Source organism: Balearica regulorum, chromosome 8 (assembly GCF_011004875.1).
Source record: "Balearica regulorum gibbericeps isolate bBalReg1 chromosome 8, bBalReg1.pri, whole genome shotgun sequence".
NCBI classification, from domain to species: domain Eukaryota; kingdom Metazoa; phylum Chordata; class Aves; order Gruiformes; family Gruidae; genus Balearica; species Balearica regulorum.
The window spans coordinates 20,135,450-20,207,538 of NC_046191.1; the positions used below are offsets into that span (position 1 = coordinate 20,135,450).

Here is a 72,089-nt window from a genome sequence, read left to right on the forward strand (position 1 = left end):
CGGCCTGTCGGTTTGCACCACTGAAAAGCCTACAGGCTCCTAGGAAAGGAGGACTATGAAAAGCAAGATAGGAATACGTGAGGTTTTGTCTGCTAGGGCAGAACAATGTGTAGGAAGGGATTAGCAAGAGGTCTGTGGGCGTACCAAAATGCCATGTGCTCAGGGAAGGGGCAGGGTAAGAACCTCTTCTCAGACTTGTAGCTGGCTGAAGATGATGGTACAGTTTTGCATGAGACCTCGTGTTGCGCAATCCCAGCATGGTTGGGAAGGGACTGCAGGAGTGCTTAGGTCCAACCTCCTGCTGAAGGAGGCCAGACCAGGTTGTTGAGTTTCGTTCAGTCCGCTCTTGTGAACCTCCACGGATGGAGATGATACAGCTTCCCTGGAACTCTGCTCCACTGCTGTTCCCCTGCCCTGAATTCAGACTTAAAGTATAAATGTGTCTTTTCACAAGTTTCTTCAGTTCCAACATGATTTTGTTTGGAGCCAGTGCTTCTCAGAACTACGCCTAGTTTTCTGTGGCTAAACCTATTGATAAAAGACTCAAATCTGCTGATGATGCAGCACTGAGACTGCATTCACCTGTCAGTGGGACTCCATAAGCAATGAATCTTTTTTTGCTGCAGGAAGTCAGAAAATAACGTCTTAGTTCCTAGAAGAGCACCGCTAGCTGCAGTATATAACAAGACCATATCATTTAAAAAAGAGATGGTTGGTCAGAGCACATGTGAAAGCATCACATTTGGAGAAACAACCCTGTGCACTTGGAAGGTAGCTAAAGAAACTAGACAAGGAGATGTTTTGCCACTCGTACCACTTAGTCTCTGCTGTTTCGAGGTTTTACCACACAAATGATTTTGTCAAAGGACAGCAGTGTAGAGTGTTTCCAGCTATGTGGGTGGAAGATCTTAGCCATAGCTGCATGTATTTAGGCCTTCCCAGTGCACCCTCTATAGAAAAGGTTTTTGTCAGGAAGGAGCAGAGTGTTCTCCCTTCTTAAGTGCGTATTTCACATTCTAAATCAATTTCTTTGGTAAGATTGAATAAATTCTAGTTCACTAGCTTTGATTTTTAAGGAAATGGAGTACAGCTAGTGACAGAGAAGTTGCCTTGGCATTCTATGTTTATTTGCCATCAGTTACTTCCATATTAAATTGTTCCATTTACAAGCTAGTATAATTTTTTTTCTAAGTGTCTGCTGCTCTGTCTAGTTGCGTAAAATGAAGCTCAGTTGTTTATGACCTGCACTGTACTTCATCACTAGCCTTCAGCAAGTGTACAAGCTCTGGAATGAGAATAAAGCTTCACTGGTGGTGACACAGCATGAGGCCAAGTATAATGCATATTACTGTGGCACACCTGTGCTGGCTTTCCCTTGCTTATTGTGATCAAAAGTTTGCTTTGTTAGCAGGCAAAATAGGTATAGCTTAAGGTATAGCCAATCTTTTCTGATTGGCATACTTGGTTCCCATTAACGAGTAAATGGACATATATGGACAAGAGAGCAGACGCTTGAGGAAGCAGGTAAGTGCAGGAACCAGGTGACATTTTTATAGTCACTTTTCTGACTATAACCACTCTTGAACAGCCATAAAATGGAACTTTTAGACTCGCTAAATATAAAGATTTCACAATGTTTTTGTATTACTTAATAGCTGGAAAAAGTCTAGCAATAACGGTGAGGTCTGCTCTTGACTTTTGAAAGAACAAGGTGCCAACTTCACCCTACCCTGTGCTTCTTAGGCCCATCCTCAGTAAAACACCACTTGACACCCTTCCCACAGTCTTAGCAGTTATCTTTCAGTTTTTGTCTTCCCTGTGGAAATGATTGGTTAAAAATTCATTAAGAAGGAAGCTTTGTCACTATCTAGAGACTGCAGATATTTTGCACCTTTTCAGTCTGGTTTTGAAGGCTGCAGACACATGAAAGAAGGTGGTGAGGAGAAGGATGATGTTCGTTGGTTTTCTTCTGGCAGTGGACAGAGGTGTTGTGACTCTCTGGGATTCCAGCAGCCCTTCGTGTCGCAGCCCATGGCGTCTGAACCTGCTGTCGGGGGGGCGGTCAGTGACAGCCGGAGGGAAGGGATGAGCTCCGGCTGAAATGACAGAAGCGGCAAGTGTTTCCCTAGTGTTTAGTTTAGGTAAAGACAATTAATTCTCTCTTAATTTCTCTCTCTTCCTTCAGACGTACAATACATCTGTCTTTCCAATTTCTCACTAAATATTAGATCCTGAATATCTAACTTGACTGGATAAGGCAACTAGCCAGAAGAAATAAGAGATCAGCTGAGGAGGTTTCTAAACTAGGTTTACTGGGGAGCCTCAGGCTCCTTCTGGCTTTTCAGGCTGCAGCAGTAGCCAAGAACATTAATTCCCATTTCCACTTGGCAAAGAAGATTTTTTTTTCCTCTTTTTTTTTCGCTCTTTCTTTCAGATATGGGCTTCATTGCAGTTATTTCTTTTCTCTTTCCTGAATTCAATTACTGAAAAGCTACTTTTTGGATGCCTTTAGCTAATACTCTGAGCATCCATTTAAGAGCTAGACACAGATATGATGTGTAACAGGTTTTTGGTTTAGTGGCAAAACTGAACCCAACCCAGTTGAACCTGAATCAGTTCAATAAGTTTTTTACAAAGTTAACAAAAAGGTATTTTTATTCTACATCCAAAGCAAAATGCTCAAATATTTGATGATTTTTCCCTCTTTTTTAGTAAGTATTTTTTTTCAATCATAACACATTTTCATGTCGTAGTGGTAAAGTTTTTAGGGGGAAAAAACCCCAACAAAACAAACCACTTTGGAATCTCACTTTTAAAATGCTGAAATTGTTTCAACATTTAAAAAACAAAATTCCTCCTGCTTTTTCAGCCAAACCTCTGTCCTGTACTGAGCCCAACAGCAGGAATTGTCTCCGTTCCACTGTAAGTCAGACAGCCAGTGAAGGCAGCCCTGCGGGGTGGGGGGCTGCGTAGCCCTGCCTGGAGATGGTAGTCAGTGCCAGACACTGCCCTAAGCGCCATCGGCGGTCTGCTCTGTCCTACACGTGTTGCTGCTGTGCTCCACAGACTCGCTAAATTGATTTCAATCATTTTCTAGGCTCACCTCAATGTGCTGCATTTGTATCTATGAAGCGTCTGTGATTACGGTCTAGGCAGGGTATGATTAAAGAAGAGGTACTTATGCCCACAGCTCCTCCAGTGATTTTATCAGACTGTAACCTCTTTATTTAAAAATGTGTCTGTAAAGAAAACCTTAGTTAAGCATCCCTAATGCTGGTGGTGTCTGCATAAATATGTAGCCGGCCTGAATCAGAATACCAGCGAGGGCTGATAGCCCCATGAGTGTTGAACCTAAGGCGTGTGCTCACGGGAGGACTGCAGCCTGAGCAGGCAGGGAGGACCACCACCACCACCGCTGCCCTTCGGGGAGGACTGCCGCCGCTCTGCGGCGCCTAGCATAGGGCCTCTCCTGAGCCGTGGGAGGTGATCCTGCCGGCTGTCCTCCGCAGCCCCTGTGCGACCGTGGCTCTCGCCTAGAGACGTTGCAGCCTACCTTCCTGCTGCCCAGCTGAGTCTCGCGAACTTCTGGGTAAATTCAAAGCCTGGTTACTTTTTCAGCGCTTCTGCTGGGCATATGGCTTCCTGACGCATTTGAGATCCTTTGTCATTTGGAAACATTGAGCTAATTTAGTTAACGTTTTAATTTTTGTTGGATTTATAATTGTTGTCATGTGTCAAGAGGTCAGTTTAGACAGCTTGGTAAGCTGGAAAAGCTAGCAACAAATCCAATCATGTGAATATCCTTTCGTTTCAATGGCTTTTCCTCTCCTTGTTTCAAGCCCAGGAGGAGGCCTTAAAGTTGATGAGAAGATAAATTCAATTATACTTAAAGCTGACTTTGGCTCTTAGCTCTCATACTACCTTTCCCCATCTTTGCCATCCATCCTATTGCAATCGTTTAAATTTGCCCCAATAGTAGTTTGCCTATTAGCTTTGCTAATGAATTTACTAGTGCAAAAGACCACTTGCAGGGCTGTCCTAAACATAATGAATGTAATTATTTAGCACAAAACCAGGGCAGCATCTTTTTCTCTCTTGACAAGAATAATTCTTTATTCTCTCATTAGCTATGTGCCTTGGTCTCAGTAAACTAGTTATTGACCTGCTCATTTAAGGAGCTTCACTCTAAATGCTTCTTCCCTTATTTAACTCAGACAAGTTCCTATAATTTCCCCTCACCATGCAGTGCTAGCCGGTAAAATGTAACCATTGTTCATTTGTTGTGAAGAGAGCTGGAAGACAGGAAGCTATTCTTAGATGGATGCTCAGCCTCCTGAGCCCTGCTTGCTTGTCCCTGGTTATAATGGATACAAAACTGTATGGGGCTTAGTAGACATCATGTAAACTCTACAGGAAATCTGAGCCAATGAATCATGGAGACAGACCCCTACTGAGCATTGTGTGTCTGAACAGACTGCAAATAGATAGAAAAGCAGCTTAAGCAAGTGGCTTTCGTATGACAAGAATGCATAAATTAGAAATGAATTGAGAGTATCTGTTGTTTTAAGGCCGTTGGATTTTTACTTTCTGTACCGTTTCCCTGTTGTAAGAAACCACTAATTACTTGGACTACGCTGAAGACTGATGCAGGGTTTTTGCATGTGCATAGTTTTTGTCACTCTTTAAGCATTCTCCACTGGATTGTGCTGGCTCAGCCTGGCAGTGCTGTCCCACGCTGCCTCCCTGCAGCTGTACAGCTACCCTGTCCTGCCCGGCAGTGTCTGCTGGGGCATCCTCGGAGCTTCCCACCTGGACCTTGACACAGAAACCTGGGGAAAGCAAGACTCCAATGGTGTCAGTGCTTTACAGGCTCATCTCCCAGCTAGGGCACACAGGTCTCCAGCCCCGGCCAGGACCACCGCACCAGATGAACTGGGATTATCCCGCAGCAGAAGTGGCAGCCTCACATCTCACCCTTGCAGTAGTCAGTGCTGGGCATCAGTCGGTTGCCTCCTGCTCTCCTTGGGCCATTCAGTACACAGGACTCTGCCCGTTCCTACCCTGAGCATTAGGGAGTGGAAGGGAGCATGACGTTTCCAGGTAGCCTTCTCCTGCAGTCAGCCATTGGATGGACCAAAGGGGACATCCTGGGGTGCCGAGGAGCAGAGCCTGCTTGGTCTGGATCTGAGCTGCCCTGAGTCAACGGGTGGGCTGTGGGTAGAGAGGCTCAGCTCCAAGATGATGGCCATGTAACAGAGGCAAGGATAAGGAAAGGGTAAAATCCCAAGACCTAGCCTTTCCCCAGCCTCTCGGTAACAGCTTTGTCCCAAAAGGGATTTTTTGGTTAGGGGTTCAGCAGGCTCATCTGAGAGGGGTGGTCCCTCGCTGGATCTGTGGTCTGCAGGTGTGGAACAGGCAGCATTGACAAACCACATCTGCTGAACACACATTACCACCCTCCACTGAGCGACAGCAAGCCAGCCACCCCAGAAGCAGCTACCATCTCCCCAGCTTTGCAGCAGCATCACAGATCAAAGGCCAGGAACGGTAAGTTTTTGTCCTTTCCCCCTGCCTTTCTAGCCAAGGCCCAGTGCATCATCTGTGCCGTGCCTCTGGAGCGCGCTCTGTCCCGCTGCAGCCCTGTGTGATGCCCGCGGGGTGCAGCTGGTCGGGGTGCAGAGGGCCCTCTGCCAGCAGCAGCTCCAGCATGGCACAGGGGGTGAAGGATCGTGATGGAGCAGGCAGAGACGGGGCAGCCTGAGGAAGGGCTGGCAGTTCTGGTGCAAGCTCCGCTGCCGGCTGTGAAAGAGCTTTGGGATATTTCCCTCTGAGGCAGTACCGTGTCAACTGTAACTGCCCTCACGCCTCCTGCACGCGGCGAGCTGGCTGCAGAGGCAGGGTAATGGTGCTCTCGGGTCATGGCAAGTGTGGTCAGGTGCGTGCGTTTGCAGAAGAAGGGCTGAAGCTGGCACCTGCTGTGGCCTCAGCAGCGGCAGCAATCATCTCTGCTCTGGGGCGGCTGATGTGGTGGGTTTGGGAACGAAGCGCTGCTGGGTTCGAGGGCTGGCAAATAGATCTCTGTGCAATGGCTGACTGCGGTTTTGTTGCTCGCTTTTTGATTATTTGCTGGCTTTTTTCAGCGCTTTTTTTGTTAACTTTGCTATTTCTAAGATGAAATATCTTGTCTATAATTGTTCACAGATTGCAATAATAGACTGCGGGCAGATGGCCCGTAGTCTGTGGTCCAGCAATCGTATGAGAGAGACGGATAGCAGCCCTCAGTTGTGTTTATAAATACTGGTGCCGCAGAGTCGCTGCTTCTTGTGGCCCAGTATGGGCCACATCACCTCCTGCTGTTATGATCTAGGTTTTTCACCGAGTCATTTGTGCCAGAAGCCCGCATGAGGTCCCTGGCTATATATAATCTGTACAGCTTCCAGATGGGCCTTGGGAGCAATACCACCTCACCTTTGGGGAGACAAAGGGGTCTGTGTCTTTTCAGGTGGGAAGAAGGTGACACCTGAGCAGCTCCCCTAAGAAGGGAAGGGAGGGGAACAGCCGAGGGAGCCCCTTTGGGGGGCTGAAGCCCTGCACTGAGGGCAGGCAGGGAAATGAAGGGGCTGTGCCTGTGGGCAGCCTTTCAGGCTCGGTGTCCCATGGACACCTCGCCTCGTCCCAGCACCTCTGCTGACGGTATCGCCGGAGCCTGTGCCATGCCTACCACTGCCCCATCTCAAACGCAGTGCAGCTTCGCCTGCAGCGCTCGCCGGGTCCTGTGGTTCCCAGCCCCTTTGGCCTGGGGAGCTGCTCCGGGGAGCAGTCAGGAGCGTGACCCGCCCCGTGGACACCCGGCCGCAGTGTGTCTGCATTGTGCTAACTGCAATACATCTATGGGAACGGGGCTTGCGCAGCATAATGTAAAAAAAAGCATCAAGTTTTGCTTTCGAAGTGAATATAAAATCCAAACTTACCCACTGCATAAAGTCAGTGCCAAGGTATTCATATTTAAGAAGGGAAAATAAGGCACTGCATTTTAGCTGCCTGGCTTTCTCAAGATTATTCTTAAAAATCTGATGTTTTTAATAGAAAAGCTTTTAGGGTAAGTATTTGATAGGAGGCAGCTTACTTTCAAGGTGTTTTTCCATTTCTCCTAGGTAGATTCAGGAAAATAAATGCTTTATTTTAAGCTAGCATTTGTCTGTTTGAATGTAATTGTGCTGCAAAAACTTAGCAATAAACACCTTCACCTTAGGGAAAGCTGTTTAGCATTTTCATTGCATTTTTGTGTTTGAATAAGGATGGTTTAATATATCTTTTTCTTGACTCTAATTCCAACTCATAAGGGTAACTTGGCTTGACAGTGCATGAATTCTAAGCTAAAAATGAGACAAATTAGGAAGAAGTCTATTGGCACTGGAGAATGGGCAGCAGGACAAGGTGGTATGACTAAAAGTATTGTTCAGAACAGTCTTCAGCCTGAGATTTAGAAGGTCGTGTACCTTAATTCTGTTCAAGACTGTTTAATTACAGGTTCTGTGGGTCTTATTGGGGTGTGTGTGTAACTGCAGGACCAAGTCTCAGTTCCTTAGTCATAACTGATGGAGCTGCCCACCGTTGTGTGGCTCTGCAGAAGGTGGGAGTTGTGCAAATGTGAAAATGGTGAGCCAGGCACTGAACTGCTCCCTGATGCTCCGCAGTATCTGAAAAATTTTTCTTCAGGTCTTGCTGAGAACATTGCAGGGAGTATTCACTACTTCTTGGCTTTCTGTACTCTGAAAGAAATAATTAGTTTTGGATGACAGCGTTTTTCTAATGGCAACAAGTTTCATTTGTAATGGCAGCAGCTAGTACAAAGGTAGTATCTACGTAATAGCAACACTTCCCAGTCCTCAGCAGAGCGAGTGTGGTCCTGCGGCATCATGTTTTCCCAGTCGGTCGGTACATTTCTAGCTGTGATAGAAATGTAAATCCTTGTTAGTTATTTCATGTGAAACATGGGTAAGGAAAGAAAACAGGGTGATTGCAGTCACTTAATTCTACTTACAGATCTATTTCTTAACAGTCACTGTTTTTCTATGAAAAATGGTTTGGCACTGAAATATTATAGTGTAAATTGCAAGAGGAAGATTAATATGTCTCTCATCTTGGCAAGTTTTCCCATTATGTCATTAGTTCCGAGACCTTAAGTTTAGCTTGTTTTTAGAGGTTTGAAATAAAGAAATTTGAGGTTAGTTTGATTTGATGTACACAATCATGTTGGCTCTTTTCTTCTACTACCAGACTGGTCTTTAATGGAGGTTTAGCTAGATTTATTTATGTGCATTTTAACAGAATCAACCTTGTATCAAGCGATTATTTCTAATATACTTGCAGCACTCCCACAGTTAAGTAATTGCTAAAACGAAGAGCAGGGCAAAACACGATGCGTGCATGTTAGGAAACTGTGCTGAATTACGAGTTCTGCCTTTGCGATACAGAAATGTGATAAAGGTAAGGGGGAAAATGTATTCCCCAAGATTTGTCTTTGAAAATGTGAACACAAAAGATGAAGGGTCTAGGATCATTTTTACTTTTAGAGGGAATGTCCTTTTGAGGGTTAAGATGCAAGCTGTTTCTTCATCTCTAGCAGTGGGCTTTGCCTCCCACCCACTAAGAGAAGAAAGTGCCCTGCGACACTGTGCGGACCTTTGGTGAAGTTCCCTTTTTGAGTTGCTCTTCAGGAAGCCTTTTCTTGTTCCAGCTTGTGAGCCTCTCAGGTAGTCTCGTCAGAGCTGTTATTTCCAGCCTCATTGTCCACTTGTGGTACGGTACCTGAGCCAGGACCCTCCTGTACCAGCGGAGAGCACAGGGACACGCGTCCCCTTGTCACGGACGTCGTGCTATTTAGCAGAGAGCGGAAAGGGAGACAAAAAGCCCTGTAATCAAAAAAGGCTTGTGCTGTGTGATAACCTTCAATCTGTGATTTATTTTTCTTCTCTGCAGATACATATTTGTATCTAAACCCATCCTTTCAATCTCCTCTCACGAGACTGATCATTTCTTGGCATCCCAAGAGAAGGGGGTCACTGGTGTTTGGAGGAGGAGCTGAAGTAGCAGCATTATGCAAAGCATAAACACTTTAAGAGTCAGTAAATGAAAGCGATGTACTTTGCTCCAATACTCATCAAACAGAAAGAAGAATCTGTCTCAGCATGCTGTAGGATGATCATTAATTTTTAATAGTGTTAATGTTTATTAGTGACAGATGATTGACTTTAAGTGCCTTATGAATAATAAATAAATGATGTGGATTTTGGGCATCTGCCTTAGATTTGTATGCAAAGCCAGTGGGACTAACCTTCAGGGTTTCAGAGGAGTGTAGCTTCGATTCCTCAACATGTGCTGTAATGCAGGCTTTAAGACTTCTCGGGTTTTAGCTCCGATAAACCTGCAAGGCCTTTCTGGCTGCTTTCTTAGGGCACATCGATTGCTCGGGGGCCTCAGGGTGAGAGGGGAGCTCATTGCAGCTCTTTTGGCTAAGGCAGGGCTGCTGGAAGGTGCATTATTCACTCTGAGCCTCTGCTGGATTTCATAACACTTAAACACCTGTGTCCATCAAACAGAACACACAGGATCGCAGCTAGAGCTGCTCTTGACTTTGTAATTTCATTGACTGACAGTTTAATATCTATTTATTTTCACATCTGACTCCAGTAGAGACAGGCTGGCATCCTGAATGTCAGGATATTATGCTGACAACTGTGTTTTTTCATTACTATAGGAAAAAAAAAGAAAAAAGAAAAAAGGGATTCTTCATAAGTAAAGAGGTTCTTTTCAAGCACAGCAACTGTAATAAAGACCAAATTATACTTCATATAAATTTGGTAGTAACCAGTGATAGGTTATGTGTACATATTTATATAGGAACTAGGGCACAGTTTCAGACTTTCTAGTAATCTGTCTCTTCTATACTGTGAAATGCTATGTAATTATATTGTTTAAATAGCTGGAACAACTGCCTTTACCACGGACTCTCATAAGCAGCACTATCTTTGCTTAAATTAAATATTTAAAATTGGCCTCTTATTTTGATCCAATCTTGTTTGCTTTCTAAACAGAAACAAGTGGCTTATCCCATCAAAATTCCACAATATTGAAAGTACTTAAGAGAACGTTTCAAGAAGAGAAAAGAGAAATACGCGTGTTTCGGCGAGGCTGTGCTGATGTTTAGAGAAAAGAGGGTAAAACTGCTGCCATATTGGGCACCGGCCAAATGGCTGATGACTCTGTAATAATGTTCTCCAGATGTTAGGCAGTTAAACCAGACCAAAATGGCTGTTGCTAACTTACTGTCATTCAGTGCTTACTACATAAACAGAAAATTTGTATTTAATTCCACTTTAGTTCAATGGATTGTGATTAATATTGTAATTACTCTGATTCAGAGAACTTTTTAGACCAGACTCTTCTGGGTTTTCTCAGAGTGTAGCACTATACGTCAGCCCTGATTACGTGGTGTATCCAATTGGGAACTGCCCTGTAATCACATGCCCTTGCGTTCCCTGAACTACTGGGTGTTATGGGAGTGAGAAGGAGACACAACTGCACTCTGTAAAATGTTTCAAGACACTGAAATTAAATTTCACCTTATTCAGGGAAAAAAAAAAGAAAAAGAATTGCTCTCAAAATTCACAGCTTTCAATTGGTTATCGGGTGACATGAAGTCACTCAAACTTGTTTGATTTCTCAGCAGCCACAACGTTAATTACTGTCATTAATGCAAAGCCTTGCTTATAATTTTTGAAACTTTTTTTTATGCCTAACAAATAAGCATCCTATCTCAGTTTCAGGGTGTAGTCAGAGCATGACAGTGTTGCATGCATGTGGTCAGAGGACATAGGGCATCGTGGTCCTTTTTCAGGCATGCAGACACTACCGCAGCAGTGCCCCTTACTGCACCATGTCTGGCCTCCTTTGCCCAGTTCTGGCTTGATCTATGCACCCATCCTCAACCTGGCTGGCTGCTGCTGAGCTCTTGGTTAGAGGGCTGTGGGCTGGGATGTCTTTACAGGTGGAAATCTAGGCTCCTCCTGTTCCTGGCAAGGAACTTTGGTGCCCACAGTGGGTTTCTGCATTGCACTTTTAGAAATAATTGCAAAACCTGCACCCTAGGAGAGCCTCAGGCGTCATGCAGCACTTCATGAACCTGTCTGAGTGTGACAGCATAGGATCATAGAATTGTTTAGGTTGGAAAAGACCTTTAAGATCATCAAGTCCAACCGTTAACCTAGCACTGCCAAGTCCACCACTAAACCATGTCCATAAATGCCACATCTACACATCTTTTAAATACCTCCAGGGATGGTGACTCAACCACTTCTCTGGGCAGTCTGTTCCAGTGCTTGATAACCATTTTGGTGAAGAAATTTTTCCTAATACCCTATAATAACCTCCACTGGCACAACTTAAGTCCATTTCCTCTTGTCCTATTGCTTGTTACTTGGGAGAAGAGACCAACCCCCACCTCACTACAACCTCCTTTCAGGTAGTTGTAGAGAGTGAGAAGGTCTGCCCTCAGCCTCCTTTTCTCCAGGCTAAACAACCCCAGTTCCCTCAGCCGCTCCTCATAAGACTTGATCTCTAGACCCTTCACCAGCTTTGTTGCCCTTCTTTGGACATGCTCCAGCATCTCAATGTCTGTCTTGTAGTGAGGGGCCCAAAACTGAACACAGTACTCGAGGTGTGACCTCACCAGAGCCGAGCACAGGGGAATGATCACTCCCCCAGTCCTGCTGGCCACACTGTTTCTGATACAAGCCAGGATGCTGTTGGCCTTCTTGGCCACCCGGGCACACTGCTGGCTCATATTCAGCCAGCTGTTGACCAACAGCCGCAGGTCCTTTTCCACTGGGCAGCTTTCCAGCCACTCTTCCCCAAGCCTGCAGCGTCGCATGGCGTTGTTGGGACCCAAGTGCAGGACCCGGCACTTGGCCTTGTTGAACCTCGTACAATTGGCCTCAGCCCATCGATCCAGCCTGTCCAGATCCCTCTGTAGAGCCTTCCTACCCTCAAGAAAATCAACGCTTCTGCACAACTTGGTGTCATCTGCAAACTTATTGAGGGTGTACTTGATCCTCTCATCCAGACCATTGATAAAGATACTAAAGAGAACTGGCCCCAGTACTAAGCCCTGAGGAACACCACTTGTGACTGGCCGCCAGCTGGATGTAACTCCCTTCACCACAACTCCTTGGGCCCGGCCATCCAGCCAGTTTTTTTTACCCAGCGAAGCATATGCCCATCCAAGCTGTTAGCAGCCAGTTTCTCCAGGAGAATGCTGTGGGAAACAGTGTCAAAGGCTTTACTGAAGTCCAGGTAGACAACATCCACAGTCTTTCCTTCATCCACTAAGCGGGTCACCTTGTGATAGAAGGACATCAGGTTGGTTCAAGCAGGACCTGCTTTTCATGAACCCATGCTGACTGGGCCTGATCACCTGGTTGTCCTGTACATGCTGTGTGATGACACTCAAGATGATCTGCTCCATAACCTTCCCCAGCACTGAGGTCAGACTGACAGGCCTGTAGTTCCCCAGATCCTCCTTCCAGCACTTCTCATATGTGGGCTGACACATTTGCTAACGTCCAGTCACCTGGGACCTCCAGGACTGCTGATCAATGATGGAAAGTGGCTTGGTGAGCACTTCCACCAGCTCCCTCAGTATTCTTGGGCACCTGGCACCTAAATATCTTCAAAAACCAGTCCTCTGGCGGATGTTGGACAATTTGCTATTGCCGTACTATACAAACACAGATGTGCATAGACCCATTTCAGTGGTCAAAGGTAAAAATAAACACAGTGTTTGCACTTTTTTCGAGTACATAACCAGCAGGGCAAGATTTTGCATGCTAAAAGCAAGAAAGATGTCTGTGTAGCTAATCAAATGGGCGTTATTTTAAGCCCTGGTAAGAGCTTGGTGCTCTGCTTGAGTTTACAGAAGTGTCAAGAGTATAGCAAGGACAAATGAGAATCTCGCATGATCTTAATGTTCCTATTTATATACACATAAAATAGAACAGGGTTTTAAAAGCTAATGCAATTTTCTATTATAACGATACCCTTAATAACAATATGGTTTCACAGCAGAGATATAAACAAATACAATAGAAAATGAGATAATGCCATAAAATAGATGCATTATTTTTGGAATTTGAAGGACACTTGTCAGAAAACATTTACCAACTTACACAGTCCACAGCAAATGAAATACAAACTTACCTTCTGCTGTTGCCTGGATATAACGTATTTACTGCGTGGTTTTCTTATTGCTGTGGATTTCTAACATAATTAGTAATTTCTGTTGTCGTATCATATCTGACCTAGAATTTACCAGAACTCACTAAACAAACGTTGAAATCAGAAGAGAGATAATACTTTTTTCTTAATTCATTGGAAGATGCAAAACTGATAAATAGTGTATGTTTCCACAGTACAGCTATACACCAGCTGGATATGCTATGATTATCTCAAGCATTTTATTGAAGTCTTCTGTTTAGATTTTGCATATACTTTGCTGCTAGCTCAATTGAAATGAACTGTAATATCCAATTAAAAATTAGATTTGTCTGCTTTAGATTGCTAACATTAAAAATATTGTGGATGAAATAAGAGCTGACCTGAACCAAAACACATCCTGTGAGCGCATTGTAACTAGCATTTGTTTTTAGAAAATATTACAGATTGTATTTATGAAATTAGCTGCCTTCCTCTTATTACTTAATTCGTCTCTTCTATCTTTTCTTCTATAGGTTTTGCTGAAATCACAGAATAGTGAAACTCTCACAAGAGGTTGGTTTTCTTTGTGGCTTCCATTTCAGTTGTTTGCTGACTGTGTGTGTGTTTCTTTTAATCACTTAACAGTGTTTTGTCACGTAAATGACCATTCCTTTCTCCTTCATTATGAAAGACTATAACCAGGAGTGCCGAAGCGGATTACGTGGTGGCTTTTATTGTTGTGCGTTACTTTACCGTGTCGTCACTTATCCACGTTCTTGGCATGTCGGCAATCTGTGCTGATTTTCCCTCCTCTTGAAGCTGAAGGATGCCAAGAGGAAAGGACCCTTCTCCCACCAGATGCCGAGGTAGCTGGGCTATAATGTGCATTAGCCAGGGGCAGGCAGCCCCCGTGGGGTGGAAAGTGATGTTGCAGAGTAAGAAAATGTAGAATTTAAAAAATGAAGGATGGCTTGTGCCTTCACTGTTGCTGGATGACCCCTCTTGCTTTCTGCCCAGTTTAAGGGCATCAGAGCCTGAATCTCTCTCCTGCCTTGTATGGAGGACAGGGGTGAGAAGGGAGTGTTTGTTTCTTGTTTCACCAAGCATGGTTTGTGATGCTCAACACATCTGGAGGTGGGCTTGGACTGTTTGGCAAGGGAGAGACGACCTGGAGGAGCTGTCTCAGCAGTGCAGGAAAATCGGAAGCGTGGCTCTGCAAAGGGCTGGACGGGAGGACGGGCGATGTGGCTGCGGCGGGGAGGGAAGCAGCGTGTCAGGGTGCGATGCCATGCACCCAGCCCTCGGGGCAGCCGCTGGGGCTCTGGCACGCTAACACACATCACTGCCCTAAGCAGTGGCCTGCTCGTGCGTGGCCATGTCTAAAACGGGCCCTGGGTGATGACTGCAATAGAGGCAGAATCAATACCTCTACCTTTACTCGAGTCCCACTGCCTTTTCCCCTTCACACAATGGATTTTTTAAAATTTTTTTTCCTGGTGCTCCCAGTTGTCTTCATTTCACAGATTATCAAGGCTGTATACCACAGATGCTCTTCTTATTATAAAAAATGCAGTTAGGTATGTAAAATGTCAGTTTGAATGCTTCCTTTGCCTGTGCGACATAGGTTTAAATCTTGCGCAGGGCATGTGATTTCAACTTGCCTCGAGCGTAATAAGGAAGTAATTACTCAGCTGTTGAGAAAGGCCCTAATATCATTACAGATAACCTGAATGTCCAGGCAATATCTGCCTATTATTTGAAATGGTTTCAAAATATATTTTTAAAAAAATAAAATCTCACATTCAAATCACATGGAAATAATACGAGTTATCATAAAAAAGTGTTATGAGATAATTCTAAATGTCAGTTTAGCATATTTTAGCCTATTGGATCTTTAAACAGAGTTGAATAAATCTTTCATGAAGTAAATGTCTTTTTGGTAAACTGAAAGGGACAATAATCTTTAAAGGTCAGTTAACATGGAGAGTTGGTTCTAGTCATTATTATTAAAGATCCAGCTGTATTACCTTTACACAACATTACTCCACAAATCCTTATTAAAACTGCAAGAGCAAACCACGTCTTTCCCTCTCTTCCTCCCTCCCTCCTTCCTGCCACAATCCTGAGATCTTTGATTCTGCCTTCTCTTTTTTTATGTGTAACAATTTCTGTAGTGAATAGCACTGAATGATCCTCACCCTGCTTCTGCCACGCTGCATCCAAAAGAGTCATACATTATAGCTGCTGTCAATGCTGCCAACTAGAAAAAAACCTCTCATTTCTACATTACATTTCAGTCTCCCACGTATGACATGAGCTACTCTGCAAACAGTTGTTTAATAGTTTTGAGCTGCTTAGGAAATGGTAGTTGATTTCAATTTTTTATTTAAAGAAGAAGTTGCAGTAGCGTGTTGTACAACTGCTACTGTGTTTAATTGAAAACAGGCAGGCTGTCTGCCCATCTAACTGCCCACCCATCCGTGACCAATTGGTATTAATAGTCTGCGCAATGCAATGATTTATTTATGCACAAGCACCCTCCAGCCCCTGAAAACTGGCCTGGGAAGGACTCTCTAGCAGGGTGCGTGCATCCCTGGGGGCCTGGAGGGCTTTGCGGAGGCGTGCTGCAGGCTGGCAGTGCGTGGTGGGTGAGGCGGGGGTCTGTGCCCCTCTGCACCGTGTGGTGATGGCCGTGGGGGCATGGCTGTGGGGCCGGAGGAGGATTTCTCCCGGCAGCCCTCTCTGCAGCTAGCTCTTGCCTGGCCCAGTGCTTGAATTGTGCTCTGCTTGGGTAGGTTTGCCCGTTGTCTTTTAGCCACCTACTCACAGATGCTAATTCATGGAAAGGAACAGCAATTACAGAGCAGCTACCCGCGATCTACTTTTGAAGCCTGCAGGAGCCAGTACGAGCTGTAAGGGAGGTCTGGTGTACGGGACGGAAGAGTTTGCGCTGTTTGTGTCTGCGTCCGGACGCTGCTCTCTGCTGTGCTCACAGTCCTTTCGTTACCAAGCCAGCCTTGAACAAAGAGGTGATTAGTTGTTTTTGCTGAGGATCCCTGATTGGAATTTGCTGCCAGGGTTTGGCGCTGTGGAGGAGGGTGTTGGCACAAGTGGGGTGGGAGGATGAGGAGTGAGCGGGGCTGCAGGCTGGGGGCTGCGGTGGGAAGGGAACGGGGGCCACGTACCCCGTGCAGGGGCTGGATCCGGGTGCTGTTCGCTCTTACCTTAGGAGCAGAGGTGGAAAAATAATGGCCAAGATAAGGAGCTGGGGTGATGTTTTGCTTTCTTCACTGTGCTGGGTGTGGAGAAACCAAGCGATTTGGGAGCCCTTTGGGTCAGGGTGGATATACAGCAGGGCTGGGGCAGGCTGTTGCCCTGCTCCCAGGCACCTGCAGGATGAGCAGGGACAGGGTGTGCCGGGCGCTGTTCCTGATGGCCAAGTCAGCTGTAACCGCCCTATTTTAACATACAGACAGGGTTTAGGTAAACAGGTGTGAGCTGTGCTGTGTCTGATGGTGCCAGGGCAGCTGGGTGCCCTTTTCCGTAGAGAAGATATAACCCGTCTTCCCAGAAACGATGAAGGAAAATTTCCTGCTGTTCAGTGCAGCGAGTGCTTCTCTGTGCTGAACGAGTCTACCAAATGCAATGTGCAGTTGGTAAAATGGCTTCCACAGAGAGACTGCAAAAGCTGACTGGCAGATTTTTTTATCCTAAGAAATCTCAAAAAAAGTCATAGTTTCTATTTTCACAAAAGCAGAAATGCGATATTATGCAAACGGAATGGTGTTCTCCAAGCTGTGGCTTTGACGGGACACACCAGTGCCAGTACCTAATCTCTTGTTACTGCTAACATGGACATGAGGATTTGGTGGGTCGTGCTCCCATGAGCATGGACCCCAGGGAGAGGTGTTGGTCAAAGCAGAACAACACTTTGACTGTAAACTCTGTTTGTCCAGAATCAGGCTGGATCCTCGGATGCAAATTAATTACCCAAAATACCTGATGGTGCCAGGCAGGAAAATCACCCACTTGGAGAAGGACCCTGCAGACCTAGTGTGGATCTTCCACACAGAGTCATCGGGCAGCTGGTCATGGCTTTGGGAGAAGGAGGAGGGCTGGGAGCTTCCAGGCATCGCCTCTGCTTCAGCAGGTGCTTTGGTTCCCCGAGAGCTGCCTTCGGATCTTAGAGCACTCTGAAGGATTTGGTCTCTCGTACGTATTAGCTTTTGAGTGTTAGATGAGCACAAACAGAGCTCAGAGGCACAGATCTGGGTCACACAAGGAGTTGAGTGCACGGATAGCTAACAAATGTGTCATGTCACCTCTCCAGCCCGCCTGCTTTCTCTGCGCTTCTCAAGTCGGTCCTCCTGGCCCAAGCCTGTGCTGCAGTTAGGGCAGTTGGGTTAACAACAGGTCTGTGGGTAACGGCAGTGTGGGCAGCTGGAGGGCGTGGAGGGCAGCTGTGTTGGAAATTTGCTTGCCCTCGGTTATTTTTGCAACCCATTAAGGCTGAGGTTGGAGAGATCCAGAAGTAGGGCTAATGGGGCGCTGCAGAAACCTCCCCTTTCCATCGAGATGGGAAGCTCCGGAGTGCTGAGCCCAGTGATGCTACTCTAGTAAACAGTGACAACACCGTGGAAGTGTTCAGCATTCTGTTTCTCAGCACTGGCTTGCTGATGACCTCGCTAGTCTAAATATAGGCTCACCTCCTCTAGGCACGGGAGAGCAGGACTGCCCTGCAGCTCTGGAGGTGATGGGAGTGTTGCCTTTCCTTTTAGCAGCTCTGTCGGCTTCCGTGATTGAAGCTGCATCTTCTGCAACACTGCTGCAGCCCGGCGCTTGGGCAGCGTGGGGTTGCTGCTCACCGACAGCCGTGGGGCCGCACAGGGGCCGCTTACCTTCGGTCTTCAGCAGTGCCCCTGCCCAGCCTCGTTGCCCTCACTCAGGGTCTGCAGGAGGTGTCGTTTTGGAGCTGGCCAGAATGGCTGGGTAGGGCGTGTAGGCAGGGCTGAGGGCTGGGACACCTCCGTGTGCTGGGGAGGGAGCCTGGCCGCTGCACAGCTCCTTCGGGAGGAGGTTTGCAGTGGAGAAGGAGTTGGGGGCAGCGTCTCTGGGGCCATGGTGGGCTCCACTCGCTGGGGAAGCACAGAAAGCTGAAAGATGCTCCATCTGTCCTTTACCCCTCCGATAAATATTCTGCCCTGTGCCCTCTAGATGTGGGGAAGAAAACACAATTAAAGAGTTGAAATGTTTTTATTTGTGAAATATTAACTTTGTGTAATATATATTCAAAAGCAGACACTCATTTAAAGGTTATATTTAATATACCTGTGCTCCAGTTTTTCTTTTTTATTATTATTTTCTTATACAGCTTTCCACTTTCTAAGGCAATGCTCCAGTGACTACTGCAATATAATAGCTGCTTTCTCTCTCAGTACACAATTTGACAGCATTTATTCTTTCCTTCAGTGAACATAATTACTTCACATATGGAACCTGTGATAGCCTACAGGCATCTGAGAGAAACCAGAATCATACAATCTGTCCCCTTTGTGAGCTTAATTTACATTCACAAGTGTCATTTTAATAGTGCTGGCAACATGTAGGATAAAAATTACAGGTCAGCTGCAGCATGTCACAGGGAACTGTGCTTAAGTCAATAACACGGTATTATTACATTCTGGATAATTTTACAAGGTAGATCTCACAGGAGGAATTTGACCCCTATTTCTTTAGTTTTCTGCCTTTTGGTTTCCTCCATAAGGTAATTCATTTAGAAATGGATGTTGCAAAGCTGCAAACGCATTGACAAAGAGGTTAGACTGTAGTAGGCATTTCCAAATCTGAAAGCAACACCTTTCCCTTGCTGTAACTTGTAACGGCACTTACAATTACCATGCATCTGGCATATTTAAAATTTTCCACTGTTAATTCTTGAATTTTTTTTCCCTGATATATGTAATCAAAATACTGAGGGGCATAGCCTTCTGCCTTCTAATTTCATAGAGTTGACAGAAGTGTCAGCTTTCTGCAACTGATTAGTTTTTAGCCAGCTAAAGTAGTCTCAGGTTAGGCATTTTAGACGTTTTAGTACAAGAAAAATAGTGAGCGTCACAGAGACATGTTGCGTACAGAGCTATATATAATACCCAATTTAATTTATATATTTATAACACCTAAAAAAATAGCTAATTTTTCATCCTGGCATCTGTAATATAAATAGAGGTGCAATAAAGAATCTAATAAAACATCAGGTGATTGGTTTTAGTAAAATTTTAGCTTTGAGTTGAGTGCTGAATCCAAATATAAAATCAATCTCAGTTACCATTACTAATTATTTTCTATTTTTACAAAACCCATAATTTACTGTGGTTTAAGTGTTCAGATTTTGTTTAGGGCAATATTCAACGGCTTGTATATTTTGTCCATAGTACTCTGCTATTCAAAAAGTCCATATATGCCCAGGCAAGGCAAATATGCCCCCAGGTGCCTCCCCCTGCACACACGTACCCACACACATCCATTCTCTGAACTGTGCATTCATTCGCTCCCCCTGAAATTTGCATCCCTCTCTTGCTGTAAGCACTCTTAGTTGTTTGAGCAGCACAAGGGGAAAAAATATCTTTTATCTAATGATTCATTTTCATATCACCAACAGTGTTGGAGTTTGAGTGGTTTTTTAATTAAAAAAAACACAAAACAAAAAGCATTTTGTTCCCCTGAGAAGGCTAGACAGAACATACTTGAATCTTTAGTAAAAAGTGTGACAAACTAACAGCAAGGAATTGGAGTGACCTCACTTGTATTTTCTTGGTGAGCCTTCTGCTAGAGTACTCCGTCCAGTGAAAGGATGGTGAAAAATTCAAGTAGGTTCAAAAGAATTGAAAGAATGGTCTGAGGTCTGGGAAATGTGGTTTTTTACAATGAAAGCCGGGTCAGTTCATTAACTCATCAAATACTTGGATACATAAGTACCTAGGTATAGTGAAGGTGCCTGCTCCCTGAAGACGTGTAACATAGCCAAGGATGTGACAAAAATACGTATCAAAAGACCAAATAATGGAGATTAAAGCCAGGAAAATTAAAATGGAGCAAGCCGCACATTTTTGAGAGTGGAGGTAATTAGGCACTGGAGAGGATTGCTGTGGAGGCTGGTGTATTACCTATCAAAACTGCATGGCTTTCCAAAGGATGTGTCCCCCTCAGCCAGGGGTCTGACACTGGAGGTCAGTCAGTCCTGTTTCATTGTCCACGTTTAAGTCCACCCAGGCCTTGGAATCCTCTGAAAGAGCACAGCCAACCTTGGAAGCCTTTGGCCAGCCTTTACTTGGAAAATGCCCATTTGGAGCACTGGGAGATTTTTCTGTGTAAGGAAAAAGTCACGCTCTTCAGAGGCTGGCACAGGAAAGGGTTTGCATTTCAGATCCTCTCTACGTTGGCAGAAGGCTCTAGTTTTGTTTTCAGCTCTCAGTTGCTACAGGGGTGTAGGCTGGGAAACCAGCGCTACAAAGGGCAGGCTGGAGATACTCATGCCACCTCTGGAGCTCCCTCACACACCCATCTTAGCATAAAAACTTCTGTCACTGATGTACACAACAGCATATATGCAAATATTAATATTTTATGTGCCTGATGACCTATTGGCTAAACTGTTTTAAACACAAACAATTAAATTGTTTTAAACATAACAATTCTCATTCTTTGTGATGATCTTGTATGATCTACAGTTCAGTTGCGGAAGTAGTATCGTTTGTTCCTCGTGAGATGTCCGCCGCTCTGTAGCTTCTGTCTTCCCCGTTGGCTGGCATTAAGTTTATTACTTGCTTGATTAATGGTTGCCATATCTGGTTTTCCTATTGTGGAGAGGAAAAAATGAAAAGAAAGGAACGGTTTACAGGAGAGACTTTGCAGACAAGAGCAAGCCAAGTACAAGGCTGCCTATGAATGGGTATTACTTCTGCTTTTTAAAAGATAAGGGATGTGGTCACGTTTTTGGCAGGAGATTCTCTTTTCACACGTAGCATACAATTATGCTGATAACTTTTGTGAGAGGAGGCTGAACGCGCAGTAGATGAATTATGTACTTGGGCCTAGGGCTTGAGTCTTGTCAGCTTTTGATGTCAGGCTTTCTAGAGGTCCTTTCACTGTCACTGCCTGTTGAGCAGATGTTTATTGGTGGAAAAACTTATCTTAAGATTAAGCTGGTTTTGAAAAAAGGTTTTGTGTTTCATCAGTACTAATTTTGAAAAAAAAGTATAGTCTTTGCTGGCTGGTTTCAGAGAAGTCACCAGACAGCCAGGAGGTTGTGGTGCCTTGTGGTTACACCTGATGGCCTGTGGACATAATCCGTTGGTTTTGCTTTGGCAAAGTGAAATAAGGAACTGCCACGGTGACGTCGCCCAAAACGGAATTTTTCCCTTGTTAGGGAGAAGTTGTGTGCTTGGCTTGGATCGCAATGCTTGGCCGTGCTTGCCTGGTGGCACCTGGAGCTACCTCCGTGCGCTGCAGGCAGCACACCGTGCCCCAGCGCGGACCCTCTCCCCCGGTGTATAGTGTTATGACAGATGCAAGAGCCTGGATTAGTACAGGCAGTCTTTCATATTGTATTTTCTGAGTGATGGATAAAGAAAAAAAAAATCTACGGATTGTGTGTGTGCTGTTTTAATTTATCACTTAGAGGATGAAGCTGAACAGAGTCTGTGGTTAATATAAATTTTAAAAAGATGATGAAATGCTTTTTCTCCGAAGCTGACATACAATCTTATTTCCCTTACTCCTCCTCCTCCTCCAAAAAGCCCCCACCAAGCTCTTGTCTCTGATTTGTTCATAAATACAATATCAAACACCTCCTCTGTGCCTCTGATGTACGTTTGAGTCCGCGTGCCACTGTGCTGATTCATCTGGAGGATGCCCTGCGTGTGAGTGGCTTGGCACAGTATGGGACAGGGGAGGAATCTGATAGTGAGAAAGGCAGAGGCAACGGCATAATTATGAAGGATTTTTTCCCCTCATACCGCTGCTTCTTATTTGTTCTGCACTCCATGTTTCCCTTGGTTATTTCTCTTCCTGAAATGAAAATAACCTGGCAAGAAAACAATGTTTCCACTCCCATCATTTTTTAGGAAAGGAACACCAGGCGTGGGGTTTTTTAACATGCTAACTGATGGATGATTATTCACCAATATTTTTTGTTGAAGCAAGCAGGCTTGTTAACTGTAGTGACATTTTTAGTGATGCCATGATATCCCCGTGTCATTGTTGCTTGATTTATCAGTGTCTAAAGGAATAATTTGTTGAAAAACTTACTATGGATCTTGTGTTCAAGGCTGACTTTATATGTGTATGAGCATGTGTGTGTGAATTTGTATGAAAATAAGGGACAGAACTGTTAAGATGCTTCTTCTGTTTTGGGCTTTTGACTCTGCATTATGAAATACAAACTGTAGCCTTGAATTTCCATGCTTTAAAGTGGAATACTTAAAAAGAGAAATTTTGTAGTTGAGAGCAGCTCAGCCACAGCCATCCTACAGTTTGCATCTATTTACTCCCTCTCTTTTCCAAACTCCTGACTCACATTCTCTCATCCCTGTACTTGCACAAGACTGTTACTCCGCCTCCTCACCCACCCTCCCGCTGCAGACACTTGCCACGCTTGCCCTCCCTGGCTCGCTCCCCACCACCTGCAGTGCCCCCCAGCCAGCAGCCTGCTGACCAGGCACCCCGCACCCCGGCACGCGCGTTTTGGTCCTGTGCTGGGCCTCTGCCTTTGGCGTGTGGCTGTCATGGCTCTTTGAAGGGTTAAAGCCAGCGCGCCGGTGTGGTTGGAGGAGCGGGACGGTAGTGATGTTGGGGAGTCTGTGGGGTCACCCTGGCTCTGGGGGAAACGAGGACAAGTGGGGATCCCATTCCCCTGGAGAAAGAACACTTGGTGAGAAATGCCCCGGGGACAAACACTGCTGAAGGGTTAGGTGTGAGGAGCACCGACATGCTCCAATTGGCCCTTGCACAGCGATGGGAGGGGTGGCCGTGGGCAACTCGGACGGCCAGGAGCCTGAAGCAGTAGGTATGATAATGTGAATGCTGGGTAGCTACTTGGAGATGCAGCAACCCCAGACAGTTTGCCAAAAAAATATATTCAAAATTGAGAAGAAGTGACCTTGATCCTTTCTAAACTCAGTGAAAGCAAATGTGCTTAAATTTCCTGGGAAAGATGCTATTGGAAATTCTGTGTAAGTGTAAATGTATGAAAGGCAAAGGAAGTAAAGTTTTCTCTTAATTATGATGATTAAAAAGAAAAGCAGCCTGGAAATAGAATGCCAGCCACAGCAGAGCACCGCGGCTCCTTCGCTATAGCAGGAACAGATTTACTAATGGGGTGATGTGTCCTGTCCCTTTTCTCTCCTCTGATGCCCAGGTTGCCCTCCCTGGGTGAAACGCCTGCACTCCAGGCTGGGCATCCAGCTTGGGCTGTACAGCCCTTCACACATGGCATTGCTGGTCCAGCCAGTGTGATCAGATTTAGTTTTTTTTTGTTTCCCCAATTTTAATTTGACAAAGGCGTGTGGTGCTAGAGGTCTTAGAGGGGCTCAGAGGTGCAGCTCACCCATAATCTCCAGCTCCCCCAGAACTCTCTGGGAAATTCAGGTGCTTTCCAGGTCTCTGAATCAGGTCTGTAGGGGCTGGTTTGTTGTATTAAATCCAGACCACAAGGTTAAAGTTACATAGATAGAAGGGACAAAGCGCCTTATTGAGGGTAGGCCCTCAAAATCAGATCGACTGTCAAAAACTTGTTTTGTCCTGAGGAGCGAGGTGGGGGAAGGGGAAGACAGAGCACATTTTAGGGCCACTCAGGAGCCCTTTATGAGGGTTGTGGCCATTTAGTCTTCAATAAAACATGAATGCTTACCATAGCAACCACGGCAGCCACCTCCGAGATAGCCATCGCTTTAATAAAGACAGACGTTCGCTGAAGAAAGTCTAACAAACACATGTAGACCTTTTACAGTGCTGTACAAGAAAACAATCTCGTTTGAAGAAGCAGTCGTGTTTTCCCAGGAAGGGTGTAAGAGTTAATGCAATATGCTGGCAGCTTTCGCCGCCTCTGCTGCACGCTGGCTCCTGGGAATTGCTGCTGTTGGAGTGGTGGAGCCGGGGGATGGCGGGGTGGGCACCCGGCATGGCCCTGCTGCTGGTGCTGCTGGGACAACTCACTGCCCGTGGCCAGGACAGGGTATTCTGAATCCTTTCCCATTAAAGCCTGTCCCAAACTCGCCGCATGCACATCGAGCCACTGTTTTCCTGAAATCTTATGCCTGGCAGGTATTTTCCTGAAATGCACCCTTTCGCTTTAATCCCCGCATACAGAAAAATGCAAACAATTTTGCAATGTCTCCTTGCCTTGGGACGTCTCGGGCATGTTCAACAAAATCTGTGGCTTTTTATTCGCTTACCCCAAGAGCACGATGGGGTCCCTCACAGTGAGCAGGTTTGGATATGAAATGCTACTAGATCAACCTCCTGGAAAGAAGATGCTCCGGTTTGTAAAATTTGAAGCAAAATATTCATTGAGGAAGTATTAGATTAGTCACAGATTAATTACAATTGTCAAGTATTATTCATCTGTAATAAGAGTGAATTCTTCACTCAAGATTCATAGCGAAATAACATTCTTTTTCAAATAGAAATAATTTAAATTGAAGTCAGACCTTCTAATACCACCATCTGTACAAGTAAATTACTTTCAGAGTAATTAAATATGCATATCTGGGCTGTGTACTGTACTGATGAACCGAGTTTTATGGATGCAATATGCTTATAAATCCCTTAGGTATTAAAGATGAAGAATCCATGGCATTTTGCATTCATATAACCACGAATAAGAAAAAAAATATTTTTTTTCTGTTGCATAATTTTGGGGAATATATTTTTCCTGGTTAATTAATATTTTTGCCAAATAGCAAATATGATCACCATATTTATTAGGCTGACATTTCACGGGGACTTAAAGCTCCGTAAGAAATTTCAGCGTTGTATGTGTCTGAATTTATGATCGTGACACAGTCAGTCATCTCCTGCAGGTTCCCAGGAAGCAGAGCGGTGCAGTGAAACTGAAATCATTATGTTGACTGAATTTGTTACCGCCGGACTTGCCCCGCCATGAAATAGCACTGCTCAGCCAATTGGGATTCATGGTCACAGCCCTTCATGAGATCATCGGGGTTTATAGTCCATAACAAATACGAATACAGAAAGGAACAATAACAGTATGATACATCTGACCTGTTATTCCGCCTTGCGAGACTTTGCGGTGAGTACCAGAGTAGTGACTGGCTGCGTGTTTTCTGTCGTGCGGACGAATGGGACGGTCACGTAGGAAAGAGAAACCGTGCCTCAAACACAGCGCCGTTGGCGTGGGCTTCAGCGACTAAAAGCCGTCTTTAGGCTTACAGCACGTTGTTCATGATTTATGTAAAACACCGGCGCGTAGGGGAGCTTAGGAGGTTTGCTGGGAGCGTCTGAACACTGCAGAAGTGTTTGGTTAAGGAAATGACTGAAGTCAGTTCTGCGGAGCACTTCAGAAGATGCCTGAAATCCCAGCAGGTCACCCCTTTCAAAGCAGCAAATTCGACCGTCTACATACCACCAAAATGCAAGAGCAAACTCATAAAGACAAACAGTCAGCACAACCTCTGTTTGCAAGTCAGCCGCTCTGTGCTGCACAATGTGACTGATCCTTATGTACTTTATGTCAATGTAACATGTCTTATGAAACACAGAGATTCCCTGTCATCAAGAGATTTAGTCTACCTACAGCACCGTCACGGTTATCTGCCCAGATTAATCGCAGGGGCTGGCAGTGGATGTAGGACGATAGATCAATTCTTTCTGTACCCCAAAGGTAAAATGAGAAATGGTGACCCGAAATGCAGATGAAGAGGAAACGATGAGGGCTTGATGTCTCTAAGCCCTGTGCTAACCCATGTGAACCAGCAGATTGTGTCACCTCTTTGGCACCTGCTTATGTGTATTTTAGATCATACTTTGTGATAGGTGGAGGTGGCTGTTTATGTAGGCAAGAAGAAAACTAGTACAAATCTGTGCCGGTTGACAATCCAAAAGGTATTGAAGTTTGAACAACATTATATCTGACTTAGTATAAGGTAGTAGTTTGCTGAAAGATTCAGCTGCACCCAGTGTAATCGTGCATATGTATTATGTTGACTTTCTGCATGTGCTTTCTTAATCTTTGGGTCTCGCTTCTTTGGGTGTCTTGTCACCTGTGTCTCTGTTCTGTCCCTGAACCCCAGTTCACGCCCAGCCTGCAGACCCCAGCATCCCCACATGCTCTGTTGCCAGGTGTTCATTTTCTGGAGCTACCACTGGAAGACTAAACACATATTTTAGCAGATTTTCTCGCAGTCTTGAGGTTTGAAAGAAAACTAAAGCAGGAATTTGGGTGTGGATGTGCTGCATGAATCCTTGAGAAATGGCTTTTGGCAAGTAGCTGTGTGGGATTGCTCCTAGAAGGGCTGTATATAAGGGACTTTTATAGTACTCCTGAGCAGACCTGATTTTCAGGTCAAGGTTTTGACCCATAATAGACAATATATACAATAATACTTATTGCTTTCAGGCAGCAAAGTACAAGTTGGAATTTAAGAGAGCCCTATAGCGACAGCCCTAGGACAGGAAAGCGTGCAAAAGAAACTCTACGTATTGAAAAAGGGACGCAGCTTCTGCATCTTTGCATGTTTGTGACCTCTTTGCCATGCTTAAGTCCAGATTTATGCTAAAACATAATCAGATCAGCATTATTAGCATAATGTAGCACAATTCCCAGTAATTTGGAAATGGACCTTGCATTGTGTTTGAAAATGCCATGTCAAGACAAGGACATTAAAATCCTCTTGTCTTCCCGTGTCACGGTGTCTTGTGTTCAGGATGTCTCTGGTTCTCACAGAGGCTGGAGCATTATTTTCCATACCCTTTTCCCCCCATTTAGCTTCTAGGTACTTAGACAAAATTGAGTAAAGAAGCCTTTACCTGAGAACCTTTTTACTGGTTGCTGTGCTTTTAAAGCTTTAAAAGCTTTTGCTGAAAAGGTACCTATTTTCTTATCACTTTTTTTTTTTCCCTCTCCAGAAAAAGGGCATCATTTGAAGTTCTTTTTTGGCAGCTGTATTTCATCGTGATACATTATGTCAGGGCACATCAGTCGCATGAAGATTTTATGGAAAAAAAACATACCCTTTTTTAGATGTCCCTCTCTGCAGCCCCCTTCAAAACACAGTGTTTTTTCAAGAAACTCTTCAACTATCAACAGCATTATGATACTTGAAACATTGTGGGTGTAATGGCTTCATCTTACTCAATTATATAAATGCTACTTAAAGAAGGAATATAGAATTTGATGTGGTGAATTTAGTAATTCTAAAAAAATTGACCATTTTCACCTTTTACTGATGTTTACTTTTCAGTATTGGGGAAGGGCTTCTTTTCTTTGTAACCAAGCTAATACTGTGCTGTTCCTTATTTTACCATAAAATGAGATACATTCTGAATTCAGATGAAAATGAGGTACCTTGATGAAAGTGGGCTTCAGGTGTCACACACTAAGCATTGTACGTTTCTATCTGCTCTGATCCTCCAGCACACATAAGATTTCACCTCTTCACCTTTGAACAAGATTGCACTAACTTTGATCTTTTCAATTTTGTTCAACTCCAGGGAAGGAGAAGCTACTTGAAACATGTTATCATTTAGACGTTCAGAGGGGGAAAAAAAAAAAAAAAAAAAAAAAAAAAAAAGACTGGGGGGGAATTGAAAGCATGAACTAAAAGCTGTAGATTTTTAACTTGAGCATCAGCTTTTGTAGCTAGTGTGTTATGCTTTAACATCAAAAGCTGCCTCTATATGTAGAACAAAAAAAAAATGTAGATTTTAAAAGTACACAGAATTATTAGACACAAATTTCATTTTATGTAAGCATTTTTCCACAGTAGCGATGTGGTTATCCTTTCCCAGGTCAAAGCATAAGCTTTGTGTTCTTGCTGCTTTGCTTATGGCCTAAGCCTGTTATTTGAGCCTCTGTACTTCTGTGATATTAATTCATGATACTGACAGTTAATCTATTTTTATAACTGTTGTTATCTGAGCAAAATAAGAAACTAGGTTCTTCATTTTCTTTTCAAATCTGAGAATATGTAACAGTGGGAGCAAAGTTAAAGTATGATATTTTCAAGATCTTACATGGTTTAGCAATATTCTTACAACGATTTTCACCATGTGCCAGTATGGTAGGTTTTTTGGTATTATTTGGGGTAGGGGGGTGTGTTTTTGCTATTAGAAGCCAGATTTTCACCCAAATACTTAAAGAGTTTTAAATCACAGAACTCTATTTCAAACTGCCCTTCACCTTCTGAAGAACAGCACGACTGTAAGGTCCTAGGAAGTTTCATAAAAATTCTTATGTTAACAATTGCTGAAAGTTTAAATTTTTGTCTGTTGGTTCCTTTTTCTTCTTGCCTAGTTTACTCAGACTTGCTTTGTTTCGTCCCTGTCTTCTCTGCTGAGCCTGCAGTTGTTCAGGGATGCTTATGGTAAGTAGCTCTTTGTGTCATCCTCTTGCTTTATTTTGAGGTTTGCTTTGCACAATGGTGCAAACGGGGACAGTTTCCCCCTTCTAGGATGTGCTGCTCGTTGAATTCACTGCCATTAACAAGCAGTTGGAAGCAAGTTAATGCCACATCAATTTACTCTAACATCTTATTCTTCCTGCCTATTCTAAGGGTTACTTAGACAACAGATCATCTCCTAAATGGTATCTCATAAAAGGTCTAAAGTCCCCTCACCCAGAAAAGTGTTACTATGATTATTAATTCAGAAGAATAGTTTATGTAACACTAAAATACTGGCAACAATAAAATAAAGTAAAGATGTTGTTGTCATACTATATATGGTTAAAATTATTGAGAGCTAATCTGTACAGAGATCCTTGAGGTTGTTACTTACAATATACTACTGTTCATCAGCTACTTATCCGCTCTCCTTCTTCCCAGTTTTCTAGGTATCAGGCAGTTCTGGAATTGAGGACCTCAAGTCACGTTTTGTCTTTTCGTTTCCCTGAAAACATTTATTTACACGTTGAAGTTACTGGATGTATGTTCCGACAAAGGTATTTGCCTAGACACTCCTCCTTAGGAGCCTTTGATCTCTTGTGGACTGAAGCTTCATCGAGACTTTGGTTTGCTACTTTTTGTAACTCCTTTGGGCCTGATTTTTCTAGGCTAATTAAGTAAGTTATTTTGAAAAGTACTTGGTTTTCTAGCCTCACCATCACATAGTCATTTTGCAGGTGAGCTCCACTTCTAAGTAACTTCTACAGTGGCCAGCATCTCATGGTCACCGACTGACCGGCACCTTCTCAAACATCACCTTGGGAGTGTTGTGGTGAAGCCACCTGGGCTCTTTGGTAATACAGGACATTGGCAGCTGTAGCAGAAAACTCTAGGTTCTCTAGCAAAAGACAAGAACAGGGGGTAGAGCCAGTGTGAAATCAAGGTAAGTGGAAATGGCCTAAACTAGAAGTACTCCTGAAAGTACTCCTGATTGCTCACTGTCAGTTTTGGGGAGAAAATATGACACAGTGTAAGAGTTGACCGTCTTTGCCCAGGTACCTGGTACTACAGTGTATGGCCAAAATAATCTGTGAGTGAGACACAGGCTATCACTTGCAAACCTCAGGGCCAAGAAAATCCTCTCATATCTCAGCACCTGCTGGCTGTTAGTCCCAGACTCTGTCAGTGAGCATGGGAGCAAGCTGTCTGAAGTCTCCTTCTCCAGGAAGTTTCCTGCTGGGAAGCACCCCCAGGAAGCACTGGCATTTCCAAGGTACTGAAGCAATGAGCATTGGTGATAAACTTGTCATTTTGTCCGGTTTTGAGGTAGATGTCTCCATCTAGGCTTAATGACATCATTCTAGTCCACTTAAATGCTATTCATCTTTCTTTCCATTTTGCTCATTTTTCTAGGAAAAAGTGCAAAACCAAATTTTCAGTCTGCAAAACAAAGATTACTCATTGTAGCACAACACAGATTTTTGTAAGTAATATGCGATAGTTTTAATATTCCTGAGTATATACAAGACAGTATAGCATAGTATATAGGACAGTACCTATCTTAAACGTGCTATTATCTAGATATATTTTTTTAGAGTAGTCGGTAGTTAAAAGCTGCCCTTATTGCACTGAGGAAGTAAAATCCACACTTGTTAGGCTCTTATTTCATCCTCTTTCCTATAGTCTCACCTTTTTGGCCCTGCTAACTTTCATGTCCATAATGAACTCCATTTAGCTTCCCTGCAGTAGGACCTTGTCTTTGTTAATCACTGACCCAGCGGCATGAAGCTGCATAGGAGAGTGGGTTATTTTTTTTTTTTTCTGGATTTTCTCTACTTCCTTCAGCAGTTGTAACTTCTAAGAAACTGCAGAACAAACAAGTATAAAAGATCAGGAAGAGGGCCTGAAAAAATAATGTTTAAAAGATGTCTCGCTCATTGTACTCAGTTTTCCACTAGCTGCTGACTACAGACTGACAGCTGAAATCTTAGAAAGAGTTAATGAGATTAGGTCTTTGGCAATTGATTGCTTGATGCTGTCTTCCCATGCAGAGGTGTCAGTCTTTTTTTTCTTTTTTCTTCTTTTCAGTAACCATATATAAACTTCTCATGGAGATCAGCTGGGACTTCGTGGCAGAAATCTCATTTAAAACAACTGGAAATGACTTCACCTTGGCCCAAGTCGCACCGTAACAGCCACCTCCTCCTCCTCCAGCCCTGCTGTGAGTCAAAGACATTTTCTGGGCCGTTACTTTTCTGTGCCAAACGACCTCGAGCCTCTTCCTGTCGCCCCTTCTTTGCTTGGCTCAGCGTGCACATCCCTTGCTCCTTGTAAATACATCTGCATGCTCACCTTAGACCGCTCAGGTTCCCTTTTCTGAGCAGCTGGGGGTCCCGGTCCCTTCCCAGGCATTGCCATTCCCACATTTTAGTTCAGAGATGCTTATAGTGTTTTTGCATGCTCTTGACTGTGAGGATTTTTTCCACCCGATCAAAAAACCCCCGTTAATAGGTCAGACACATAGTAATCAGCTACTGGTGCATTTCTCAGAGCTAATTCCTTTCTGCCCATGCTTGTAGAGCGAGTGCAAGTCAGGTTGTCATGGTTTTACCCCAGCTGGCAGCTGAGCACCATGCAGCCGCTCGCTCACTCCCCCCCATCGGGATGAGGGAGAGAATTGGAAAAGTTAAAGTGAGAAAACTCATGGGCTGAGATAAAGACAGTTTAATAGGTAAAGCAAAAGCCGCACGCACAAGCAAAGCAAAGCAAGGAATTCATTCACCACTTCCCATGGGCAGGCAGGTGTTCAGCCATCCCCAGGAAAGCAGGGCTCTGTCACGCGTAACGGTTACTTGGGAAGACAAACGCCATCACTCCGAATGCCGCCGGCCCCCCCCTCCATCTTCCCCCAAGCTCCTTATAAACTGAGCATGATGTCATATGGTGTGGAATATCCGTTTGGTCAGTTTGGGTCACCTGTCCTGTCTGTGTCTCCTCCCAACTCTTTGTCCACCCCCAGCCATCCCGCTGGCAGGGCAGTGCGAGAAGCAGAAAAGGCCTTGGCTCTGTGTAAACACTGCTCAACAAAAGGTCCATAGAACAAAAACATCTCTATATTATCAATGCTGTCTCCAGCACAAATCCAAAACATATCCCCACACTAGCTACTATGAAGAAAATTAACGCTCTCAGCTGAAACCGGGACACAGGTGGAAAAGTAAAGCAGTAACATTCCATACTTGCTTTGCTGGGGCATAAATGACTGCCAGATTTCTGAAGCGGGAGAGAATCAGCCCCCTGCGACTCTGAGCACAAACATAGTGCAGTCGGAGAGCCCCGCTTGGGTGGTGTGCCTCCCTACTAACTGGGAAAGCTGAAATGCTAGCAGACCCTGGGATCTGCTTCAGGTCGGGAAACAGTCATCAGACCGCTGGAAACTGTTAGTCCTTTCCATGGAAGCTTTGAGATCCTCCAGGATCCTGCAAAGACAACCAGTGTGTCTGGTTACGTGGAGAATCTCTTGCTGGGAGATAGCTGGCAGAGTGGTGAGAGAGGTGTGGGGATGGCAGCGGTGTCAGAGGGGCACTCAGGCACCGGGAAACCTTCTAGGGCAGAGTCATTACCCTTTGCTTTTCCTTTTTCATATTAAATACCATGGAAATACGCCTGTGAAATGAAGCTGCTTACTCTTTGGCACCAATTGTCTCCTCGATCTTTAGTCTCCTCCTAAAGGGCTGCGTCGGCCTTTCCCAGCGCTGAGCACGAGGTTAGATTCGAGCACAAGCTGAAAATAACGGGGTGTAAGACAGGGAGGATGCAATACTGAGCGCGATTTCTAGCCAATGTAGCAAACCCAGTTCATACACTCAGCAAGGTAGTCTAGCATGCACATAACTTCAAAGCATGCCCTGCTAAAATATAGGGGGCTATTTGTGTGTAGAAATACGTGTGCGTGCTAAAGAGCTCTGCTGGGTCGAGGCCAGGACGTTCGGCCGTGTGCAGGCTGAGCCCTTCCAGATGACTCCACAGACAAAATGAAAAGAAAGTGACAGTCAGTCCCAGTTACATGGAACACAGTCCAGCTTTTAAAAGCATACTTTTGATAATTAGGTATTTTGTGTACTGTGGCAAGATGTGAATTATAAACCCACTAATAATAATGTAGTTCAGTCAGGGTAGCCTTGAAATTAGACCCCTAGCAGGGAGGTTGCACTGTATAATGATAGTACCGTTCCATTTGTTTCAACACATTTAGCACTTCAGAATGGGTTTTTTTTTGTTAAACACCAGATGTTCTAGTGACCCAAGTGCTGACTTTAAAAGAAGACACAATAGAATAGTGTGTCAAGGTCAACAGCGCAAATTAATCTGTATTATCGTGCTGTCATATTATACCGTATGCCCCAGATGAGCAAGATCTATGGCTAGTGCCTTCTTTACATGCAACTGTATGGGGTGTTTCAGTATAGAGATTTTGAGCTTCCCAAACCCTCAAATTTCCCCTGAAAGAAATCTGATTCTTGCTTTGGTAGTTTAAATTGTAAATGTAGCATCCTTACAGAGAATGTGTGGGAATGTGACTGTAATCTCACAGAACCAGAGGCACACGCAGCAGCACAATGAAAAGTACATCTGTTAATTGTAAATTCTGCATCTAAGGACTTTAAAAAAATAATCTGGGCAGCTTGGTTGTCTGCATTTTTCTCTTGACTTAAAAATGTTATAGGGCACAGATGAATAATCATTTACAAACATTTGAAGTAATAGTTTATGTGAAATAGATGCTTTTGTCTCCGTGAGTCCCCCGTATCCCTCCTCTTCCCTGCCCTGTGACTTTTAAGCTATTGCTGCAAGATGGCAGGATGTCAATGCCCCCAAAATTGAACCTGTGATTTGTTTTTCTTTGATTTATGGGCTTGTAGTCAATAAACTTTATAAAGGAAAGTATCAGACTGAGCAATCAATCAAAGATAAGCAGATTCTTGTCCTTTAAAAGCATTTCACCCCAGTAAGCAAGGGCCTCATTCATCTTTTACAACCACTCTTGCAGCTTTCAGCTGAGAAAGGACTCATTGCTGACTACAGCCCCTTCTGCTGAAAAGCCCCCTATTCTTGCACCTGAGCTGAGATTTTTTAAATTCATTGCAACAGTATGCTTCCCTTCCATGTTATTTGGTCTCTCTAAAAGGGCAGATTGTTTGCATCTTGTTACATAAGGTAAATCTCCTTGCTACGTAGGCTTCTGTATTGAACAGTCAGAGGCACTGACTCTTGTTTTGCAGAAACAGTATTCATTTTCTTTGTTATTTTACAAAACAAAACATAAAAAAGGGTTCCCATTTGTTCTTTTAGTAGTATCTGAATTTCCCTTTGAGTAAGGCAAATGTTATCCTGCATGTTTTGCTTCTCTGAAGCACAGATGGTGTGCATATGCAGATTGGTGATTTTCTAATCAATACAGTGACACTTGGGAATATATGTAAGTATTGTAATAATGCATTAGTCAGGAGTGATGTTGTAACACACTGAGATCATACACATAAATCTAAGACACCATGTCTAGACACCCCAGGGAAGATGGCATGCCATGGGTTAGAGCAAGCATTAAGGAAGTGCAATATTTCAAATATGATGGGAAAATAATGCAATTTGCAGACTTTAATAAAACCATTGGGGAATTAATTTCACTAAGGGTGCACTCTCTCCCAAAACATCCACGTTCCTACGTTTGCTTCACGGATAATAAGAACGAGAGACACTTTACCTGCTATCTCAGGCATAAATACAGTACGATATCTATGAATTGTACTGTATCTTTAACGTGCTGAATATGAAAATAATCCCTTTATAGGTAGTGCTTTAGTAGTATAAAACTGTATTATGCAAACAATGCACAGACAGCATAAACCTTGGAGATTCAGAATTTGAAGAGCTTATAAATTAATCTCGTAAGTGTTGATTTGAGCATGCTCAGGGAGTGCGCTCAGCTGTAAAACTTGACCAACCTAACCTTGCCAGTTTTAATTATTAGCTTTTTGATGATCAAATATTAAATGAAGATATGCGATTTATGACTCTCTCGCTTGTATAAGTTTCCTTTCTGTGGAAAATTTTTTTTTTTTCTTTAAAGACTCTTTGCTGCCTTTGGCTGCTTTTGGTTATTTTGTTGTTTCTGTACAGCTCTTGGCATATAATTTTAATCAGCCAACCTCCTTTTAAATTTTTGCCAGCTGATAACTACTCACAAGCAAGTAACTTGCAGTACCATGCCAGGAATGTTGTGATAAAAATGTCAATTTAAACCTGGCCAAGGATGACAATCATAACTATTTCCAAGTGAGAAACTTGAATGGAATACATAACACGGCAGTACTTTTTGCTTTCTGCCAGTGAAATACGTGCTGGAACTCGAGAGGTTCCTGTAACAATAACCATCGCAGTCAAAACCCCACTTAAAAGTTGGCTGCATTGGTAGCTCCATCAGCCACGTCATCTCTTGTCATCTGAAAGGCTGATAGTAGAAAATCTTTAATACATCTGCACATTTTCAATTAAAATATAATCAAGTCAAATGCTAGCTGTAATCAATCCTATTAATTCTGCAGCTATGGAAATTAGTGAATGAGGGAGCTCAGGTTTTGCAAATAGTGACCATGGTTTGTATCCTAACTGAACTCTGTTTCAGAAAATGAGGTGCATATGTTAGCATGGAGTAAACCTGAACTGTTCAGGGTTTTCCCCTCCCCTTGTCACTTTGTTCCCCTCTGCTCTGTAAAGACATTGATCCAGAATGCTGTGTTTGGTCAATAACCTAACGCGAAGATACTTTGAAACCAAAACCTGAAAAGTGATGGGTTGAGACATAAGTGATATTTTAAAATGCCCAGAAGATTCTTGGGAAAGGTGGGTTGTCAGAGCTGGGACCATGGCGTGGCAGCAGCGCTGCAAAGCCTCTCCGCAGATAGACCTGTAGCTAGCCCACCTCCTTCACAAGGTTGTAAAACACCGCTTACGCTTAAGCTCTTCCCATTTCAAAGCTAGGTTTCATCTTCTCGGACCTTCATGAAATCTGAATGGGCCTCAGGGCTCGTGCAGGTGTAGAAATAGCTCTGCAAAATAATAATAAGGAACAGCTTTCATGAATCTCCATGGAGATGTCCTCCCTCTGAGCATCTTCCAAGGCCTTTGCCACAGTCAGGGCAGAATGTCTCTGTTATTAGACCGATCTTCCTATTGTCCTCTGCCTCTTCCCATCTAGCTGTCACTACCCAACTATTATTATTATTCTTTATTATGTATTCATTTGCCCAGTCCTCATTATAACTGTGGAGTGTTGGTAGCACGTTAATGATCATCCTTTAACCTTATTTTTGCCCTCAAGAAATGCTTTCCAGTCTTTTCCTCTTTCCTTCTCTTCCCCTTACTCTGGCACTTGATCTTTGTTGAATTTCTGCTGTATTTCTACCAGCACTTCATCCATGTTGATTACTGTCATCCTTCATATTACGGTATCCAAAGTCCACCCGCTTTAATTGCTATCACATAAAAATGCACTAATGTTTTAATTTAGAGATGGTTTTGCTAATATCAGTTCTTGTGAAGGAAATGCATCACAGTCAGGTCCAATAAATATAATCCTCACCATTTGCTAGAATAGAAACCAATCCTGGAGTCTTCTGTGGAAGCTACTGTAGTTTAATTTTAGCATTTTCTCCCTATTAGATGGATCTTTGCTGTATCTCTTGGCATGCATGCAGCTTCCACAAGTCATATACAGTCTTGTTTAGAACTCCTGGCTGCATCCCACCACATCTGCCCTCCAGTAGCACGCTTGCACTCCTCCTCCTCATGGAGTTCTGCAGCAGAGGGGATGGGATGAGGAAGCTGGGCTTACCTTCTCTTCTCTTCTAGTTACGTATCCGTGTATGTTTTGGATCAAAACATCCTATAGATCCAGTTCTGTGAGGGTGTAAACAATGGCACTGCCGTTAGACCCGGCTCAGCAGAGGGTCAGCCATGGTTGGGGACAGGGTGTGATGGAGGCGGGAGGCTCTCGGTGCCTCCCTGCTGCAGCCCCTCTGCCCAGAGAGCACGTGGCCCTCACCGGACTGTTGGGGGCGATCATTAAAGCTGGTCATAAAGAATAACTTGTCATCCTGCAGGAATATCAGACACTAGACAGAGCACTTTAACCTTGCTTGACCTTTCCCTGTGCTCTTTGACTAATTGGATGAATGGGAGTTTTAGTGGTGTTGCTCGACCTAGATCTTTTACATGACAGTTCTGTGTACCTGAGCAGCCTAATGTCTTACATTTTGTAAATCAATATAGCTTTATCTATTTTTAAAAAGCTAGAAATGTTTTTTTTTTTAGGCCTGCTATCACATTCTATAAATAATATTGATTTTTTTTTAGCCTGAAAAACCATTTAATTCTGAATTGGTTCACCTTGTTAGTCAAATACAGTTCTTGGGTAAGTCCAGGCATGATTCGCATGCATCGCACTGCTTTTATCCCCTGTGGTATATGCAAACCTGATGTCAATAAGTTGAGAATGGGATCTTCTGTGCATAAACTGCATCTAAATTTTCACTTTATGAAAGTTTTTTCAGACTCTGGGATTTAACTAACAAACGCAAGAAAGCAAAGTTATAGCAGATTGCATAGCCTCAGCTGCAGATGTTATGGGACAGTGATGGGAATGTGCAACATTAAGCAAGCCTTAAACAGTGTTATATGAATTGCACCGGTTAGGCTAAAAAGAAAAAGTTAAACATTGTTTTCACATTTATGTCTTGATTATACACTTTTCCGAGTCATTATTTTCCTTCCATCCTTTTACCGTTCCATTGCTGGAAGTACAAATACTCTGCCATTTGTGAGGTTCTGAACTGAAGATTTTAAGACAAGATAACAAAATAATAATAATATTCAAGGTTAGGGTCATTGCTCCATCTGTTGTCTGCTGCATTTGACACAACTAAAATTATACTGCATGTACAGCTAGAAGGGACCGGTACAGTGATGTTCCTTGCAGGTGCTTCAGACACTTATAAAGGAGCTTTTGAACAGAACTTCTGCAACTTGTTGACATTTCCTTACCATGTGTTCCAGACTTCTGTACCAGTATGTTCTCAGTTTCCATTCTGAACACATGCTTGATGTAAGTAATCCAATTTTCAAAACCAAGTCCAATGAGACAGTATTCCAAAATACATTTGTCGTTATCCAGCTCCATGATAAGACTCTTATACAAGTCTTTGGGTTGTATGGTAAATAAATTCCTATTTAATCTGTTTACATATAAGACACAAAGTCCTGATTTGATTATCCTCTCATAGCAAACATTTGACACTTTAGGTACCAAATAGGTTATCTGAAGATTGACTCTATGTAAGTACAGAATTAATTCATATACAAATTCAGGTGTGATCGTGAATTTCGAGGCTTATTTTTTATGTTAGTCTTATACAAATGCAACTGAGAAAGTGATTGTTATGTTTCTCTGTTGAACTTGTGGGATGTTAGTTTGCAACTAGCTTTTTAATTTTTAGTATTCTTGGCCCTTCTCAGTTAGCAAAGACAAAATATCAGATTGCTCAATTACATTTTATGTGGGAAGAATATAGGAATTACAAGAAGGTCAGTATGTGAATTTTTAAGGAAACCACACAGAGAAGCTGAACAACTTTAATTCCTAGTTCCAGAAATTAATGTTTAATATTGTTTTCCTAAAATACAGCATCATCTCATGGCTTTAAAAATGAGTGTGTGAAAAGCATACAAGCCTATTTTGTATAGAAACTAAACAGAAAGTATTCATTTCTTCTTGTCAAGGGGATGCCCATAAGAATTTGTGAAAGGTGTCTAAATATGGAGGTAAGTAATAAGCAGGTATTGAATTCTATTGAGATCAGTATCGAGATTTGTTGACCCAAAGAGGTTACAATTGACTGAAGAGTGGGGCAGTAAATCTTGTTATTGAACAAAAAGCAAAAGTCAATATATGTATTATTATAAACATTTTTCTTTTGGAAGAGATAATAAGGGTGGAGTGGTTTAAGACTTTAGATTTATATGGCCATGATAGCATACAGCTTCTATTATTTAGTCAAAGGATAGAGAATGCCTGTTGTTTTGGTGGTGGTTTTGGGTTTGGTTTTTTTTTTTCAATTTATTTATTTTTAATACAGCTTCACCAATCATGCCAAAGCAGTAAAGCCTGCATCAACTTTCACATCATAAACCCTTATTCTCATTGTTTTATAACTCAGCTATAAAGATTATTTTCAGATTGAAATTTGGCCTGCAAGCTCTTTGCCTAAGAATCATTTTTTCCCCAGAAGGGGGAAAGGAATAAAGAAGATCTATTGAACTATTTATTGAATTTTAGAGGAGCACAAAAAAAGACATGTTGTGATTTTTATATAATTCAAGATTTAGATTGTATTCTTTATTGAATATTATTTTCTGCATAAAGCAAGGATTTACTTGATCATAAAGGTGGAGACTGCAAATGTTCTTTCAGTACTTTCAGTACTTTCAAACACTTGCTAATATTAATCCATGCCTTGTATTGTAAACAAGTATTTTTATGATTCTTATATTTTAGTCTATTCCATTACGCTCTGGTCAGTGCATTATATTTTAGGTTATTGCTTGGAAAAATAAAGAGGAGACAGAGCAAAGAAGAAAATAGAAATCCATCCAGCTGAAGATATTAAGGTTATTAATTAGAATCACATACATCCTATAGTGAGAGTGACTATGAAGAAATAACTGTTGAATTACTATTTTATAACATTTATATCTGGTAGTATCTTGGCTGCCAATAGAAATGATCCTTCAGTACCTCCAAAATTCTCTCTAAAAAAAAAAATAATAATTTGTTATTTTCCATTGCAGAAACCATCTGCCTCCTGCCTTCCTTCACAAGACCCTCTTACATTTCTTTAGGATTCAGGAGCTTGTACTAATTTAGGAGGCTCACTGAATCTCTTTAGCAGCACAGGCTATGATAAATGCATCAAACATCATTTCTACTCTTTGCACTGGCTTGCTGTGAAATTTAAAAACAAACTCCAGCTTGCAGTCCTTATCTTGGAGACACTTTGTGGCCTGCTCCCGGTGTGGATGAAGGCTGCTCAAAGCTTGGCGGTGGAGACCCTGCCCGCGGCACGTTGCCTACGCGGTGCCAGGCTCGGCTCTGCTGGCAGCACGGCACGGTTTGTGGCAGGGGTGAAGCTTCCTTCTGCAGAAGGCAGGGAGGAACAATCACCCCACCCAAAACCAGGGTCCAAGCTCTGCTCCCTGGTGAGGTGCTGCCTGGCGGTGGCACTTTGATTCGGTTACCTCCTGCGCTTCCGCATCACTGGCATTGCTTGCAATGGCATTAAAAGCTGTGAGTTACTCCACTGTGACCTAATGCTGGGACCTTTTGCCTGCCATGCTTCTCCTTATCTCTCCTGCAGCACTTGGGGATGGCACAGGACTAATTTGGAGTTTCTTCTTCATTCTCGTGGTGGGTGATGGACTTGCCCCTCCTTGGAGAGGTTCTCTCCCTGACTCTGCATAACCTCAAAACCAGGATCATCATGGAAATTATCTACTCTTCTGTCCCACCTCAGCATCTTGAAAGAGACCTTGGAAATGTATCTCCCACAAGAACAGTATTTCCAAATCCACTGCAAAAAATGGCTTATTCTGAATTGAATACTCTCTCCTCTGTTTATGGATGTTCTGTTCTGGAAATGTATAGGAGGGAAGGGCAATTGTGTCATCCCCAGTTTGGCCTCACAGGAAACATGCATGCATATAAACTCTTTTTCTCTGATGAAAATGATGTGACCTGGAGACCTCAGCTATCCACAAGGCTGACCGGTGTTTAAGGTCCTTTGACTTTTGTCCTTGAAATAGGAAAGGGTGAAAATGCAGAAAAAACATTTTACAATCATGAAAACCATCATAGTTACTTTTTTCTCTGTAATATAGAGTGACCGTTGGTACTTATGGCATAGCAATAGTGCATCTGGCTGGGATGCTGGTGTTGGCAGACACTGCGGTGGCCTTCCTCTGAAAGATAAATGAGAAGCTCAGCTTGTCTTACCCAACATGGACAAGCAGACTAGGACACTTTTCCTTATTTCACAGTAAATATATAAATTACTGTATTTGAGTTTGGCCAGAGAAGGTTGCTATGGAGAAGTTTGGCTTAGCGTATCTTGGGCTCCAATCGTAGTCAACCAAATTAATGGAATGTCCCACTATGTCTGATTCTTCCCATTCCCTTCAAGATAATGTACTTCATGATTGCCTGCTAAAATATGCAGAGGTATAATTTCTTTTCCAAAGTAAGCATGTCCCTGGGAGCATGCTAGGCTTTCAGAAAACCACAGAAACTAACCATATTTTGACCACTTTATTGCAGTTTCTGTCTGTTGACTCGAGTTTAAATCAGTTGCCATTTCCAAGCTATAATAAAGGCTGTTGATGAAAATCTTCTATGGCTACAAAGTGCTCACAGATTTATTCAAACCTACTGAAACTTCATTCATTTCTGCTCACAAGACAGTTCCCAGACTTTCGCTGTGGATATGCATGCTGTTTAATGGCACATGAATTAGCAGGTCTGCTTGTTGGTACCAATGTGGTAATGGTGGCAGTTGCTGACAGAGGTCATTAGATGGAAATAAAGGATCTCAACTAAGTTAATGGTGAAAAACATCTGTATTTAGTAGGAGCAGGTCTGAGGGTATCAAATGAACCTTTAATATGTTGACCTTCAGCATTCTCAGGTTCTGGGTTGTGACTTGTTGGTGTGGGGAGAATTTTTTAAATTCTGTTTTTATGTATTTTTGCTTTAGAAAATCACCTGCTTTTTGGTGTATGAGCTGTCTAAATGACTTTGTGTTTGCTGGTCTCCATTTAAGATGTGCTTATAGCAAGTGAACTGAAAACAGGATTTGTGAAGTAGAAGGGAAAATCTACTTGTGATGACATCCTTTTTCTGAAGCTCAGGCAGGCCAACTCCGCTCCTTCTGAGATATACCTTTTTGAAGAATATAGAATTTAAGTAGAGATAATACAAAAATACTTATTAAACTGCTAAACACTGGGCTGAATGTCCCATCTGAAAATGACAGCTTATTTTCTAGTTTGAAAATAGTGTTTCTATACTCATTTTCATGTGAGTAGAACATTACCTCCTTTGGTCATAATGAACTGTTTTTAGTGCCATGCAGATACCTAATGTGGGATACGTAACGTGGCTTCGAGAAGGAACGCACTAGGGTGGTTTATATGAGGTTTATTAGCATTCACAAAGACAGCCAGATTTGTTTTGATGATTGTTTTGATCACAATTTGCTCTTCCCGATTTTCCACTGTTCAAAAATGACTGTGCTTAAGCTAGAGATGTGCTGCTCTCACCGTTGTTTGCCAGAGTGGGATTAATAATAGAATAATGTCAAGCCAGACAAACTTAAACTGGCAAAGTAACTTACTTTTTTTAAAAAAGGTGGGCATGGTGGGTTGTGTGGCTGCACGGCATCACAAGGTTTGTAAGCCGAAAGGATTTTTTTATTATAGTCAGTGGGAGATGTTCAAACAATGAGAAGTTGAAGAGCAAAAATGTGATTCTAGCTGATTCTTGATCTTGCTGGGGGAGGCCGTGCTTTGATTTCTTTCAGGAAAGCACAGCGCACACCTATGGTATTATATAAAATATTACATAATTATGAGAATAACACCCTGAATTCTCTCCCTCCAGCTCTGGCCCAGCCCACCTCTAATGAAGCAGCAAGTGTATGGTGACTTTCACTCAGATCTGCCTTTGTGGCTTGGCTTGCAAGCATGTGAATCTATACTTGTTGCCCTTGGCATGTATTTTCTGGTGTTGCTCTTGGTTATTTTGTGGAGAAAGACTAATAATGCTCCATTAAAACAAGTTCACTAGTCAGGCCAGATTGTTGTCTTTTCTTTCCTCCCACACTTGCAGCCTTATTGTATTTAATAACACAGTTCAGGGCTTTCCTCTCTCTGCTCCTTGTCACTCAGAGGTATTTAAAAGAGGATTTAAAACAGCTATTTTTTGTGCTTAATCCTTGATCCCTTCTGCCCCCCACCCAAGCTTGCTTATTCTCTGGAAATAACAACCTAAGTCCACATTTTACAGCTCTAGTTTATAGTAATTTTGTCTTATGCCTTTGGAGGATAAATAATTGTTCAATTCAGACATTCAAAATTAAAGTGAAGTTGCCAGTGGAAACGGGTGACTCATTATACAATGAGTGAGGACAAATAAAAAGGTGCCTGCGTATAATAATCAGAAGATATTGACTTTTGTTGAAGTCAGCATCACAATTTATTAACCCAAGAGGTAAATATTGACTGAAACTTTGGGCAGCTTTTTTTTTTTTCTCCTTTTCTTATAGCCCAGAGAAGACTGTAGAGGATTTACTAAATAACTCCATCTGCCTGCACAGCGAGATGGAGACTTTTGCATTTTGCCTGCGGTTTTATGCTCGCCTTTTGTTCTGGCTCTCCCAAGGGCAAAGCGATTTATAGCGTATTTTAGAGGAATATTTAAAATCATGCTAATTGCTGTTTCTTTGTCATTGATTCTGCTCTTGTCAAACCAGAACCCTTCTCCTGAAACAGGTTTTACTTCTGGTGTGCTGGTTTTGTCTGGGACAGAGTTAATTATCTTCATAGTAGAAGGGGCTAGGTTTTGGATTTGTGCTGAAAGCAGTGTTGATAACACAGGGATGTTTTCGTTACTGTTCAGCTGTGCTTACACAGAGCGAAGCCCTTTCCTGCTTCTCAGAACACCCCACCAGCGAGTAGGCTGGGGGTGCACAAGGCGTTGGGAGGGGACACAGGTGGGACAGCTGACCCCAACTGACCAAAGGGATATTCTGTACCATATGATGTCATGCTCAGCATATAAAGCTGGGAGAAGAAAAAGGAACGGTGGGGGGATGTTTGGAGTGATGGTGTTTGTCTTCCCAAGTAACCGTTGTGTGTGATGGAGCCCTGCTTTCCTGGAGATGGCTGAACACTTCCCTGCCATGGGAAGCGGTGAATATTCCTTGTTCTGCTTTGCTTGCATGCATGGCTTTTGCTTTACCTATTAAACTGTCTTTATCTCAACCCACAAGATTCTCAGCGTTACTCTTCCGATCCTCTCCCCACCACACTGGGGGGAGCAAGCAAGCAGCTGCGTGGGGCTTCACTGCCAGCTGGGGGTAAAGCATGGCAGAGGGCTTCTCCAGATGATCCCAGCACCAGCCTGCCTGTCTGCATTTTGTCTCCTGCCCTGGCCATCTCCCTCCCTGACATCTCAGAGCACATTGGTTTTGGTCTAAAAACGCCAGGGTATTGCAGCAGCCCTCAGAAAGATGCCCCTGGGAACAGTAACTCCTTGTGTCACTGACATCCTGGTCACCCTCCAGAAAGGGCTTTTCAATTGAATTATTTGCCAGCTGCAGAGAGCCTTGTTTGGCTAAAATGAGCACCCAAACCTGCTATTCTGCTATCCTACTTGGAAAACCAGGCTTCGCCAGGCTTCCTCCATCTTTGTGCCATCTTTCCAAGGGGCTGCAATGTAGTCTCCATCCGCAGGTGCTGGTAAATGTGCAGTTGACACAGGGTGACACATTCCTTAGTACTACTTCCCCTACTCTTCTAGGACAGTTTGTGCTAAAAGATATGTTTTGAATTCTGAGGCATTTATGAACCTTTCCTGAGCAGGGCACTTGCCTGCTTTAAATGCAGCCACATTTTTTGTTTGTGTTTACCCGTTGCTTTTGTTGTTACCAGCAATTTGTGGGTTGACAGTAACGTGGTTGGCACTTTGCAGGAGGGACTGGTCCCTGCCCCAGGAGCCGCAGGCCGCAGGGCTCCGGCAGAGGTGCCCGGGCACCAGGAGGTACCACCTCGCAGCCACTGCCTCCCTGCCCGTGGCCCGTGACCCTGCTGTTTTCCAGGCCAAGGGAGACGGTGCAGTGAGCTTTAGCGTGGCTTTCTGCTCTTACAGGCTGATTTCTAGATTTGCTTCTCTTCTTTGCTCCCTTTCCTCCCTCTCCTTCTCTTTCCCCAGTCTTGTATTTTGTCAGATAACCTGCTGCTTCTTTCTTGGTGTCCTCATTGCCCAGTGGCTTTTTTCTTTGCTCCCACATTCTCCTCAGAGGAAGGTTTTTTTCTTGTTCCGAGTTTGATTTCTATGAGGCAATGCCAGACAGGATTGGGTTTCCATACATTTTTAAACATTACAAAATAACTCCAGTGAGTTTTTAGCAGGTGAGGGCTGCTTAGTGAGAATTGGAAACGTGCTTTGAAAGCAATTTCTGTACCTGCTGAAAAAAATCCATCTGTGAATGAGGACCGGCAAAGTATTAGCATCAAATTGTTGTACATGAGAGAGTCTTAAATCAAACTTTTTTTATCTGTGGATTTCTAAGAAAGCTTTTGGTTGAGGTGTGGACATCTGCATAACAAATATAAGCATCCTGAAAAAACAGCTTTTCCTCATTATCCCTGCAGAGCCTTCAGAACGAATCCACAGATCCTTGAGCATCCGCAGACCCCAGATTAGAAACCACAGCTACCATGCAGTTTAATGCTCTGTGGGGTCTAGGAGGATCTTTCCTGCTGAAACCCACATTATGGCTTCACTGAGACAAGGAACCTGCCCCAAATGGTGACACAGGCTGATTTAAACATTGTTGTAATCGCTCTGTCGGGTTAGAGACTGAAGTGCAGTTGCTGCATCTCGGAGACTCCAAGTCTGTTCTGCATGCTTCGGAGTGAGTGACTTGTGTCTGGTGTAATGCAGCCAGTGCGACATGATCCGCAGACACCCGTCACCTCTGCAGATGAGGCCCATAAAACACTTTTGGGCTCAGACCAAAGTAAAAGGGCCAGAGGAAATGAGTTGAAAAGCCTGAGCATATCTCCCAATGGACATAACAGTCCACATCACAAAATTTATATACATAATTTGAAATAGTTTGCAACTTTAGGAAGCAAAGCAAAGAACAAAGTGGAGCTAATTTAGCTGATTATTTATGGCCACCTTTTGTCTCAGATGCTTCTGTAAGGAAAATCTTGCCTGTTTGGTAGTTCAAATCATTAATGCCAAAGCTAAAATACTCTGTTCTCTGCTCTAAATGTGAATCACACAGTCACTGTCTATTTAACAAGCACATTTGCTGTATTTTTAAATTTAAATGATTTGTCTCCCTTTATTTCCCAATGCTCAGATGAAGACTCTTTCCCTCCCCAGACTCTGCTACCTCTCAGTTGCCCTCTAAGTATTTTGTATGAAAGGTCATGGTCTCACAATACTGACTCCTTGCAGAGTTCAGTCGGCTCTTTTGTAGGATAAAGCCATTCCCCATCTCCGCAGCAAGGGAGGTCCCCTGGCAGCAAAACAAATGTGGTTAGTTACGTGTGGCATGAACCTCAGCTGCACTGGGAGCTGAGCTCCGGATAACATGTAATGGTAATGTATCTAGAATTACAAGGCTAACCCATCAGCCCCTCTCAAGAAATTTAACTATGAAATGTTTTATTTTGCCTAGGGAAAGTCTGTTTGGGTCTATCATCTAGTTTCCAGCAAGGTCCGGCGCTCCCTGCTCCCCTGTTCCTTCGTAGGATGAATGACACATAAAGAGGTCAGAGAGACTACCAGTGTCATGCCATAAATCAGTGGTTCAGCTTCGACGAGAGCCCAAAAGGCTTCTGCTCATCTGGTGTAAACTGACTCATTCTGCTGCAGTCAACAGAGATCTGACAGCAGCAGATTTGCCCCAAGAGCTTCTGAATTCCCACTTTAGATTTATCTAACTGGTATTTCAGATACCACGTTCTCTGCTGTCTATGGGGGAGATTTTATTAGTATCCTCCTAATAAATATTTTTCAACTACAGCTTCATAGGATATCCGTGTTCCTCCCTGCCTACAAATATTATGTTACCTATATGTGATTATAAAAATGCCAGTAGCCAATTTAGTTTAATTTAAATTTAGATTTTGCCCTAAACAAATACTGATGTGCCCTGTATATTTTTACTGCCAGATCATGATTTACTAACTCCATTTTGGGGGTTAAAGAGAGCATGACCTTGCTCCATATGAATATTTAAAGATTACCTTGCACATGAAATCAGATGCTGACACAAGTCTCACAGGACTAAGAGGTTTTTAATCTTTTGAAGAAGCAGTGCCACACTGCAATATGTATTACTACATTCAAAACAGAGCATATAACAAATGTCCCACTAGCAGGCATCGGAGACTGCAAATTTCATTCAGTGCAATCTGGTCCACAAATATCAACTTTTTTTCTAGAAGGGAAATTGCAGTGCCACGAAGGCCAATGCTTGACATCAGAGTAAAGGCCAGCGGCAGCATCTCAGACGTTGCAGTAAAAAGAGCTTGCCATCCTGTCCTAAATGCAGAAGCCATTTAGTGCCCTTTTCAAAGCAATACATAGATTTTACTCTTTCAAAAAGGTGAAAGTTTACTTACATTTCTGTACAAATGCAATTTAGAACAGTTTACGAACCATGTGCTATTTGTTTTTACAACTGCACAAACTTAAAATATGAAACTCTCCTGAATTTCTTTAAATACAGTTAGTGAAAAAGAAAGCCAGAGCTGGTTTAATAGAAAACAGAAACAGCTGATGTTTAACATAAATGACTAATTTTAAGGTTTACTTTTTTCTAGAGCATAGATATTTTCTTAAAAAAAAAAAATCAAGCTTAGCCTATCAGCATTTTAACTCATTTCTTTCCACTGCACCTAAGCTTCAAACAAAAATACGAGCTGGCAAGCTGGAGAAGAGACTAAGTAATTTTTCATTGCATTTTGGACGTACTCAGTTTATATGATATTGCCATAGATGAGGTCTCTGATTACAATAGTTCCTGTGTTTTGATAGCATTATGGAGGTTTTACAGGATTTGAAAATGATGACAGAATGGCTCTTCCCAGTCTCTTTTGAGGTAGAGGGCAGAGATGGCAGCCTGCTGCTCCTGGTCTCTCGTGTCCTATTTCTGACAGGGCATCGCAGAGGGTCCCCAGCTGAGCGGCGCCTCTGGGAGCTTGCTGTAGTGCCGCCAGGAAGCACTGGCGTAGTTTGGAGGTAGCCAAGATGTTAGATCAATGTGGAAGAGTTTCGGTATCGGAGGATTCCAGCCCCGAGGAATTTGTAGCCTGTGAAGGTGCATGTTCATTTCCAAATCACCAGCTGAGAGTCACCCTTATATCTGCCCATAAGTTTATATCCAATTGCAGCAGTCACTGAAAGGAAAAAGAGCTAGACGTGTCATTTGGGAGTTATGGAGGCAGTGCAGGAGGATTCGGTGCAAGGAGATGCAGCTCTGCTTGCCGTGGGGTGCTGAAGGCTCCCAGCTGACCTCTTGGTGTTGGCCGTGCTGTTGAAGGTAGTGTCGTCCTAACCTGCCTCTCACCTGGACATTTCACAAGCAGGGTACATCTTCTTTGTTCCCTTTACAACCACGAAGGCCTTTTAATCTTCCTTTTCCCCTAGCATGTCCTCCCCAGACCCCTCTTTCTCCCATCTGTCCCTCCACCAGCAAGATAATGAGGAATGGGAGCAGATGCCAGAGAAACACGTGCACCTTCTAATTGAGTGAGGACATAAAAGGGGATGGTAAAAACCGCATGGAGACTTTTGCTTTCAGTGCCTTCCAAACATTCGGTCTTAGTTCAACACATTTGCTGGTCAGCTAATCTATTTCCCTCTAAATCTGGTTATCTTCCCAGATTTTTGTGGACACAACATCTATTAGAAGTTTTTTGGTCACTGTAAACACAATTTGATCTATTTTATCCTAAATGACTGTTTTTCTCAGCGTGACTGACTTAGAACATCATACTGCGAAGTCTCAAAAAAAGATTTTCAGTGAGTCACAAGTGCAGCAGGATGGCATGATGCCCTTCACAGAAATAACAACTACAGATGCATAAAAGCATTAGAGAGAATTTGAGAATCTGAAGTTCTTTACAAAATCTGCAACACTTTTATTATCAACATTGCTGATAGTACAAATGGGACTGAACCAACTGATAAATGTTCTGGTCCAACGAATTCACTTACTGTTTATGATCCCTCCAGTCATATTTTTAACTGTTTTGGCATTCCCATTAAATCTCCCTAAATATTCTTCTTGCTGGTTCAGTGCTCTCGACCAGGAAGCCTGTGAGTTTGTGCGGATTTGTACTTGATCATGAATGATTCATGAAATGAGCTTAGAAAACTAAGTTTAACATCTTATTCAATGCTGAGGAAAAAAGAGCATCTTCTCCCATACTTGTAACAACTTGGCTAAGGAGGAAGAGTCTCAATGTCTCATTTTAAACACTGAAATTCAGAGCATCTGTTGCCTTTCCAGCTAAACCTCGTATCTACTAAGAAGCAAGAGGAAGCATTTTAATTTACTGCTGTAGCCAGGCTAAAACCAAGACTTGTTTTTCATTTTGCTAATACATTTTAGCAAATACCTAGCAGCGTGGTATAGCCAGGCTACCGGGGCACGGCTGACAGCCCCTAACTGCCTATCTTGCCGTTTCTCGCTCTCGTTTAGTCATGTGTTATGGTTTTCTCTAAAAGCTGTGTCTGAAATCAGTTCGTCTGGTTTTTAATTGTTTATGGCTGCTTCTATATTGCTCTTAGGAAAACAGAAAGCATATAACCTGGGGTGCTGGGGACTGGTGCCTCTTCTTCCTTCTCCTCTCTTGACCTCTTTGTGCACAGCAGACAGAAATGCCGTGTTCTTTACTACCTCGTTTCTGATGTATATGTATGGCGTTCGTAGCCTGGGAACTTAGAGTGCTATTTCCCTGCTGTGCATATTCCATACAGATGATGTTTGAGTCTTGGTTTTCGCACCAGCGAAATGGGGATAATTGTGTCGCTTTGATGTACTGATAAAAGTGCTTTGTGAGAGCTAAATATTTCTTTGTGGAACATGCCATAGCGTGTTTGGAAGCTCTGTATAGCAAGGAGGAAGACAGAGACATGGATCTGATGCAAGAAAATCGGGACAAAACAGAGAAGGAGGTCCATGGTTACTCCCTTGCTGTTCTTTGTCTCCTATACTACCTCCGCGAGAGGACGAGGATTTTTCCTCTTCCTTTGCTGAATGAAAAGATGACAAGACAGCATATATCTAGGGACACCTGCGGAGAGAATAAAACACAATAAACATGAGCATGCTATGGTGAAAGATATATTTTGCTCGCACAATAGACATTTTGATCCAGAGTTATAAAAAGTTTAAACATAACCTGTAAATTAAAATAAATTCAAATGCTTTTGTTATTCAGTCTCAGGGGTTTTTTATTGTGCTTTGGGGTTTTTTTTAAACTGGAAAAATTTTGATCTTGTGTTTAAGAGAATTATGAAAAAAAGAAATAGAAGTACTTCTAAATAAGGTCTCCTAAGGTGTCCCCTAGGACTATGATTTTAAACTGGTCTTGCATTAATTGCAGTTTCTCTGGCTGTTTGTTAGGCCATTGCCATGCTGCGTTAAGGTCTCGATGCTTTTATCTAGCCCTCCCCTATTCTCTGTTTGTTCTTCAGCGAGGATGAGAGGAACCCTTACAGTATGCAAATACATAATGCTTTCTGTGCTCCTTTCTTTAGAGACATAAAAGGCTTTTTTAGAAAGGCAAGTTGAATATATGGCAATAAAGACGTAAATCTTTAGAAGCAGGCGAGCTACACTCCCTCTGCACTTCACAAATGAAGCATGGTTTTTGCAAAGAAAGAGTTTGTTAGGAGAACCACAGAAAGCAGGATTTCCATAATGATTTGCACGAAAAAATTCTGTAACACATGGCACCGTATTTCCTTCAGATCTGCAATCCTCTTGGGACCAAATTCTTTACTACTTAATCACTGCAGTAATTAGAGATGATGTTGGCAAGTGTTCATTGAACGTTGTGTCATTTTACATCTTAAAACATTTTGGCGTTACTTTCCATTTCCTTTATTCGGTGTGTTCTGGTCCATCCCCTGGATGATTAGACACAGCCGGCCTTTTCTTTGGGACTAGGTCAGTTTTGCAATTAAGAGCTGCGTTGGTCTGCACTGATAAAAACAGGGACTAAATCATTCTATTTACAGTTTATACATTGGTTTTCCACCAAACATTTTTTATAATGATTTGTACACAAGTGACACGATGTGAAACAAATCTCTCAGTGAAACAGAGGATTCCAGCCACAAAAAATGGCCTTATCCTGCAGTGAGCCTCCGAACACGGGGAACTGCAGTACTGAAGTATGAATAAACATCAGTCGGGATGAAGCAGAGCCCAGTAGCTGGAGAACAATGCCCCGGGGAATGCGGGCGGCAAGCGGGGGCTCGGTCCTGCAGCGCCCGGGGACCCACCAGCAGCACCCTCATAACGCTGCTCCTTCCCCTCTCCACTGCTCAGCACCGACCTGCGGAAGTGAGGTGAGGTGAGGAGAAATGGAAAAGTGAAAGGGCTGTTCAACCCCCAGATCTGTGATTTGAAACATCTGTCAGTGAAGTTCAGGGGGATTGGTTTTGTGTTTTTAATAATAGCTAAGAAAATAGCGTAGCCTGGCTTCTCTGCATTTCAGAACTGTGCCTGTAGCTGCTGCTTCAGGGAAGTAGGAAGGAATCCTCTTACAAGAGATCATAACAGCTGAAAACTACGTGAGTACTGTTTGGTTTCCTAAAATCCAAATGTCATTAACTACGTTAAGTGACTTATCAAGGCAGAAGTGCACAATGGAAGATCTCTGCGCTACTCTTGTAGGCTTAGTCTTTCCTTTTATGCTCTAGATCTTAATCTTCATCTTTCAAAAGGTTTGTATGTGTGCATGTTACTTTTTTAAATAGCCTTTGATGAGACGCTGGAGCCTTTCAAAGGTTAGATGTGGAGGGTGCAGCAATGGTGTGGCTGTGATGGACACTTCTCCCCAACCCATGTGTTTGAGCATCCTTCCAGCTGGGCAGACAGTTAAACCCAACTGAGGTTTCCCTCGCAATTTGCTTTGGTCTTGGCCCAAGAGTGGTTCTAATTTCCACTTTCACTCTCATTTCTGACAGGCTGAAACAGTAAATCCATAGAATTTAAAGTTCAACTTAAATGACAATTTGTGTCACTAATGACCTTTTATAAAACAAGGTGGTGGATTATAATGTCTTTTGAAATGCTTTCAGAGGAGAAAAACACACAGTAAAAATTATATGACAAATATAAAAAGGGAAAAGAAAACAAACTTGGTAACATAAGCAAGCACTAACAGCCATTATGCTTTGAAATTATCTCTTCACAGCCTACAAATCTTTGCTTTGACTCACGCATACCATACATCTAGCAAAGACAGAAATAATATTTTTTTACCACTCAATTATAATTGATATACTACCGTATCATTTTAAAATGTGTGAAAGCCGAAAAGTACACAAAAAAATTACAAAAAAGTGTAGGCAAGGAGCAGTGTATAAAATGTGATAGAACTTTCTAAGCTAGTTTTATACACATCCCTCTACTGCCTTATATACATCTATGTGGAGAATCCAACTGTTCTATCAAGGGCTTGAGGGCAGTTGTATACATATAGTTAGAAACATGTTAATTAGGCAGACCAAAGAGGTGATTATGGCATAGTACACATACTCTGCAAGGCATCAGAACTCTTACAACTTAATATGAGTCCGATGAGTTTGAGAGTTTCCATACAGGTGTATATCTCAGGCTGCTGACCATCCCATGTGGGGCCACGCTCTGCCAAAATTCCATGGGCTGATACTCAGGCAGATACGACAGGGTGATAGCACTGTGGTGGTACTCATCAGCGTGTCTCAAGGCACAGGGAAGGAAAAAAGTTTTAACAAACATATCTGAGAACTGTAAAACACAAATTCCTCTTCTACGGAAGTTTGGGGACGTGAAATCTGAGACAGGCTATAACACTAATTCTAGACTTAGCCTAGCACTGTATGTTCTAGGGGCAGACAAGAAGTCCTAATGAAAATTAGTAATGCTCTACAGCTCAAACCTGATTAAAGAAAATCACCACTCCTTCTAATTCTGCTTACAAGCCTTTTCTGCAATATTGATTGTTTTTCAGAGGTAAGTGATAGTATCTATTCTTTCTGCAGTTAATCCATATGTGCAGTTTGCACGGTGTTTTTAGTAGTCCACTGAGGTCCAGAATTAACAGGATTCTGATATCTCCAGAATAAAGCAAGTTCTGTGAAAGTTTCTGAGAAAAAATCTTGCCTAAGGCTGATCTCTCTGCTACTATGATGAAGACATCTATTATTGTATCAATGGCCTGTTAGACTAGAGGACAAGTTCTGGAATCATTTGAAACTAGAATTCAGATTGTATCTGGCCGATTGCTTCCTTTCTCCAACACTCTTAAACTTCCAGAGCCATGGCTAATCAGCAAATGTGTGTGACAAACCCACTATTTACGATTTTGTTTGCTACCCTAAAATGCTTGATTTTTCTTTTTCCTTTCTTTTCAGAGTCGGTCACATACATAAATCTTCCAAGAGATGATGCTAGTTTCGTGCTGAAAGTTGTGTATCTCAGTCTTTGCTACATTTATAACATACGCTATACTGATACTGAGAAGGAGTATATTTTGAAGGATTTTTATGTGACCAATTAAAAATTCAGATGCCTCAAGCCCAATTTCTTTGTAACGGCTCTAAATATTGTTTCCTAGGTTCCCATGCTGCATACTCCAATATCCCATTATATACTAAACCAAAAAATTATAGGTATAGTTTGCACCTTTAAATTTTAAGTGTTACTTCCTTTTCTCTTTTTCCAAGGCAAATGGTGCCAAATGACCGTGGGGCAGTAGGTATTACCAGAGCGCTGAACACAGACCGAGTGGCTGCAAGGCCAGGTACCTTGGTACGTAGATGGGAGCACAAAAGCACTAGAAGTTCCCAAATCTAGTGGCAATGATGTTATACAGACAAGTTTCTGTATCTTACTTTGCCTTGCCTTCCATTCCGTTTAATGCTTTATACATTCATTTATTGGGTTAATAACAACAGGATGTGCCTATCCCTTCTGGTCACCTTCTCCAAGATGACCACCTTTCTTGTTGTTTAAAAAAAGCCTTCGAAAAGCGTAAACTGTACATTAGGCAGGCTTTTGCTCAAACTGCAGTTGCAACGTTGTAGGCACAGCCCTTGTCCGAGGGAGGCTTGCTCCCACGCGGTGCCAGCAGGAGCCAGGATCCAGCCGAATTCAGCCGCAGCGTGGGCAGCCTCCCGGTGCCGGGGACAGCGTGGTGCTTCCCTCCAGGGAGAAGAGCAGGCTCGCACCCTCTTCAGTGCTCTGCCATGAGCTATTAGGTTTTTTGGTAACAATAAGAACCTCCTTGTAACATTTGAAGGTTGAGTTACAAATCAGCCTGGAAAGACAAATGGTGGAAATACAGCATGGGGGTTCATTTACTTCTGACCTCACTAAGCTCTCTGCTGTTAAACTCAGGATGCAGTTTGTTACTAGCTGTGGAAAAACAAAACAAACCAAAATGCATCCTTTTCTCATTGAAATAGATGACCTATTTTCTCTCTTGAGGCTCACAGACACCCTGCTGCAGCCCCCAAAAGAAAAGAATTTGGGTTCTGCAACAAAAGGAAAGACAATCATAAACTAGCCTCTGCTTTCGGTCACTTTAAATCCACGTGGTATTTTGCACACTATTCTTTGTGCTGTCAGACAAATAGGAATTCTACTGTGTGGCAAAAAAACTATATGCTGTAAAAATGAGCTTTAGTTTTTAAGTCATGTCACAGCAAATTGCCTTTGAGTGTTATAACAATTGCTGTACTTCCTGTGGGAAAAGTGCTGGAGAGGTAAGTTTCCTGTACTATTTTTTGAATTTCTATCTGTTGTTTCAGAAGAAAGAAAATCTGCAAAACTTTAAACGATGTTTATCTATAAAAGCAGTAAATTCAGAAATGTTCTCTGTATTTTAAATGTATTTTACATGAAGTTATAAGTTACAACGGTGGCACAATTTCCAGATGTGTTTCATGTAAATACGGATTAAGGTAAATGTAGCAGGTTGAGCTAAAATTACCAACCAAAATCCCAATGCTTTGGATTACTCACTTTCTGGATAACAGCTTAAGTGATACATGCTTTTAAGAGTTATATCCCGAAATGAGGGATGCATATGCCTTCAAACCCAGAGAGCAAGAGCAGCACGGGTGAAAATCAGCAATAATCGTGTGGTGGGTTATGGCTACGTAAGAGTTATTTATGCCCCCTTACGTACCGTCACAAGAGGTGCCCCTCTGGTTGGGGCCTTAGCAGGGGTGTCAGGGGTTCTGGGTGGAGGTGGGTTGAGTTACCTTCTCAGGTTTTGATGGACTTTGCCAGGTCTGTCTCCATTACCATCGTTTCCATTTTGTGCTCTAGACAAGAAATAGAAGCGTTTCAATGTGTAGTTCACAGACACCTTGATCAGTTAGTTGACATAGGGTCCCTGCCCGTGGTGAGGTTTAAGAAAATGAGAGGTAACTATGCAGATGCCTGTTGTGTGTAGGTAAAAATCAGTCTTTTTTTTTTTTTTTCTTCCTTTGTTTGCTTGCTTTTAGCCATCTCCCCGTTCGCAGAAGCTTGGTGCGGTACATTTGAGTCACTGGCTAGGTAAAGGATACCTTCAGCGCAGCTTTATAAGAAGCATTGTCTAATTATTGTGTATTCCAGAAGCTCAGCTGTTGCACGTCCTTTGGTGGGCTTGTGGAGCTCAGCCCCTTTGGGCTATGGACACTTTCATTGGGCGTCCTATTAACATCGCTCTCTTCTCACAGCTGTTCCCTTTCCTTCCTTGTGCTTCCTGCACTTGCAAGTCCACTCTCAAATTCCAAAGCAGCAAGGACATCTTTACTGAAGCACTAAGAAGTTATAAAAACAGTGGCTGCAGTTAAACACTAATAGTAATATCTCTTTCACAGAAACAATAATTGCCTTCAGATATCTTCTCCCTCCTTAAAATCACCATTCCTTCCAGCAGAAGAAAGGATCTGGGAAAGGCAGGGACAAGCCTTCGCTGCCCATCACCTTCCCTATTTTACTGTCAGCGGCAATTTCAGATCACTTTATTCCCATGCCGGCGTCATTCTCCCTTCTTTCTTCATCTCTGGGCAGTGGCCAGGACTTCGGAGTTAATGCAAGTACAGTTGTGCAGAAGCAATATTCTCTGTCACTGTTCCTTTTACTTAATAAATAGATACAATCTGCAAGAGAAGAAAGGAAGTATGTGTTTTCTTTTAATTTATTTTGCAGGCACTGTTAAAAGGTAGGGAACTCATTATGTTCCAGCCAGACAGGAAGTTTTATTTACAATTTCTTACCTCAATGCAGCCGTGGCAAATTATATCAGCCCTTCGATTCGTGCATTATCATTACTTCCTTACTTTCGTACCCTTTCCAGAATTACACTACCACTGACCTGATGAACCCATTTTCTTTGAAAATCACTCCTATTTTATGTTTAGAGATTGCTTGGGAAAACTCAACGGCAGCAGCTAAAAGAGCAGGCAAGTTTGCTGTGTATAATCAAAAGGTCAGAGTCTATTTTCAGGTGCTTGCTTGGGACCGCTGCTGAAGAAAGCAGGGAGCCATCTGTACCCATACGGGTGTCAAAAGTCTGTTCTCGCACACACCACGTAGGCCAAAGCCTGAGAAAACAGCCATTGACTCTCCTGATGCCTCCTGTTTGATCACGGGCGCTGGAGAGGGCCTGAGAAGATACATGTCCCAGGACACAACTGTTTCACCTCGCACCTGCCTGGAAGCAGTGATTCAATTTTTGTGCCATCGCTCAGAAGGAAAGGGACTCTCATCCTTTCACAAACACTGACAGCTAGACTGATAGATGAGCTGAAGTGGATGGGTGACAGTACGATAGGGATCAATAACTCTTTGAAGTTTACTTACTTTTTCTGCAGAGATCAAAACTTTCATTATGAGCTGCCAACACACAGCTGCTTGCATTTTACCCTTCTGTTCAACTATCACTGTCAACTCCATCAGCATGGAGCAGTAGCCAACGTCCTGCTGGGACAACAACCCCAAACCTCAATTCTGTGTTGGTGGGCTACATCTATTGCCCCGAGCTCCAGCACCACAGGATCACTTCCCTTTCCTTGAGGCTCCTTTGCCTGCTTGTCTCTCTGTCTGGAAAACAAGCTTTAACACAGTTCCTTGGCCTTTTGCTCTGCAGCGCAGTGCAACGGCATCCCAAAAGCCACTCTAATTACAAGCTCAGCTGCCTCGTGCATGGGGACAAAGAATGGTCACTGCTGGCACAACCTTACAGGTCAGCTTAACACTCATCCTTATTACCTGGATTAACAAGGTGGCACTAAAAGCTGTCTCATACCTGTCTTTTTCCCTTAGAAGAATGACTAAGAGCTTGATTAGTTAATCCTAATTATCTACACTATCTAAGCATGCTGCCAATAAGGAAATAGGCTGCTATTATACAGCAACTAATATGCTAAATTATTAGAGACTGTACAGAAGAAATGTACTCTCTTACTGAGTACGCTCTGAATTGCTGCTGCTCAATTTGCTATGAGTTGTGAATTTGCTCGGAGTTATTTTTACCATTTGAGAATTGCCAGGCTTTATACCATGTTTTGCACAAGAACTCAGCTGCCCTTTCGCTGTTGTGTTTGTAGTTCCCTTCCAAGGAAGCTGCCTGCTGTTCCCAGGTTTCTCTTTCTCTCTCCCTCGTAGTATCTCCTTTAGCTATGAGAAATGCAAATAACTGATTTAAATTCTATGTTTTGCAGGGAAACTTCCTGCTGGGACTTGACTCAGGCCAACTGATGTCTTCTGCCTCCCTGCAGAAAACCTTTGTCCTCCATGCTGATGACAGACACTGAAAAGGAAACCTGCTGGTCTGGCCCCATTAGCCAGCAGTAGGAAGGAGAAAATTGCCCTTTCCACGCATTCTCCGCTTGCACAGGATTGGGACTGTTTATTTGAATTGCCTTCTTCTTTGGTATCATCCAATGGGACAGGCTGAGTCACACCTCGATTCACAGTTCTCTTACATGTGAAGGTTTCATTTCCCTTGGATTGCCATAAATCCCAAGCAACGGTCCTGTTCTTTTCCTGACAGCAGCCCCCGTGTTTACATTGCATCTGCTGGATAGGAAGCTGGAGAGAATATTTTCCTGGGCTCTGAACTCCTCTGCTCAGGATGATGGTGGAAGGCAACCGCACAAGCTGCTGTTTGGCACCACCCGGGAGAAGTTATATTACTTACTCATTGTGCTGCCCTTCTTGCAAGAAGGTCAGCCTTTGGTGCAGATAAGGATGTATTAAGTGACTGGTAGACATGCACTTGTCCCCAAAAAGTTGTCAGTTCAGTGTTACTGTAGATGAGAGACAACTGTTCTATTTATGTCCTTAAGCCTGAATAATTTTCATTAGGGTTGCTGATGGTGCTTCTTTGCCAAACGGGACCTTAGCATAATGCTAAAGGGAATATTCTGTTTAATATTCTGTTTCCCAACCCTTTGTCTTTCCTTCACCTATGGTAACTGCCAACAAGTTTGTGGGTTTTTCATTTGAAAGAAATTTCTCTCTAGCTGTGGGCAAAATATAGAAAAAATCAATAGCTATTACGACACGTAATACTGCAGGATATGGGATCCTATCCGTAGAAAAAGTGAGGACCGTTTATTTATTCACATTCCCAAGTGCCAGCCTTCATTATCAGACCTCACTGCCCATGTCCTGCTCTGCGCCAGGTTTTCAGCGGGGTTTTTGTTGCCAAAAGCCGAGCACAGGATGTTTTGCCCATTGCACTCTGCTGTGTTCTGTGCTAGTTCCTTGTGAAGGTGCCTTCAGGTGCTTTCCCAGGGCTCACATTTTTTGTTCAAGAACAAGTTAAGAAAAAAGAGTTACTGGAGGTTTTAAAACCCATTTTCTTTTTATCTAGCATTCTGTTAAAGCTTTCCTCCTAAGCAGCTTACAATAATATAAACAACCTTCAGAAAAAACTCACTGTCAATCTGCTGCTATAAATTCCTACAGGTCCAGGGGCTTCAGGAGCTGGATATTGCACCTACAGGCCTTGGAGTCAGAGATAAGTATCAGATAATTCAGTTCTTTAAAAAATACTGCCTTATATTCAGAGCGGAGAGCGGGAAGGGGGAAGAGAAGGTGTCTGTGCTGAGAGCGGAGGCAGGAGCGGGGGACCCAGCGTGTGGGATGAGGATGGAGACCCACGGGACTCACAAGTCCCACAGCCAGCAGAGACAGCAGCCATGTCGGGGGCCGCAGCTGAGCGAGGCATCGGCCGGGGGTTTCTCCCCTCGGCTGGGGTTGCTCTGCTGGGTGCGGGCTGACGGGGCTGCACCGCGGCTGCTGGGGCGTGCCACACCCGGCAGCGCCGTGCCGCTCCTGCTTTCGGAGGTGCTTGGGAATAATGAGCAAAATCTAATTAAGAAAAGTGAAATACAGCAGGTTCAGTCAGCTGCATCAGAGAGTGAAATGGAGCCATTACAAAACAAAACAAAACACCGTACAGCGGCATCTCGGGAGCTCCGCGGCCTTACAGTACTGCTGCCAGACTTCCCTGGCATCGGAGGGTGGACGCACCGGCAAGAGCTGTCAGTGTGTTGGCCTGTCACTGACCATGGCGGGGCTCTGCCGCTCAGCGCGGCTCCTGCTCGAAACGGGGCAGGAGGGGCAAAGCATGGCCTGGGCAGCGCAGCGGCACGCCGGCCTGACCCTGGCAGGACAGGAGGAACGGGAAAGGGCATGATGAGAAAGCATTAGTTCAACAGAAAGAGGAGGGAATAGAAAGAAAAGCTGGGCAGTGAAAGGGGGACATGAAGGGTGGGTGTGGAGCAAGGCTGAGCCTTTCTCCCCTGAAGATGAGAAGCTCTGCAGCTATCAGAGCACGTGTTTATCATCTGAAAAGCTGAGCTTGGCCTTATTGCTGGTAATGGCTGTAAGAAAGCTGCTCTGCGCCGGTGGCAGAGGGTGCCAGGCTGAGCGCAGGCATGGGGCCTCCGCTTTGCTCTGGGAACGATTCAGTGGCTGCACGTGCGTGCAAATTTGCCTCTTCAATAATATTTTTTGTTTTGTAAAAAAACCAACCCCACAAAACAACAAAAACAACAAGCCAGGACCACAAAAACAAAACCAAAAAACCCCAAATTTTTTAAGATTGCAGCCTTCTGAGATCAACGAGTAGAACTTTAAAACAAGGAAATCATGTTCTTCATGATGCTACTATTTATGAAATGGTAAATTAATTCTACTATTTGAATTGAACTTCAAAAAAAACTCTGCAAAAATTTTGATTTAATCTTGCTGGAAAAGCTTCTTTTGAAACAGGTAGGAATAGTTGCAGAACCCTTAAAATATTTTTAAGTTTTTGCAGTTCTCTCTCTAGAAGTTGGAGAAAAGGCATCTTGAATGTATGACAGTAAGTTCAGCACAACTGAAGCTGCTTTCAAATAGGCTGGAAAGGATATCCACAGTAACAGGATTAGTACAAAAAGAACACGTTGTCTTTTTATCTGAAGTCCTGAGGCTAATTTGTCTTGGTTCCACCCCTCCAAAAACTTTTGTAAAAAATTACTTTTGTCAGGAACACTTAATGATGTTTCGCTGTTAAAACGCTCACAAGAAATATCTAATACCTGCTGGGAAAATTATCTGCAAAGGTTATCACAGTAAGACTTGGATGTAAAATGTCAAAGGACAACTTTATCTCTTTCCCTTCTTTACCCTCCCGTCCCAGCTAGAGGCAGGAAAATTGGGGGAGCTTTTGCAAAGCCATCAGACAGGCAGGTGTCTGCTTCCTTCCAGCCACCCTCCGCTCTTGAGAGCGCCCTGGGATGCATTTAAGCATTTAACAGGTGATCCGAAGGTAGAAAACTGAAGGCGGAGAAAATTAATAATTGACTAAAACTTTGCTGGAGAACAGTCTAACAGAAGAGCTCAATGTCTGCCGTCACTGCCTGAAGGACAACTTAACAGCGAGGCCACGAGGCACCCGCTGCTGAGAGCTACGCCGTGCTCGTGAGGAGCGCAGCACCAGCCACGGACCCTGCTGCCACGGGGGCACAGAGAAGGATTAACCTCCAGCTTCAGCACAACAGCACGTTGGCCACAGTCCCTTTTACTTCAGGTGTCAGTACTCCACCGTTTCCCTACTCAGGCAAAAATGTGGCTAAGCCCATCACACTGCCACCCCCGCAAAACCCAGTGTATTTAATGCACCAACTTTAGTCTTAGCGGTATCTAGTAGGCTTTCTGATCCTGACCCCAAAACCAAGACACTGCAGAGCAACTTTAAGATCAATATTTCAGTAGTGATTTTTTTTTGTTGTTATACTGAACCCTTTTATTTCAAACAGATGCAGCACGCTTGGATGTTAAAAATTTTTGTTTGATAACTGCAAATATTTGTCAATGTACCTTTTCCTGTAGGTGGGAGACCTACACATTTGATCAAAGTCACTCACAGAAGAGTCTTTGCAGGATCACGTCTATGCCATATCCCAGCCCCCTCCAAAGCCACAAGGACGAAAGTCTCTGCATGCTTCTGAGACCAGCGTTCATTCTCCAAATTAGTCTGGGTGTTGATTATTAACATATCCATCTGTAATCTGTTTGCAGGATGGAGATCAGCAGCAGACATTATGGTTAAGCCTGGCTGCTGTCTTTGACCTCGATTTCTCTTCTGGTCACGTCAGATCTACATGAACCCAGCAGTCCAAGGCTTGACATAGTCTGTTCTTTGCCATGGTGACCTTGACCTGTGCAAGCTCTCCCGCTGGACCTTAGCCAAGCAACTCCTGAAAGCTGACTGCGCTCTTCCTTACCCCCACTCAGCAGCTTTGCGCAGTCGTAAAATCCCTCCACGTGGTTGATGGTTCTGGTACCTCTTTGTGAGCACTAGCTAGGGCTCACAACTATCCATGTATCTGTGTAGTGCAAATTGGTTAAGATGGGAAAGTCTGGGAAAACAGTTCAAAAAACCTGGGTGTCTAATGAAGGGATGGGTTTTGTGACCGTAGGGATTTTTTTAGTGGTAAATGCAGCACATGGTATGAGGCACACACCGGTCACGGACAGAACTTCATCTTTTTTACCATCTCATTTTCTGGTGTTTTCTCAGATGATGAGGTGAGTCTGGTTTTGCTTTTCCTGTTATTTTGGTTTTACTTATTTACTTTGTCTTGTGTAGCCAGTGAACAGCCGCAAGCGTCCCATTACCAGAGGTTTGGTCACATTCAGCGGGTAAGTGTTACAATCAGCGCTCTCTGCTCTTCCTCTTGGGTATGCTGCGCCATGCATTGACTTATCAGAGAAAATACCTCTTGTGTATCTACACATCAGAATCAGGCCAAGGTAGTTTTGCCCAGCACAGTCTCTCTCTGTCAGTACCATATTTCCTATCTTGATGTTTCGGTGACAAGATTTTTTTTCCTGTGTAATATCTTCATAATCAGGTTTACTGGCTTTACCTGATAGAGGCATTTTGCCCCTATAGTAAAGAATTTTGAAGAAAGTAAGTCTTTACAAACCCCAAAAGCTGTGAAAGCTGTCCAGGTACATGTTTGATGTATGCCATGTGTATGCACGCTCTCGTTTATTGTGGTTTTAGATGCATGTGTTCACGATCGGTAACAAAACCATAGAAATACCTTGGGAGCAAAAAGGGACTATTTCTGTTCCTTAAGCTTTGATAACGTGCTGACATCCTTAGCAAAACTACAGAAAGGGTCAGCATCCTTTGCTGTCTTTTCCAGTGGCATGTTCTGGAATATTTCTCTTTTTATTCACATGCCCTCTCTGTTTTCAGCTGCTCTCTTATGGACAGCTTTCTTCTCTTTTGTGCTGTGTCATACAGGTACAGATTTCTGACAGCTGCAAAACAGCCCTCAGATAATTCACTGAATGCTGGTGGTGTGACAAGCAAAACCTTTGAAAATCCCCATTGTTCTTGAAACTGCGTAACAAGAAACCCCCGACGTTGGGTTCATAAAAGATGGCTTTGCAGGACTATGAGAAAATCCTCACTGTGGTTTTTGAGGTCTTAAAAAAAAAGAAATCTCTGCTATTATTTTTGTAACAAACAAAGTTTGCATCTCTTTCCAAGTGTATGACCTTCACAACATAAATGGATATAAAACTTCATCACTGGGATGATATCTTGTTACAGCTTTTTCTTCAGCAGTCATTTTCCCCTGCAGATATCCTTGTCCCTTATGCCAGTCTTGCCCGCTTCTTTTCTGCAATATGTGAAAACATTGGCTCCAGCTGTTCTGTTGTTTGGAAAGACCTCAGCACAGCTGGTGACGATAAGAGGAAACGTTGTCTGATGGGCCCAAAAGGACCCGACGGCTGCCAGCAGCTCCCTGGTCAGTGGGCAGTGCTGCTGCTGGCCCGCAGGGAGAGGCCACCGTCTCATCTCTGGGTCTGCCTCGGGGTACAGCGGCACCGACGTCTGCTGCTCCGGAACAGGAGCTCTTCCTAGCTTCGGTAAGTCCTTTCACTCTTCTATTCAGTTTTCCCCATGCGTACAACAGGGGTGAGGGCAATCGTTGTCTTGTGTGCTGTTCAGCAGACAGCAAAACGGGTTAGGTACAAAACCTGCTGAGAAAGGCAGCTTGTTATTCTGGAGTCTCTTTTTCAGAGTGTTGGGAAAGGAAAATAAAGTGTAAACACAGCCTTTCCTCTGAGCTGGGATCACAGTGAGTGCTGTTACAGTGGTTTCTGATTTGGCACTTTGTTTCCCTTTTCTGGATTAATCTTGAAAATAGAAAAAGGCCGGTTACGATATCAGATATCCTTGTGATGACAGGAGCGTGACTCTTGCACGCACACCTGTACCTCCCAAATGACTCTATTTTCTCATTTTACTCTTCCATACCAAACCTTTTACAGCCGTTCCCATATTGTTAGCATTCATCAGGGAAGGACACTGGCTAGATAGTCAATAACAGTGTCTGGGGAAGGATTATATATGTAGTCAGTCATGTGAAGTATAAGGATTGTCTCTTGGAGAACTGTGTATGTCCCATAGATGTCCCCTGAACTTGTGCAGAAAGGCCATCCCTGATAGGTGATGCACCAAATGAACTCAAGCATGGATTCTCCGTCCCTCACCCACAGCTTTCAGCTGGTCATTACCTTTCCTGCTCTTGGTCCGCACGTGTTTGGACCTGCTGACTTGGAGGGGAAGATGCGTGGATGTGGCTTGCAAGGACCCAGCTTGCAGCATGCTGTGATGCTTGCAAGCAGCTCCTCTCTCTGTTTTCTGCAAGAGTAACTGAGATAATCAAGCCTTAAAAGCAAATGGGGTGGGGGTGGGAGGGAACCCAACCCAGCCCTCAATCCAAACTTTAAAATGCTAGCCAGGGCTATTCCCAACCTCCAGCAGCAACGCTTAAGTGAGCTGGGACATCTCTGACAGCAGAAGTCGTAGGTGGAAAAATTTCATTAAAAAAAAAGGAAAGAAAGCATATGCACAGCAGGCCTCTGAAACAGCAGTGCTAGAAGACAATTTTTAAAGGTCAGAATTATTATAGGACATTAATTAGCAATCAGATAATGCTTAAATTGCCTTAGCAAATTTAGACACTGTGTAAGGCACCACACTGCAGAAGGTGCAGCCACCTGAAAAGAATTTGGACACTTGAACAGAAAAGATGCCTTGCTCAGAACAGAGCTAGAAGAACATAATGAGAAAACAATACGACTTCCCTAAAGTAATTAGGAGGTGGTAGCGAGAGTAAATAAGCTTTTGCAGAAGAAAGTATTAGTGAACCAAGTGACAGCAAATAAACTGAGAGTCAAGTTTTCTGCAAGTGCAGAAAAGAGAGAGTAGATAATTCTGTCTTTTAACAGTGGTACTTGAGATGTGAGCAAAAGGCAAAAGCGTCTTTGCAAAGAGGGGAAATCACAGAACAGACTGAATATACTTAACAATTCCTGATCCCAAACGTACCAAAACCATCAAAAGTCTTTCCACTGGCATCAGTGAGGTCTTCATTTGGCCCCTAGAGAACTCGGGCAGGTTACATAGATTTTGGGGACAGTAGATGACATGTGTTTCAAGGAGAAGTGAATAAAAAGCAATTCTGAAACGTTATTTTTGCCTTGCTCTTAAATTCAAAGCAGGTTAAGGCTGAACATGTATCTCCTGCAATTCAAAAGTTGTTTTATCACTTTTTTTGATAATGTCACATTGACTAAAGAAATATTTAGTTACTGATTTTGGGCAGTTATCTGCTTATCTGGTGATTCTATGCATATTTTAACAAGATAATAGCTGTTGGAGGAGAGTGATAATCAAGTTCTAAGTTTTTTTCCTTTTTATGGGAGGTTGAACTTCAGAATTGAAACCGAATTTTGAAGATGTTTATATTTAGGGAGTTGGTGTCATTTGTTGTAGAGTATTTCTGAAACCTGGAATACCGTTTGGCTTCCATTTCTAGCCTGTCAGCTTGCAAAAATGCACAATGCAGGGTAGGTGTGTGGATGTCTCTGTACTCAGCCTAAATATAAATATATAGGCTTTATATATAATACATGCATATGTAAAGACATATATATGTATTTCCTTAGTAGTATTTGCCAAGAAATTCTTTTAGTACTGCAACATTGTTTTAAGCCACCTGTTATAAGTAGATGTGAAAACTACAGCAAATTTGTCTTCTCAACTGTGAGAAGAAAATTCTAGTTAACATTTCACTGTGAATACTGTGCTAAAGAGTATAAAAAGAGTTGGAAAGAGGACACATGTTCTAAAACATGGAACAAGGAGTTCAAAGTTAACTGTGTCTGATATTTTTCCATTACAAATTTCCACTGAATTGGCTCAACAGCCTGAGATAAAAACAAGTGAAGATCTCTGTTTTGTTTTTTTTTTCTTCTTCTTTTTGATGGGGACATGTAGATTGAGGTGAGAACTCTCTCCAAAGATTATCCGCTGAGTGCCAGCTTTTAATGAATCCCATTTGTTTTCTTGATTAAGTCTGCTGTTACCCCTGTTTAGTCTTGTCACAAGCCCATTAGCCGGAATTTTCATATCATGGTTTAGAAGAGAAATTAGCCCAGAAGAGCAGCACTCATCATCAGTCAATTTTCAGTGTATTTAATATAGTTTACAATTTATGAATTCAGGAACCTGTAGTCTCATACATATATAGAAAAGCCAAACAACTGTTGTTTGTGGTAAAATTCATAGGCCAGGAAGGGTTGCAGTCAAGTATCAGTTTGCGGCGATAACATTGTATATCGCTAATGTACTTAGAGCTACAGGGTTTCTTTGGTGAACTTGCATCTGACAGGCTATGTCAGGTCTATGATGTGTGAGACAGAAGCTTCTTTAGGAAGAAGTGACTCTCAAAAGGTTTGACCTCTTATTTTCAAAAGATAAGTATCCAGGAGGCTTATCACGCCTTGTGGTCACAAAGTACTCGAGAGCTTTGGAAGGGCTTAAAAGCCGTGTGATGGGTACAGTGTAAAATGTATGGAGGTGTAGCAGGGTTTTCAAATTCTTGACTTCCTTGAAAATGCTGTGAGAATAGCCCTTTAGGAGATTTAAATATCTCCATCCCTTTTCAGATTCTCTAAATGAAAAGAGCGGAGTAGGGTGAAATGTACCTTTTAAATGACATTTTGCAAATTTCAAGAGATGCCATTTCAGCCTCTGCTGGAAGTGAAGACTTGGACAGTGGAATTTGCAGAGCTGCCACAGAAGTATTTCATCAGTGAAAAGGGACGGAGCGGATCGCAGCTGAACCGCGGGGTCCTGCCCTGGCATTATTCTGTAATGGGAAACATGACTTCGCCAGGTACTTGGAAGCAAACATTGCAAATATTTGGGCATTATGCCATTACTTAATATTACCTATTCAATGCCCCCTCTCTCTCTTCTTGTTTCCTTTGTGCCACTCTAAATGACGAGGCTGGCCTGCTGGCATTTCCCTTTCTCCTTCTGCTTTTCTTTTCTTCTACCTCCTTTTCTGAAGTCCTGAAACAGAGAAACAGAGCAGGATCTTGATCACTCTATTCTCTTCGCTTAGAGTTCCCACATCATTTTCTATTTGATGAACAGTGTGAGAAACATCCTGTAATCAAAGTGAAAACAACTCCAATCATATCGCTATTCCACAGGAGCTCCCAAACATGCCTGGAAGAATTTGCTGCATTTCTGGGCCCAGAGGCTGTTACAGAGAACACCAGTTGGTAATCACAGATTTTTTATTTTTTTTTAACTGTTCGAATTACTGAAGGAAAATCCTTTCTCATATCCTTACCAGGGCTGGATTGAAACACAAGGACCCATTTCATAACTAACCAAGTCTAAAAATTCAGCTCCCTGCTTAATTTCTTGGCAGGATGGAAAAACAAACATCTTTATAAAACTGGTAAATGACCATGACTACCTTTCCAAAGAATTCTCTCTTAAAAATAATTCAGATGGTGTAAGAGAAATGTACCTCTCACAAAAAGCAGATTTCCAAAACCCTGTCGTTTCCCTGCACAATATTCTCTCTAGCTACGAGACTCTCTGCCTTCAATAAATGCATTAGAACCCTCGCAGTCTGTTCTGCTTTACATACTCGACACCATGAATCCCTAACAAGGTTAGGGGTGAGTAACGATTTAAATCTACTTTCAAATACAGCTGAAAAACCTATTATAGATGCAACCTTGAACTTTAATTGTATAAAGACAGCTACTTTCTTAGCATTCACACAAGTGATAGAGTTTCTTGCTTGTGAGTCTGCCTGGAATTTCTGGTTGTGTTGGCAGCTATTTATTCTGCTTCTAGACTTTGAAAAAAAGAAATGCATAAGTTTACACACTATAACATTACAACACCTATTGAAATTTGTAATGATGAAGGTTGTTAACATATTTGTGTTGGAGAAGTCAACCTGGTTAATTATATGTTATTCTTCTTGCTATTTTACTAGGGTACACAAGAGGTTGCTGAAATCCAGCACTTGTTTTCAGATATACATACATGCTTTTTAAGGAAATGATTGTAAGGCCAGAGAATACTTTGAAATTATGTTGGTCAAAGATTTTCTAGCATTGCCGCAAACTAAGGAAATAAGAGAAAGCTCAAAGGATCCATGAAAGGTAAGCAAAGAGTCTCTTTTTAAGGCTGGTTTGTAGTAGATAATGGAAAAATCTGGAAGTATTTTTGTGGTCTCATAGTTTCAAACCTTTTTGGTACTTCTGATCAAAAAACCCCAACATTACCACCCCCCCCAAAAACCAACAAACCCCCAAGTCAGTGTATCTGGCTTGAACACCTATAGTCTGAAAGCTCTCTTCACAGGAACAATACCTCTCCTGTGGCCATAGGCATGGTCTTGAGGGGAAGGACCAGTTTCAGAGCTGAAAGCTTGTGCTTCACACCTGGGAAGTTTCCACTAAATTTTACAATCTGGGTAGCTGCAGCAAAGGTGTTAACATCCTTATGGATGTGAAAATTAGGCAGCTGCTAATTCAATGCAAACAGCTTACAAACAGATCTTAACCACTGGTAGCAACTATGGATCTGCTCCACCCTGGAGTAGCTGTCTAAAAGACCAAGTGAGTTGTTCTTTGTTGTTTTGTTTTTACCAGCACTGAGCCGTGTTATCTCAGGTCTGTTAAGCATAGATATAAAAATTTTGGCTTGAAAATATTCGATCAAATAATTCACCTACTGTTTAGACAAGAATATATTTATCAAGCTCATTCATTTTCATTAAATCAAGGACAATGTTGTATGAGTAGGTCTGTCCCTCACCAGTCCTTTTGGTCCCAGAGAACTACAAGACAGAAAGGAGAGCCCTGTAATCCTTCTAGCACTGCTGGGAATATCACTTGAGCCTCCGAGACACAACACGATGCTCTGAGCCACTGATTCCTCTGTGGGAGCACATTTGCTCTCCGTTAGCTGAAATTTTTAAAGAAATTTGTAGGCTTTGCAGTTCGACAGCGACTGTCACTTTTGGCCAAGATATCCTAATTCAAACTTATTGGAACACATAGAATAGCACTTGGAAAAAGTGGGATTCAGAGCTACACTGAAAGTTTGTGGTCCCTAGGCAGAGATTTGATATCTCTGTATTTCCTCTTCATTCAGAAAATGAGACACAGATTTTAAAAATGAGACACATTTTGGAAGATTATTATCTAATTTGATAATTCAGCTAATGAAATGCAGCTAAGTGAGTATAGCACATGATATTAATTAGCAGTAAGATGTATGTCCTCTTTATGATACTTATCAACAACATTGGTGAAGAGATGTCAGCAGGAGCACTGTGGTGTTAGCGCTGCGAATATTGTGTAATGTTGCATGCACCGATCCTGAATAATATTGACTTATGCTAAGTCCTAAATCAGCACAGCCCCTACCTCTTACCCAAAGCCTTTCCATCTGGAAAAGAGATTCATTTCTAGGAGGAATGTAATGAGACAGTCCTCATGGTGCAGGCTTTTGACTGATTAAACAGTCATATGCCAAGTCCCTTTATGGTGCCACAGAAGGAAGAAAAATTAGTAAGTACGTTACAATTAATATACTACATTGAATAATGAATAGTGTAGCTTTTCAGCTATACTAGAAAGCTACTAGAAACTTCTAAAAATGCAAAGAAACATTTTGCTTCCCTAAATGTTTTTTCTTTTGAGCTGTATTGAGCAATTATGGCTCTTCAGAGGTGGTTAATTTTGTGAGCAGAATATTAATAATTTATAAGTGTGTTAAAGGTATTGATCATACAAGGGTAGAAGCATTATCTTTGAGTTCCGTCTATAATCCATTAAAAAGGAAGTAAATTGCTTCAGTTTCATATTAAAATATGAGGCTAGCAGACTGTAGTTTAAAACATATGTAAAGTTGTTTTCCTGTTTAAACTGCAGCCATCCATCCATGGTCTGGTGGTAATACACAAGGATTTGCTGGGACTTGGCTGCAGGCATTCAAACCAGAGACTCTTCCTCCTCCTTCTCCCAGTGTCATCCTGGTGCCCCCCTCCTGCCCTGCCTGTGGCTGGTTGGGGTGCCTGCTCTCCCCTCCGGGCACAGCGCTGCTGGGATCCCCTGGGAAACTTTAGGGGCTGATTTTGGTAGCTGTGGCAGGAGGTCTGCATTTCTTCTGTTTGTGGCCCTGTTTCTGGCTTGGGACATGGGACGCTGCACTTGGAGGTCAACGGGCCCTGGGTAAATTCTCCTGGGGAAATGGTGGGGATGTCTGCTGCGGGACCAGAGCTGTAGCTTGTCTCTCTGGGTTTTTTCAGCTCTGACCTTTTTCTCATGTTTGAGCACAAAGTCCATGAACATTGTATTTATGCAAGATGACTCCTTGCAGCAAAGTCCGTGAGGCTTGTGCAGATCCGGGAATCCACCTGCCTGTGATGTTTTGCTGCATCAGGGACTTAGTGTTTTTTCAACTTTGAGTTGTTCCCCTATTTTATCATGGTTGCATGAATAAAGCTTTATTCCTCTGGCTCAGGACTGTAGGATGTTTGTGACAGGAAGGGACATCGGTGTGGAAAGCAAACAGTGCAATCCCTATTCTTCTATTCCTGTTCTAAGGCAGAAGGAAGAATGATATAAACCAGAGGAAATAAATAATTGGTGAATAATTTTATTTATCAGATTCCTTCTGGACCACAAATCTCATTATTTGTTTATCAGCCAGGCTTCTCCTAAATCTATTCACAATTAAAAAAAAAATTACCAAGTGAACAGTATTGAACTGATCCTTAATTAGGGCAGCTGAGATGTCTTGTATAATTAACTGGGCTTTGTTCATAATTATTTCCTGATAGTTGGAATTGTTTTTCACAAGTAACGGAGCAATAGTAATGGTAACACTAAGAAATCTTTGATTTTTCAGAGTAAAATAATGGCCAGGCTTACTGTGCTTAAGTTGTATAAGACCTATTTGTTCCCACTGACAGCTAAAAGTAATCACGTCAATTTGGCTGAACCACACTGGAAAGTTTTGCAAAATCACTTCTTTTAGTGTAGAAATAAGTATGCATCCAAATCTTTAAAATGCGGCTTTTCTAATTTGTGCTTTATGATCATCAGCCTGAGATTACTCCTCAGGCAGCCACACGTGAATCCTGGCACATCAGTAAGTTTCCTTTGTCAGAGACCAAGAGCTTAAAGCCAGCGCCCACCCATGGCCACGCTGGTCTTGCTCACTGAAATAACTGAAATCAGCTGTTGCTGATACAACGGGGTGAAAAAGCTGCCACTTGACAAAGCTCTTCCTGGACCTCCTAACTGGCACGGCCTCTGCTGCTGCGCTCCACGTGGTGCTTGCAGAGCTGCAGCCCCGGGGCGCCAGGGGATGAGGTTCTCCAGGAGGTGTGCTCCACACCCGTGGTCATGCCACGCGTTGCAGCTAGCACCACGCGCCTGGCCTCCAGCAGACACGGGGCTTGGAGTTACAGTGGGGAGCAGCACGTGCTGGTTGGTAGCTCTAGAAACCTGCCCTGATGTCTTAATTCTAGTAAGATCTCACTGATGTGGTCCTTTGAGAGAAGCTGGGGAGATGTGGACAGTAATGCTGGAAACAAGGTAGATAGCTTTTATTTGCAGGTTATCACTACTTGTTTCTTCCTCCCTTTTGATGCTGGCTTAGGGCACAGCTTCAGAAAGCCGCAGGAGCGCTGTACGTGGTAACTCTTACTCGGGAGAGCGCCCAGCCCCTCCATGGGGAAGGTGCAGCAGACCGGTGTATGGGCCCCTTGGAAAGAGGTGTTTGCTAGATTGTTGCCTCTAATTTCAAGAGAACTAGTATCTGCTCTAATCTAGGAAAACAGAAGTCATGTTACAAGCCGAGGTTGGTTGGGATTCATTATGAAGCTGCATGAAAGAGCATGTGGGTTAAACAGGTTCACTGCTAATTAATACCTTTATTCCTAATGAAGTAGGTCCTTGCCCCTGGGGTTAGGCCGAGTGTGAGAAGAAAAACAAGCAGGGAGCTGTCTGCAGGCTTTTTCAGGACTGAAGCAGCAAATGAGATGTGTAAAGTTCAGGGAGCTGAGCAGCAGCGCCAGGTGTAACTCACTGCTGCCTGACAGCGGTTGAGTACCCGACTCTCAGCAGCACCAAGGCAGCGGGGCTGAACTTGCACGATCAAAATCAGACTTTGTTT

General features: G+C 43.0%; 2 long non-coding RNA genes across 4 annotated transcripts; both read left to right on the top strand.

The window, feature by feature from the left end:
* Positions 1–5,410: 5,410 nt before the first annotated feature.
* LOC142602680 (uncharacterized) lies at positions 5,411–42,081 on the top strand. 3 transcript variants are annotated; one of them, XR_012836441.1, is made up of 6 exons: positions 5,411–5,547; positions 25,332–26,373; positions 28,784–28,853; positions 29,313–29,428; positions 30,960–31,092; positions 39,777–42,081. It is a non-coding gene; the product is annotated as an uncharacterized LOC142602680 (long non-coding RNA). The 3 variants fall into 3 exon arrangements; XR_012836443.1 differs by lacking the exon at positions 5,411–5,547 and adding an exon at positions 13,993–14,120; XR_012836442.1 differs by lacking the exon at positions 29,313–29,428.
* A 9,213-nt stretch (positions 42,082–51,294) lies between these two features.
* LOC142602798 (uncharacterized) lies at positions 51,295–53,007 on the top strand. The gene is made up of 3 exons (XR_012836625.1): positions 51,295–51,368; positions 51,513–51,588; positions 52,891–53,007. It is a non-coding gene; the product is annotated as an uncharacterized LOC142602798 (long non-coding RNA).
* The last annotated feature ends 19,082 nt before the right edge of the window (positions 53,008–72,089 follow it).